This window comes from Lipophrys pholis (assembly GCF_963383615.2).
Source record: "Lipophrys pholis genome assembly, chromosome: 20".
Taxonomy (NCBI): Eukaryota; Metazoa; Chordata; class Actinopteri; order Blenniiformes; family Blenniidae; genus Lipophrys; species Lipophrys pholis.
The window spans coordinates 10,906,372-10,971,113 of record NC_137648.1 but is presented as its reverse complement, the minus strand read 5'-3'; the positions used below and the strand labels follow the sequence as shown (position 1 = coordinate 10,971,113).

The window sequence follows — 64,742 nt, the reverse complement described above, 5'->3', positions numbered from 1 at the left end:
TCAGTAATAATATAAACTTTGCATGAACGCGTGTTGTAATAATATTAAGTTTCTCTCCTCTTCCCCTCCCTTCTTTCAGGCTTCTCTCCAGTATGACTCATATTATGAGAACAGTTTCTACCACATCTGTGGAGGCTCTATCGTTGATAGTTTCTACATCATGACTGCAGCTCACTGTATTCTCAGGTTTGACCTCCAACCTCTGCCTCCTGTTGTCATTTGAATGCAGGATAAACGAGTGCAAATACGTTTGTTGCAAATCGGTTTGATGGTTTTACCTTTCTGCCTCTTTCAGTATCGATGCAACTAAGTACCGTGTGGTGGTGGGTGAGTATAACCTGTCTGAAGCTGAGGGCAGTGAGCAGTTTGTCCGCGTGGAGAGTATCATTGTCCATCCTGGGTGGAACGGTCAACTTGGCAATGGGTAAAGTGGCTGCATGTTACACCACCTCGTTACCTGATAGGAAATGATGTTAGACAGCTATCACCCCTCTAGATAAATGTATGATTAAGACATATGAGGTATTCATATTTACCAAAAAAAGGTATTTCATGCTTTGTTTTTTTTCACCTTCAAGGATCCACAACTAACTAACGTTAATAGACTGCTGCTAAGTTATCCAGCTTTATCATTTTATATGCGTCCACTATTATGTTATTCCAAACCGACTTGATCCAGAGTAACGTGATAAGCTGCCAGTCTCAGCTGACTTCACATTTGATATTTTTTCTCAGAAATGACATTGCTCTAGTGAAACTGGCAAACCCCATCTACGACAATGGTTTTGTGGCCATCGCTGACCTCCCATTCCCGAAAGAGAAGCTGCCTCACGCCTTAGTCTGTAAAATCACTGGCTGGGGAGCAATGGACCGTGAGTGAACAAAGTGCACAATTCAATTCAATTCAATTCAATTCAATTTTATTTGTAAAGCGCTAAATCACATCAACAAACATCTCAAAGCGCTCTTACAATGATAGAGTACAACAGAACCCAACTAAACCTTCCAAAGCAAGCAGATGTAACAAGCAACAGTGGCCAGGAAAAACTCCCTCGCATGGAGAAAAGTTCATAGGAACTCCCTCTTCAGGAAGAAACCGTGGGGCGGACCCTAGACTCTGGAAGGGCGGCCAACCGCCTTGACCGGTTGGGGGGAGAAGTACATGGGATAGGACAGGGAGAGAGAGGAATAGAAGAGGGAGAGAGAGAGTGGCAGACAGGCCAGATAAGTACAAATACTAAGAAAAGTCTATGATGAGCGTTGGTCTGATGTTGAACCAATCTCAGTCTGGAGTTTAAGGGCCGTGCCGTTGCGGTGGGGTCACGGTGCTGTGGTGGGGTCGGGTAGTAGGACCGTGGTAACTCCACTCTGGGAGTCTTGGGTCTGATCCCCTGGATCCTGCTCCCCTCCTGTCAGGGAGAAAAACAGACAGCGGCAGTATCTGGTGGCTACAGTAATGTTGTTACACAGAGAGAGAGAAAGAAAGACAAGAAACAGAACCTCCAAATGTAGAGTTTCTCCCTTTAGCGGGAGAGAGAAAATCCCCTCAGCAGTCTAGGCCTATAGCAGCTCAACTTAGTGGTCCTATTTTATTCCTAATGATAAGCTTTATCAAAGAGGAAGGTGTTTAGTCTACTCTTAAATAAACTAATGGTGTCGGCCCTTCGGACCGAGGCTGCTAGTTGATTCCAGAGTAAAGGAGCCATATGGCTGAAACTCCTGCCTCCTGTTTTACTTTGATGGACTTTAGGGATTACCAACAGTCCTGCATCCTCAGAGCGAAGGGCTCGTGGAGGGTGAGACACTTCTAGAAGTTTCTCCATATAGGACGGAGCCTGGTAATGACGAATTTTATATGTGATCAGAAGGATCTTGAATTCTATTCTAGATTTAATTGGACATGCACAGACATGCTGAATGTATCTGTCCATCTTTAATAAAGCCCTGCCTCCCCTCCTTCTTCTTCTTTGACTCAGACTATGGCAGCGTCCCTGATATCCTGCAGGTCGCTGAGATCAGGGTGGTGGAGCATTCGATCTGCTCCCAGCCTCAGTGGTGGGGCAGCATCGCCCTGGAAAACATGGTGTGCGCAGGAGGGGATGGACTCACATCAGGCTGCCAGGTACAGTAACATCTCTTAGTAGAATATTCATATCTACTTTTTTTTTTTTTTTAAATCAAAGCATGCATTTTTGGAACAGATTTTAATTCTAAATGTAATAGAGACAAATTGTGTGTGTAAACATTACAACCGACTATAACTTATCAGATATTACAAACTAGAAGAAAACGTTTTTATTATTAATTCTTTTCAGTCCCAATTACTGCATGGCAATAATATCTCACAATGTGAAAGATATTGTAAGTTTCCCGAGTCAGTAATGGTGTTTGCTGACCTCTAACAAATGCGATCCCTGTGACCCAGAGAGGTGTTGACTCTCTTGTCGTTGCATGCTCTGCTTTGATTGCTCTCCGTCCCAGGGCGACTCTGGAGGTCCCCTGAACTGCTTCACTGATGGAGTGTGGAGAGTCCACGGCGTTGTCAGTTACGGTCCATCTGGTGCCTGCAACCAAGTGTCCAAACCCACTGTCTTCACCAGGGTCTCCTTCTTCATGGATTGGATGTTCTCTGTAAGCCTCACAAAACCTCCAGCCCTGACCATGAGACGTGTTTGATTTTAAATATCATCTCTTTCTTTATATTTCAGATCATGCGATAGAAATGAAGAGCGCAATTTCCCCTGTGAAATAAAGTATTTGCATAACGATTCACTTCTCTGTCTCTCTCAAGTCATATCTGCCTGCAGTTCCAGAAACCGCCAAAAGGGGGCAAAAGTGCATCATGTTTTGACGAGACAACGTCCTGCGTCTTCTCAGAATTTGTTGCATTTCTTGGCACTTGCACTTTCTTGTCCCAGAAATGTATGTCCTGTCGTGTTTGTATATGTTGCTCGCAGGCAGGCTATGCAGGAGCTACAAAGTGGAAGCTTTTCATTTTGTAATTTTTTTTAAATTTTATTTATTTATTTCGAACGAAGGAACGATTAAAATTAAATGAAACAAATGGGGAAAAAATTAAAAAGACAAAAATAATTAAAAAGCCAGTTTCAAAATAACACACATTTGACTCGTTCGAAAAGGGATAGGAAGAAGCCTAGGCTTATCAAGTCCTACTCCCATTGACAAATGCAAAATCCAATAAAATTAGTAAACAGACAATACAAAAATGTTCAGATCTGAGCTCAGTGAGCTGCAGCCTCTCATGAACTTAAGATTGTTTAGGGTGTGCTTAAAATTATGAAAGGTGAATCTTCTTTGATGTTGATGCAAAGGAGAACCAGACAATCTCTACCTAAACAGAATCCCAATCGGAACCGACCAAACTTTCATTGCTGCCAAATATGAGTTCATTGCACTCACATACTCCAGATTTCCCCCTGGGCTGGAATTTGTGGCCATATGTTTGCGGTGGTAGTCGGGAGACTTCAGCATGACATCACACGTGTTTTTCTCTTTACCATGGAGACTCAAAACCACAGACAGATTCCAGAGGTTCAGATGAAAAACTAAGAATGCTTTAGTGCATTTAAGGTGAAATGTTAGACATATTTCATATCGTGTGTGTGTGCGTGCAAGACTGTTGTAAACAGCGAGTGTTAAACTTTTATGGACTATACAAGTAGGGAAATAAATAAATGGAAGAAGCAGCATTGAGAATACCTGCTAAACTACTGGTGCTTTGGAGATTTTCTATCTGGTAAGGCAGGCATTCACCTTCCTGTAAAAATGCATTGCATTTAAAAAACAAAACAGTTTATACACACACACACACATTAAATGGGATAAAGTGGTACAAACGATGGAACAATAAAGTTGCTGACTAGTGAAAGTATAGTGTAAGTTTTAGGAGCTAAGGTTGGGGTAAAATGGCAACAACTTCTACCCCAAAGCAGCCACCTTCCAGCTGATGTGCCCCCCCCACACACATACACCCCTAACCCTTCAAAACTAGTGAAAAATAGAATTTGTCATTATTTAAAAACTAACCGCAGCAAGATGACGGAGTACTTGAAACATGAAACACAACAAAGTCCAGCACTTAGAAAATGTTTTTTTTTTATTATTATTTGGAGGGACAGGCTGTCAAAATGGCTTAGATGAAAGAAACTGTTTTTGAACAGCAGGTTAATGTGTGAATATGTAAAAAATAAAGCAGCTTTGTTTGCTCTGCAGGACCATTCAAGCAGAAATATGTACAACACAAAAGGCAAAAAAAAAAAATAAAAAAGTAAGACACGTTCTTCAAAAACAAAATAAACTGTACTGTAATACATTACATTGATAAACACTCACGGTTGCCATTTCTTCATGAGCTTTGATAGTTTTTTTTTTGTACAAGAAAAACAAATACTCACAAAAATTTGTGCCCTCTTCGCGGCATGAGAAACCAATATCAGATGGATTTCAAAGTAATTAAAAAAAGGCGAATAATACATTTCCGATGTGCACACTGCACTTTTCAAAGTATACAATTAATCAGAACAAGTTTTACCAAACAGGACCTGCATGCATATTTTCTAAAGGGTCCAGAAAGGCTGTTGAAACAGCTGTAGAAAGGGTGAGATATGTACATCAACTATGTAGTATCCCTCAGCTTTTCACACAGGTGACAGCACAATCACCTTTGAAAGGTCTACAATTAATGAGGCAACTCTTCAAATTTCAGGGTTTGTGTGTACGATAGAAACTGTATAATATATGCAGTTTCTATCCACCAAGACCCTTTACATGTGTAATTTTTTATAACATCTTGTAACCCAAGTCACAGACTTCCAAGAATTCAGAATACAATCAAATTGATCTTTGCAATTTTTCTTAGTTTTAGTGGCATTTCTCTAAGATATCTAACCATACGACTGCCTATGAAAAATACTTCAAAATGCTGGAGAGCAATAACCTTCATAAGTATACATTTCTCTATAATTCATATATAACAAAGGTTGTCCCAGATTGAAAATTACTCATTTTGCTTAATAAAATATTCAATTTGTCAGTGATTAGAATTCTTTTGTCACCCTACATAAATTAGTTACAAAATATTAGTGTAATTTTTCTATGGTTATAGTATAGGCAGCGATACAATAGACCCATAATTTAGTTTCAGTGATTAGGGAGATTCCACAGTTTTCAGTCCCAAAGCTTAGATGGAAGCACTGTGCACACACCGTCGGCAGGCATGGCTCCCCTGATAAGCAGGCACATCCAGTAAACTTTATAACAGCCCATTTTATTGCCATAATGTCCTAAATTAAATAACTAATGAAATAATGACATAATAAGTTACCAAAAAAAAAAAAAATGTTAAAAGAGAATAGATATTAAATACTTTCTGATGGACTTGTGGTCCCAGTTCCCATAACAATGCTGAAATGTGATATGGAAAAAAGGAAGGAAGATTGCACTTTCAGGCGAAAATATCAAACCACAGTGCTGCTTGAGTGAAAGTAAGCTTTCTCAGAAATAAATAAAATAAAATCGTAAAGGAAATAATTTAAAAGACAATACAGCTACAGCTTGTGATGGTATGAGCATTCATTCTATAGTGACCCAGCTCATAAATATGAAACTCCATAATTTAGCGTTGAACTGTTGAATCGATCCCATATGACCAAAACAATGCCTATTCATACATAACTATTTTTCACAGATAAAGTGCAGATCGAGGAGCTTTTAGAGGGATTTTTTTTTCATTTTGTACCATTTGAGACCCTGGGGAGAGATCTCGAGGAGAAAGAATCCTCTAGCTTCAGGATTTTACACAGGGAGGACCCCGCCTGCTCCAGTTGTGAACAGGATTATGTTGCCATTTGACTCGGGATTCATATGAAGGCCATCACAGCAATGGTCACCATACATCGCCTCCAAAAGCTAGAAAGCTAGAAAAAAAAAAATCCCTGAGGTGCACATTCAGCCGTGTTGAGAATCCCAACCTGGCCCCAGTTAAAGTTGGTTCCTGTGTACAATATGGTTGGTGGTCTTGGTTTGGTTAAAAGAGCTTTCTTAGGAATTGAGAGCCATCATTGGTTTCTGAGGGCCTGGTCAATTTAACCTCTGCTTTTGGATCTTTTCACTTTTAACACTAGCTGCCATCTCACACAGCAATATTCCCAAACTGCTTTTCTAACATTTTGAAGGCAAATCTGAAAATTGTACATGTAGTTGGCATGAGGGAAATAAAAGCTTGCTCCAACATGTTGACATCTTATGTGCATTTCCATTCCCCTCCCAAACCGGTTTTACTTGCACTGTCCGCACATTTTTTCACGTTTCGTCAAACTTTCACAGACTCCATCACTGACAATTTCATGGCTTCCTCCAACAGCTGATTGTCCGTAAATGTGGCGGGGGGCTCTGGGACAGATTCTGAAAGGCCAATCAGTGACTCTAAGAGGCAAGTCCCAGGGTCGCTCGCTGCAGGGAAACTGGGGTAACTAGGCAACTGAAATTGAAAAAAGTTGTCCATGTGCTCGTACTCCTTCAGGGAGTTGTAAAGAGAGCTGGGCCCTAGACAGGGGAAGCCATCAAAAAACTCCAGATCTGACTCAGAAGAAAGGCTCAAGTCCATGTTGTAGCTCGCCGAGCGGTCAATGGTGGGAGAGGGCGTGTGTGGCACACTGATGCTGTGGAAAAGTCCGTTTCCCTGGTTGGCGTTCTCATCCAAAAGTTCTGAAATGGCTGTTGCTCGATTGTCTGTGTGATCATCTGCAGACGCCAACAGCGCGGCGTCTATATTGTCGTTCTCATCGCCAAAGTCCACAATGCTAAAGCTACTGAAAGCCTCCATAGATGGCTGCTGCTGCTCTTGCTGTTGATCCAAGCCACAAGTGTCTTTATTGTTCTTATCCCCTCCGTCCCTGCTGCTCCTCGAGCAGTTCTCGCTGTCGCTGAAACAGAGGATGCGGCTCAGGCCTTTCTCGTCGACATCCAGCTGGTTGTGGTGGTCACGTGGGGCGTCGCCCGCCTCCGAGTCCTCGCTCTGACCCGAACAGTCTGATAAGTCTGTCATGTCGCTGCTGCAACTGTTCTCGCCAGCTGTTGCCAGTTCGGAGCTAAAGGGGAAGGAGGGCACTGCTGGTAGAGGGGCGGCACCTGTTGTGTTTTCCTCCTCCTCCTCCGTACTCGACTGCTCCTCCAGCCGCTTCTCCAACTCCAGCTTCATGATGGTGTGGATGTAATGCGTCTGTACCCGGGTGGAGTTGAACTCGATGCGGCCCTCCGTGTTTCCACAGCCGTCCTTCGTACAGCCACACGGGAAAGAGGAATGGTCCATCTACAGGAAAAAAAGGAAGCCGGTGAATATCTTGTCTAAGTGAGGCAACGCAAACTCACAGTTGCATTGTGTCTGTTGAGAAGATGAAATCTTAGAGGCGCTTTCTCAGCTCTTACCTGACACTTGATGCCAGCCAGGCTACAGCTACACGTCTCCGGCTCACAGAAACCCTGGCAGTCACAACCACAGTTCTCCCTGGAGAGCCTCAACTCATGCAGCTGCCTCTTTTCCTCCTTGTCAATCTTCTTCACACCGGCTGCTTTGAGCAGTGCATAGCGCCGTTTCGACGGGTAAGGCTGGAGAAAAGAGCCCTCTTCTAGGTTGGCTCCAGTGATGTCGATGTCCTGCTCCGGGATGTCATCCACTGTAAGCTGCTCTGCCTCCTCGCTCTCCTGGGTGCCATTCTTTGTCAGCTGAAGAGGGGGGTTGTAAAAATAAAAGTTTATTTGTCACGTTGGCCAACTGAAGGAAAGAGTGAGATTTTCTACTTTTATGCAAGTTTGCTCACCTTCAACTTGAGAGCTTCCAGCTTCTCTTCCCTGAGCCTGTTGAGAAATTTCTCCCGGCGTAGGAGCCGCTGCTCCACAGCAAACTCTGCGAGTGTATACGTGCGATGTGCACTGTGGCGCTGCATCATGCCCAGAGTGCATCCGCCTCGACTGGGAACACTGGTGAAGCCCTGGCACCGAGGGAAGAAGAACACCGTCACCTGGTCAAACGTCACATTGCTCCGCCGTGCTCTTTTGGATTTCTTGAGGATGGATGTTGCTGTGGATTAAAAGAAGAAAAAGATTTAAAATAAATACTAGGGTTTTGATTCATCTTTATACGCCACTAGATGGCATAAGACCCCACCATTTAAATCCCTTAGATAAGTGCAAATGCTGCTAAGCAGCCTGTAAAAGGACACCCCTCCGATTTATTGCCCGCACGGTATCATGTACCCAATTAAAGAACACTGCTAACAGGAGTCCCACACACTTATATCCTGTAAAGTGAAACCTAAAACTACCAAGAAACCACGTAGCTTTGTTTCTTGTCCTCCTGTGCGACAAAAAACACCCAACACAGGAATTTCCCTTTGGTGGCCAACACAGCAGAGGAAGCAGAGCAGCCAGGATCACAAACTGCTCAAGTAAATGCTTGAGGCTTCCAGATGGGGTGGAGAATGGAAGTGGAGCTCTCGGAACAGGAATGAAAAAAAAAAAAAAAAAAAAAAAAACTGCCCACCCTGGTTTTGCTGCTTGCTGACAAGCCCCGTAGAATGGCCCAGTAACAGAGAAGTCAAAGGTCTTCTTTCTGTTAAAAACATTTAGGACCCACAGCAACGAGCCGTCTTTCTATACACAGACCGATACAGTGAAACCATATGGGGAATCAAAGTGGAACCACATGCGAGGGGAAAAAGCCCAACAATTATTTAAGCTTTATTATAAATTCCACTTCCTCTGTCCAGGAATATCTAACACAACTTTTGAGCCTCGCATAAGGACAAGCAACTTTTTCCTCTACTTTTACCAACCACAGCTTTTTCTTTTTTTTTTTTGCTTGTGTGTTTCTGTGCGGATGATAATCCACATGTGTTGGGCAAAAACCCATTATGTGGTGGGAAATCCCTTGTAGATTCCCATTTTCTCAGCCAAGGAGCTTTTTTTGTCCTACACCCTGAACAACTGGCACTGAAATTCACAAAAGCCAATATATATGGAATAATTTTAGCTCAGAGGAATAAGAGTGACCTTTCCTCTCAATACAGGTAAGCGATACACAATAGCTTTACTGTGGATCTTATCTGCTGCAAGGGGGTAATGCAGATGAAATAAACTGCCAGGTTCAGATACACATCCATCAAATCCAGTCAAGCTTATGACACCCATTGGAGACAAATGACACCTTCTCTAGTGCCTCTAAATGAGACTGCTTGCTGGAGGTTTATCATCCTTTCGCTTCACAATGGCAAACAACTTTATGTTCCAACATCAACACTGGATTCTAATTGTACACTCAATCGGCTCTTTGCAATGTGTCTGCATGCTTTTTTTTCTTTTTCTTGATTGTCCTTCCCCCCCTCTTCTCTGTATCCCTTCACCCAGCCTCTTTCAGCACCTGTGCTGGGTGCACGCCCGGGCTTCAGACAAGGCTCTATGTGTTCCTAGCCTTGGCAGCCTGCCACGCTTCTCTTCCTGGCTCGCTGCCCCACCATCCTGGAAACCTCACAACTGTTTGCCCTTCTCCTGTACACCACAATCCCTCTCCAGCCTGGCCGGTCCCCTAAAGACCGGCAGACGCACCCATGCCGAGACAGAATCAGCCTGGAGCACCTCGACCCACATCTCTCGAGGAAGGGTGAGACCGTGTCTGTCCGCAAGGCTTCGAGCGAAAGGTGGAGATGGAGCCAAGGTGAGCAGTCACTGCATAATGCGATTAGCCATTTTGCAGCTTCAGGGCATAAAATCAAAAGAAGTATTCATTGCAGAAGTCTGGAATCATTTCTGTGAAGTGTTTCATGGGCTGCCAGCTGCCTAAATTCCTTAACCTCTCCCCCAATTTTATAGGTTTGTTATCAGAACCTCTGCGGATGTTAAAGACAAGGTGGGAGAAGGCACTATCAGCTCTTTCTATGATTTATTGTTGCTGGAAGAGGACACTCACTGTTGAAATGTGTTGCCGGGGAGCTGGGATTGCTGGGAGTGGAATCCAGGGTGTCTGAGTAGCAGCTCTCCCCCTCAGAGTCCCAGCCTGAGCAGGCCGAGGAGAGGGAGGAGGGAGAGGGTGAGGAGTAGCATGGGTCCTCATCCACCTCCTCAAACTTCCTCTTCAGAAGCCCACTCATGGCGCTTACGCGAACAATCTGCAGAAAGGATCAGAGGGCGGACGTTAGCAAATCATTTATACTCTTTTGAACAGTTTTACAAAAGGACTTCCTCACGAACAAATGAGAGAAAAAAAAAAAGAAAGAAAAAAAGGACTGCATGGACACAGTAGCTTTTGCATTGTTACTGATGCATGCGAGTCCAGTGCTCGGCCATGTGACACTGCGAGCATCCCAGTCTCGTGCTACACTCAGCCGAGAGTGGGAGTTCGCCATGGCAGAGGAAGCAATCAATCAGTCCCATTTGCCTAAGTCAACAATTACCAGACCCTTAACCTTCTTCCAAATCCCATCAGCTCAGCAAATCCATTGATTAGAGAAAACCTGGAACAAAAGGTGACCTAATCATGCAGCCATGGACATTTCAATCTCTCTCCGTATGTAGCCTTTAAATCAACAAGCCACAATCAACTATGCAAGACAAAGCCTGGGTAATTTGTCACTCGTCTTGTTTAATGTGATCATCACGTGTAAAAAAAAAAAGTGTGCATACTCAAGATGTTTTGTTATGCAACTAATCAAATCCTTCAGAGATCTCATGTGAGAGACTGCTGGTTCAGCAGCACAAACAATCGGTCCTTTGAGAGAGACCGGTCAAAAAGATGATTCCAGTCAAAGCTCTTAAAACAAGAGAAGCCCTGAACCACGTCTGTCTTACAAAGTACGGCATAGTATATCTTCATCACCTGTATTTCATTCATATTCCAGTCAATGAATAAACTAAAATGCCCGTCTTTGTTCCAGGAAGAGAAAAGAACAGAAAACACAGACATGAGAAGCTAGCAAGTTTAATAAGAGGGAAGGTTGCAGCTTGTGTGTTCTTTTTTTTATGTGATAGAAATTTGTCGAGTCGCATCTCCAAACAACAGACTACCACTTTCACAACTTCTGGGAAGTGCAAGACGGTGGTGGCTGCAAGACAGGACGGGTCATTGTCACTGTCTGGGGGTGAATTGCCAGTTTGAACGAGGAGCGATTTGGAGGTGGAGAGAGGAAGGAAGTGAAACAAGAGGGGAGACATGACGAGGCCGCACGCCAGCCCAGGCACCCCCAACTATGATGTGGAAATTGGGCAAAGAGACTTTAACGTCACCCATAAAAAGGTCATTTCACCATCAAACTGTTTGAAATCGCAGCCAGTGACTGCGGTTAGACTTTTGAAACTGCAATTTTTTTTTCCCTCAAAAGGTGTTTTTTTGGCGACACAGAATTGTGTCAGTCAAAGATAGCATAGTAGTGTGTCAAGTTTGACAGGTTTTTTTTCTTTTTAGATCATTTAATAGTACAGATCTCATCAAGTTCCATGTCAATTATTAGACATAACATGACAGAGACACACAAATAAACTGTCCTGTAAACAGGACAGCTCAATGTGCCAAAGGCTGGATACAAGTCAAATCCTCCAGCGGCTTTAAATGGTACTTTAACTCCGTGTGTGAGCTGCATGCCTGGCTGGTCTTATGGTGTTATGCAAGGATCAGCACTCGAAGAAAATAAAAAAAATAAAAACTATGCTAGTATGCAGGGGAGGGGTCATTTCAGCATGCAACATGGAGCAATTATGCAAAACCTGTACACCTTTGACAAGGATAAAGGCGACGTTAGAGTCAAGGGCAAGAGGCTGACACCTCAGGATAGGCAGTGGTGGCAGCTTCGCAGATGTATAGGGGGTTATTGTTATTGCTGCAGTCAGATATTGTTGTCCCCAGTGCACGTATGATGAATGAATCACCTTGCAATAGGTCAAGCTGACGCGTACCGTCTCTACAACAAACAAATAGGCTTCCTCTCCACTGTAGCCGTCTCAATGGCTCTTACATTTCAGGACCAATGAGAACAGAAGCCCCTGGATCGCCATCCATCAGTTCACTCGAGCATTAAATAATCTCCAAAAGCCTTTCACAGCTACTGGAAATGATCACATAGTGGGATTTGCTTTGAATGTGTGGAAACACCTGGATGCAACATCTGTGGCTGATGCGGTTGCTTATCAGACAACACGTGTGTTTTAAATTGCTGCATACATATTTTTTTTTCCGTTCAGGAACAGAAGTGTGCACAAGAGTTCACCTCCCAATTTTTGTGATCATTTCCACCCGAAATTCCCAGCAAAAAAAATGAAAACAAAGCTGTGAGTCTACCTCAAGGGAGTACATAGCGCCAGCTAAGCAAAGTCTTTTTAATTAAAAGCTGCAGTGAGGCAGAAGAGGAGGAGAGGGATGGAGGTGGGAGGGGGGGCAGCGGTGTCAGAACTGGGTCATTGTCTCTTGACTGCAGTCTACCTGACACATTGATTTGTTAATCCTGTTCAATGGGCAGAAACAATGGCGAGAGGTTAATCCTGGCAAGGGGACGGCTTGTAGTCAATCTGGAGCTTCTCAGCCTGTTCAGCCACTGCACCCACTGCACAAGGCTAAGGGAGCACGGAGAGTGGATGGAACAAGGGACAGGGGGTAAAAAGACAACATCGCGCAATGACTCATTTGCAGAAGGGCGGAGGGAGAGGGGAAAGGAGCAAAAAAAAAAAAAAAGAACAAAGATAAAAGAGAGGAATTCAGAGCTGGCTCCAAAAGAAAGCAGTGTCTGTGAATGTCTGCTCTAAATGGAGAATGGATGTGATCGGACAGCCGAGCCAGAGACGGAGCACAGCATGTTTTCAGCGCGCACTAAATTATGCATCACTGTCATTCCATCAACCGCACACAGGCAGGCAGATAAAGGACGCATCCACTGAGGTGCTCCCCAGCCAGTTGTCACAGAGTTGGGAAGATAAATCTCAGGCGAGGAGATTTGTCACCAGAAGCACTACACAGCTCTAGTCAGATGCATAACTATGTCAGTCGAATAAGATTATCTTGATACATGCAGCTACAGGCTGTTCATATGACTCCAGAATCCCAATTCATTTCTGCAGACGGCTTTTCAAGTCCTTATTAAAGAGCCTCTATTTTTTAAACAAGCCATAACGAGCTGTAAGAAAAGGCTCCGGTTACTTACTCAAAAAGATATGTAATAAATTTGAAACTACAACAGAGCTCATTTTTCACCCGTCAGTTATTTAAAAAAAAAAAAAAAAAAAAAAAAAAAAAAAAAGGAGTTTACTTTTAATTTACGTCACCATGACCTTCAGTACATTTAAACACAGAAAAGCTTTGAGAAAAGCCTTAAAAATAGACAATTACACAAAGCCCTACACCTGCAGAGGCATCAAGAAGTAACCTTTTTAAACTGGCGCTGTCATAGTTGACTTTGCCCCCTTGCACCACCTGTCCAGCCCCCTTCCAGCCGATAACAGTGTGGGAGGGAGCGACGAGTTGCACTAATCTAAGCCAGCCGAGAGCATTTACATGGCACACTGACAACCCTGCGCAGTGTCTGACTGACTGCTCATAAAATGTGATAATGATGAGGCTGGGAGTCTTTCTGTGTGTGTGTGTGTGTGTGTGTGTGTGTGTGTGTGTGTGTGTGTGTGTGTGTGTGTGTGTGTGTGTGTGTGTGTGTGTGTGTGTGTGTGTGTGTGTGTGTGTGTGTGTGTGTGTGTGTGGAGCCATGTCTGGGCAGGCAGCTAACCTCAGTCCCTCCCACTTTCAGGATTTCAAGGTATTGCACCTCTCACTTCCCAGTGCTGTCACTGAGAAGACAGAGGTAATTGATCAGAGCCATCGAGGTGACAGTGGGCTTTAATTCCAGCTCTGACACAGCTGGGGAAACACATCAGCTCCTATCTTAAGCTCAGCTGTTAGTCAGAAGCGCTCCACCTGCTGGAACAATGTGGAGAGCGCTACTGCTGCTGCTTTCTTCTCTATGAGCCTGTTGTTCTCACTGAAGCCCAAAGCCTGCTGTGCCACAGAAACATTCTGTTCCTCTGCTCTGACCCATGCTCAGGCCGATTCCAAAAAGAAGAGGTAGTGGGAAGAAGGAGGGAGGATTGGACAAAACAAATAAATAATGTCATGTCTCCAAGCCACAGGAATTCCAGTCTGGCAGCGCTACTCTGGCTGTAATGGTGGGAGAAGAACACAGGCTCTATCTAACCCAGATGTGTTTTCTACTGCTAACCACTGGAAAGTCCTCCTCCCACAAGGCACTCAAGCGAGCCACCTTTCCTTGGCACACCTGACAGGGTATTAGATTGCACGTGGACCTCACATGTCCTCAACTGTCATTAATCTGCTGTGCAGGCTAAGTGATGCCTGCAGAGGACTTTACTCTGAATGATCCCCGATTCATTCACTCTTTTTTTAAGCCAGAGAAAAGACAAAAAAAAAAAAAGCTTTTCTTAATTTCAATGAAAAGTGTGGTAGTCACTGTGTAAAGAAAGTCAAATATCCCTTTTGCCTGTAACAGATTCGCAAATATCAGAAACTAAGCAGTGAATGAAAACGAAAAACAAAACTTGAGGAATACTCTTTTGCATAATAGGCTACAGGCAGAAAACATGCAGCTTCGGGGTTTGCTCATGAGTGAGGAGGAAGGGAGGAGGTGCTTGCAGGTTCAGGGGTCGAGCTCCAGTCTGGGACATTTGCTGTATGGAATGCTGGGAGAGGACAAAGCAGATGGGAGAGCTCTGTGCTGCTGTGTTGGAGACTGTCAGCAGGCTCCCTGTTACCACCCCCCCCCCCCCCCCCCCCCCCTTCTAACCACCCACCCTCTACTGCCGCCTCGCTCCTCTCCCTTCTCCCGGCACAAAAGCGTGGGGCCGTCCTGCGTGACCAAAATGAAGCAGGCACAGACAACCTTGTCTGAACCCAGCATGCTCCTGCTGCTGCCTCTTCCAGCTGGGGAGACAGACACTGAAAGTGTGCGCGAGCTTCCTGAGGTTGTGAAACATACACTGCAGTGCACACAGGAAGTGGCCATCCAGATTATCTATGCTGTGTCTGACAGCTGCAGGCAACACAAGGTTAGCCGAATACAGGATCACATGATAGAGAAGAGGCGGCTAGGAGATATAGATGCCATTTGTCTTGGTTTAATTTTTTTTTTTTCTCAAATAATGCACAGAGATGTTGCCTCCATGCAATTCAGCCTAGTGTTCATGAGAGGGCAACAGACTGGCGAGTTATGCTTTTTACAGAGGGGGGGGGGGGCAGAGTGTAAAATGGGGCTAATAATGAAAATGTTGTTATATATGTGGAGATAAAGAGTTATTGAACACCCCTGGACATTCCTAGGAAAGGCATGCCACATTAAATGCACAACATCAAGTGCTATATTCCTTCTCAGTAAACAAAGGATCATTCAGCTCTGTAGCCTAATTCCAGAAAACATGATTCCAAAAAAGATCCGGGTGAGGTCGCGCTAGAGACGAATAAATTGATACAGTCTCTGTTCTTTCCCTGTAAATCAAAAACAGATTCGGTCTGGCTGTACAAAGAAAAAGCGTAAGACAACAGTGTCATACCTGAAAAATGCATTAATAAAACAGCTGCGGGTCAGAGTAGCAGTGAATAAATAAACAGTGGCCGCATTCTTCGTTTTTCTAAGGATTTAATTTACACCGGTTTTATTTATTTATTTATATGTAAAAACTGATTGTTTAATAAAAAAAAAATTAAAACGCTGTGGAAAAAAAAAAAATCAAACAATGAAAAAGACTGAATCAGCGCCTGCACGCACAGTCACCTGCATTAGGAACACTGTCCAATCAATTATCAATCAAAAACCAATGATTCAATCAAGACGCGCGCGCACGCACGCACCCATGTAAGTACACGCGCGCGCTGACCCCCCCCCCCCGATTAATGTTAATTGTAATGACAGCAGCTCCGTCAGCTGTGCGCTCAGATGTAGTGCCTTCAGGAGTCGCTCTAGTTACAAGAGGCGCACCAGCACCGCTGAGGTGAACAAGAACAACTCCACACGGGCTGAATACACACAAAGACGACCTCATCAACGCTCCAATTTAATAAATCCACCACTGAACGCGCACCCCCGCGTAAAAAAAACACGACCGAGCCGAGAAGTTTGTATAAGCTTGATAAATCACGGACACTTGCCGATATGAATAATCAATAGGCGAATGAATGACGCGGATCATTGGACTTTCGTCTAAACCAACAAATTATTTTAATTCGCCGTCGCAAGATAATCACCTGCTTGCGTTGCAACTTAGTTAAAACTCACTTTTACGCGTGCCAACGCGTGAGTCAAGTTAAACAAACCGCTCCATCTAAAATGTTTTAAATGCAACTCTGGCTATTACCAGCACTCCCCACACAGCCACTCAAACAAGGTATTTAAACCGAGCCAGGCACACCGGATCCAAACTATCTGGTTTGAACCTCCGCTGAGGTTAAACGCAGAAATGTACGGTGTTTCGATAACCCGACCGCGAACTGTGCGCGTGTGTGTGTGTGTGTGTGTACTCACCAGCAGTTCAAGTATCCGATCACCATCGGGGACCAAATAGCGTTGGATGAGCCCGTCGGATGGGATAAAGGGGTGTAAGTAATCCAAATGGCACGAATAAATAGGCTACAGCGCTGATCCCCGCGTACACACTCGGCTCCCGGGTGCTATTGTCTGCGCGTCTCCGGCGTGCGGGGCTCCGTACCAGCTGAAGCGCTTCCCTTGTCTGAAGCAGACTGTCGAGCCGCGCAGCCTTTTTCGTCAGTGGAAAACTCCCTCCTGGCGTCTGCTGTGACGCAGGCGGTGACACACTGAGGCTGCCCACGCCGCTTCCTGCCGGTTCTCCTCCTCCGGTACTGTACCACTACTACCTGCGGCACCAGAGACCTGCCTGAACGCACGATCACCACAATGATCATCATCAGATAGATAGATAGATAGATAGATAGATAGATAGATAGATAGATAGATAGATAGATAGATAGATGACCATACAAGATTCTGAGTGAATACACCTAAATGCATTTTTGTTATGAAAAGGGAAATTATAGAAATGAATTAATGAGGAAAATATATTAGATCAACTATGTACATATCTCTTCTCTTCTTTTAGCCATCTAGCCCTTTGGTGTGTTGTCACCTGCCATTCATTTTCATCTACTACTTTATTGATTTTATGTTTGAGTGTTTTTACTGTCAATGCACTTTGTGAACAACTGTTCTTAAAGGTGCCATATAAATAATTATTATCATTATCATAAATAGCCAGTTAAAAAGTACACTTTGCTTAAAATATACTTTACCCTTTACTGTTTTTTTAGTTAAGTAAAGTATAATTTAAAAAAACCTGTTAATCCTAAATAAGAAAACTTTTTTTTTATAGAAATCTTTCATCCATTTCTTCCCCCTTAACTTCTAGTAAATGAACTTGTGACACAGGTCAATTTATACTCTTAAACTAGTCCCCACATACTCTGCTAGTAAGAAGGAGTGCTGTTGTGACGAGTCAGATAACATCAGCTCTATTTGTGACGTGGGAGGGATCTGATGCTGTATGACCTGACGTAATTCCAGCAGGCAGAAAAACACTGACTAAGCGCTCCCAAATCATGACTCACTTTCTTATAAATGAAACACAAAAGTCAAGCCTCAATTTAGAGGAAACAAAACGTTCAGCCAAGACAAATCAGCACAACAATCTGAACACAGTATTATTTACAATGACAGTTTAGTTTACTCTCAAGAAAAGGTACATTCGACTTATGTCCTCCTCATTTTTAGCAACAAAAGAATCAACTTTTATTTTTTTTTATTTTTTTTTTTAAAGGAGGAAGTTGTGAGTATTTAGTATTTTTTAAGGATCTGTCTTAAGATAGCAACAATCCAGGGAGTGGAAAAAGCTGCACAATTTTTTTTTTCTCATTGTTACAATGAGGAGATTGATGAGATCTATATGTAAAATCTAAATCTTCCAGCTGCTGAAGCTCCTTGATCAGTGTGTTAAATCGTGTTTGTTTAAAGCACACAAACATCAAATCTTATAACGGTAACCATACAAGATTTCATACGAGGTCATATGGTTGATGGGCTCTTGTAGAAGCAGTTACTAGGCAACAACTGGACTCTCCACTAAGTTTCTGAGTCCTTTTTGCCAAAAACAATAAACAAATAATAAAAAAAAAATCTTCTTAGAAACATGTTGAGTAGCAGAATATAAAGTTTCATTTTTTTGGACTAAACGTCTTTGTGGGTTGACAATTTTGAAACAATTTCCAGGAACTGCAATGAAAGAAGTTGTTTACAGGTGTCGGTAGACTCAGATGTGAGACTTTTTTGTGAGAGTTTGGATGGGAAAAATTAATCATAAAATAAACCCACAATGGCCATATGCATCAACAGATGACTGACTCTAATATCTTATGATCTCCAATGTAGTTACCAAGTCATTAGCTCACCATTTAAACGTAAAAAGGAATCCTGACACTGACGACTGGGTTTTCACCGTCAGCCATTTCACATTTGTGCTTTTACGCGTTGTAACGACTGATGGGACAAATCATTAGCGTCGCACACCCATACACCGAGCTCCTCTCAGGTATTTACGAGTGGAGCGGCCCATGGTGAGCACACTGAGACGCTTTGCTTTCGTTCTCAGCTGGACATGAGCGCTGGGGCAAAGTGTTCTGCCAATGTCAATACAGGTGCTCCACTGCAGTATTTGGGGAGAGGTCTCTTAAAAGCTGTGTACATAGGCCTATGCTAATTGTCTCCTGCTAACAAAAGGCTCCTTTCTCACTGACTTGTTGTGCCCCAGGGTCCTATTTAGGGTGTCGCCCTCGAAGGCAAAAACAAGCACATGAGGGGCTGAGTGGCAGTAGAGATGTCATTACTTACTCAACCCACAGGGTTTCAGGCTTCAAATGTGCATGTTAATCAATTGTTAAAGTTCTGGAAACATCCTGACATGTTATGCCAACATGTCAAAAGAGCTTGATTTTACCTGTCATACAGGTCGCAGAGTCACTGCAGTCATACATTAGCTTTTAAGCAAAATATTCTTTGTGAGGATGAATTGGGGGGGGGGTGATGCAGAGTTGCTGTTAAAATATTATTGGACTCAACGGAGCAGGATTGTCAGGATGTGAGGAACAAGTATCGAAGGACCTGATCAATTCTCCAAACATGCCTCAGGTTAAAACAGGAAGAGATGATGCCTGGCTTTAAGAGAATTGAAACAGATTCACATCAACTTGTAAGATTAAAGTTATGAACTGTGTGGTTGTGTGGTCACTAAGTGAATATAACTGAAGTTACTGGATTTGAGCAACTATCAAAAGAATGAAGGAAGGGAAGTAGTTTTTCCTCTGTACCATTAATTAATTAATTTAATAATCTAAAATCCTTTCAAAATATAAAAGACAAGGATTAACAACTCAGGTTTACACATTTAAAACCTCTTTTTTTAACTTAAGGGACCAGCAATGAGGGTTAGAAATCAAAGAATATTTCAGGTAAATGAACATTTGATCATCATATTAACATGCAAAATCCCCCTTGTTGGGTCTGATCAGGCGACACACCTTACAGTAATGACACTGTCTCGCATTCTGTTTTGTTTTCATGTGTTCAAACTGTAATAGAGTAGGTGAGGGTGTGTGAGGCACAGTCATGCTCCTGTGCAAACCCGGGAGTCAGTATGTCGAGACAGACTCCACCCAATTAGTTTCCCTGTCGCCTTGAAACTCTTGAGGACACAACAATGAGCCGTGAACATCTCAGAAGAAGAAACCGACGGTCACATGAACAGCGGCAGCAGTCACGGCCATTACTGAGGAATTCTACCCTCTTCACACACACACACACACACACACACACACACACACACACACACACACACACACACACACACACACACACACACACACACACACACGCACACACACACACACACACACACACACAAACCTAATAACCACCCAACATTAACAATTAGCCCTCTGTTTGACGAGTCCCCCACAGCTTGGGAGACATTCTTGCTCACTCTGCCACTTCTGTGGTTTGGTTGAGCATAAAACCTAATTATAGCAGCGGCGTTGCCAAACATCAGACCACTGACACAGGTTCAACAACGTTGTTTCGACAGACACTCATTATGTAAGAGTTAAATCTGGGTAGCATAAAAAGTTGTCATGGGTTTGTGATGCTTGTTTTTTTTTTTTGCTCTTTGATGGAGTGTCCTTCATGATGTTCTCTTGAGATAAACAGGAAATGTCTTGGCGGTGCAACTCAGGCTTTTTATGTTGCCCTTTGAAGTCCCCTGTCAGGCCCATCAGCTCTCTTTTTGATAAACAGGGAAAAGTTCCAGGGAACAGTTCAACTCACACATGTTTACCCTCACTTCGAAGCAAAAAAAAAAAAGGGGGGGGGGGGGGGGCGCCAAAGCCACTGTGAATCAGTCCTGAATACATTAAGGCCACTCTCTTTAAAAGTGTGCCAAAGAGTTCATGGTGGAAGACGCCCCTCCAAGAACACAATAATGGGCTTCAATGCTTTCCATCTGCGGAGGGAGAAAGGCCTGTGACTGCACGTGCTGCGTGGAGTAGGCTCAACAATGTATCAATTTATGGCCATCAGTGGCATCATAAAACTGCTTCTTAGACCCGAGCAACGAAGCGGAACAGCAAAGTCGTCAATAAATAAGCGTGACTTTCTAAAAGAGAGCTTTCAAGAAAGTCAGCTGAGAGATTGGGAAAGCTTGTCTGGGAAACCTTGGGAAAAAATAAATAAATAAATAAAAAATCTAATTTTACAACAACTTTCATGTTTGGTGGAAGTTGAGCAGAATTCTCCAGAGAAGTGTCGCACCAGATGAGGCAGTCTGATGTTATTGTTGTTATGGTGGTCCGGCCAGGGCAGACGGACACAACAGGGCTCGGGGTGTAGTGGTGGGGGCTGATTGATGGCTCCAGCTGTCCCAGAGGAGAGAGGAACACAGGCAGACAGCTGGTCACCTGTAGCCCCAGACATGAGTGTGATAGAGGCTCACGGCATTGTGTTTCACTGCAGAGGGCAACCAGTGCAATGCAGAGTTCAGGACACTGTTCATCACAGCCCAGAAAACAAGCGGCATGGCTAGCGGAGATGAGACTTAAAGGAAGAAAAGAACTCTTGAGGAAACGGCTTTAGCCGAGGAAAGCGTGCATAAGGCTAATTTATTGGATTTTAGGCAGAAAGAGCATTCAACACCTAAGTGTTTAGTTAATAAGATTAAAACCTGAGCAGGAAACACACACCCTGTCCTCTCCCAGTGACCACACAGTCCTCCAGTGTTTTATGGAGTATATCTAAACGTGACTACGTCAGGAATAATTATTGAAGTTACATATGGGAGAAGAAAAAAAAAAAAGAAAAGAAAAGATGAGCTCACGCAGGCTCAGGGATTAATCCAGAAGCAAGAGGGGAAGAAAAGACACCCTCCCCCTCTTGCAGCCAGTCAGCTAATCATCTGGTAGACGAGCAGTTTTCTTTTTTTTTTGCTTTAGAGGAGCTGGTTTACTTGGAGACCAAAGAATCTGTGTATTGATATTACATCATCAGCCGCCCATTAAAGGAGAGGTCTCCGTTTCCTTTTTCCTCCACCTTTGGGGATGAGCGAGGAAATGTAATGCACTTTTCCTAGAAACGTTCAGGGACAAAGGCTCTTTCAAGGGTTCCTCCCTCTCCGATCTTTCCCACATGAGACAGTGTTTACATAAACGGAGCGCCTTATAATGCAACCCCGTTTTATCTTGCAGGATTGTCTGAAATGAGAGTGATGCACAGGGTGTATTCAGTTGTGCAGCTCTGAGGCAGGCACGATTGATGAATCCAACAACTTCTCTCTTCCTTCTCACCAGGATGCTGTGACAAGATATGTTGGTTTTTTTTCAATGGCTTCATTCATTCAGTAACAAACAGGCCCTATGTTTGGGCTGCCCTCACTGCATACAGTATGTGTGTTTGCTCTATGTCTTCTCTGTGCTCTGTGTCTTGAGCTGAAGGACGAGAAGAGCAGCTAGTCTTGTTTACTTGGCAACGTCACAGCACTGTCTGACTAATGCATTCTGGATTGTCTTTCCCAGGACGTTTGTTCGATGTTTTATTCATTGATGTGATGTGCTATAGACTCTCCTCTGACATAATATTATTGATTTCCTGATAGACTATCAAAAGAATGGCTGCACTTAAGAAATCAAGAGCTGATGGTACCTTTGAATTTTTAATAGATAATTGATTAAAAGTACAAGCGGGCTACAAGATATGATGATTATCACGAGCCTTTAATTCCCTGCTCATACCCCAGATTAACTATTTGGCCTAAAAGTTGTGAAATATCCTCAAGATCGCACATCATTTATTTTGAACTGACACAAGAAAAGACTTGTGGTTCAAAACAAATGGTGATGTAACATCTTTGTGTGGAGTTTGAGTGTTTCTGTCTGTTCTTATGTGGGCTTTTTCTAAGCACTCCGGTTACGTCTCATTCTACAAATACATGCTTGTTAGTTTAATCAGTGACTCTAAACTGGTTGTAGGTGTGTGTGAGTGTCTGTCTCTCTGCATTAGTCCTGCGATGGACTGGCAACCCGTCCAGGGTGCCTTTCACCCAGTGCTAGCTGGGAAAGGCTCCAGACCATCTGTGATCCAAGTCCGGATAATGCAGCTCAGGAAGAAAGAGGCAAAATGAAAATGAAAGAAAAAAAAAATCAACTAAAGCCTCAGACACTGAGTAGATAAATATACATGTTAATATGCAGCAATGTTGTCTTGAAAAATCAAAGATCCTGGGAATGTTCAATAATTATCCTTCATTATTATTATTATTATTATTATTATTATTATTATTATTATTATTATTATTATTATTATTATTATTATTATTATTATTATTATTATTATTATTATTATTATTATCATCATTGTTGTTGTTCAGACTCCCAACACAATGAAAATCTAATATTATAATATATAAGTTAAACTACAAGAGGACCAGGCACCAAGTACACTTTGCTTCACAGTAGAAAGATGAAAACATATACCGTATGAATTTTGGCCTGAGTCAATAAACAACCGCTGGCTGCCGAAGAAGCTCTATAGCTGACCTAAAAACAAATCTGAGGTCAGGCGAAAACATCAATTCCACTATGTGAAAAAGCTTGTTTTTATCCTTACATACTGTCTTACGTATGCTTCTAAGTCTACATCTGTGAGTATCATGCTGAATATATATACAGTATATATATACTCACTTTTGAAGCACTGACATGAGACAGATGGCAATGTGGACGTTGAATATTAATCGACTAAATCTGCTATTTTTGCTGTGTTGTGCACTGTGAAGTGACTTGGCACAAGATCACCAAACAACTTATCTCACATGACATCCAGTTCACGGTTTAAAAGGAAAGAGGCAAACAAAGTATGCCAGCATGCCAAGCTGGCCATGAAAGGGTTATTATTGAGTGACACGGGGTATTAGTGAAGTGGGTCTTCGTGCTTGGAGTGCACACCACATCCAATCACATCACTCAGCAATACTCGGGGTCATCATTCACACTACTGAGTTTAACCTCTCTTCCACACAGGACCCTGCAATTGGCCACACTGCAATTGGCCACTTCATCACAAAGACATTGTGATCATTGTAGACCTCGAAGCTGCCATCACACTCCCCTCAATTGCTGTGAAAGTACTGTCAGCGCTCCGGCAGCGGTGTTGTTGGGACACACGTCTCGCAAAAATTTACACTTCTTGATGGCGCCCAGCATTTCCTAGAAATCAATATGTGGCAACATGTGCTTTATGGCTACATAACAGTCCTATAAGACGAAGTTCACACAGAGACATTTGCCCTGGTGAGCATCAGACAACAAAACCGAAAGCCTTCATCAGCTCACTTTCCTTTGACTGCGGCGCTTCCTCGTTGAAATGTTTACATGCAGAACACGTGCTTTCAAAGAAAAGACAGAGGCTTCTTGAGGCACAGGAAGCGCTTTGCTGCGAGTGATATAAACACGGAGGAGATAACAATGTAGCCAATAAGTCGACATGCATACCAATGGCTTCAAAGATTGGGGGGGGGTTGTTCTAAAATGATCAAGCACAATTCTACCTTGATATGGTATTCTCATATGTGACCAGCAGCATTTTATACATCACATCACACTGATAGTGGCCTGGGTTTAAAGTGCAAAGTTGTGCCTTCCCAACAAAAAGGTGATATTTTGTCTTGGTGAAATGGAAGTCCCTCATCACGTCACGCTCGCTCTGTCACAAGAAGGAAATCACACGCAACACTTCCCCTTTTTCTCAGCTCTCATTGTCTGTGCGGGAATTTCAAACGGCACGATGCAACATGGGGAGGCAATGCTGGGAACTCGCAAATCGAAACTGAAAATATTTGTCAGAAAATCTTAAAGTGAAGTGTCAAAACAATTCTCTCACACGCTAACAAACCAAGGAGTCCCTAAATTCAAATATCTTTAATTTGGCATTTTCTTTGACATTGCTTTTATATTTCTTCGTGTTTAATGGTGTGGACTTTTTCCACTTCATTTCTTTATTCAGTCCAGGGTCACAGCAGGACAGACAGTGACTGAAGACATACTGCACAGGTTGTCACATCATCACGGACCAAACTCAAGGAGACACTGACACTCTCACATTCACACGTAGAAGCAATCAAGAGTGAGCAGCTAATGTCAAACCCTTTTTTTTTTTTACTGTGAAGCTTGTGGGGGAAAAAAAGGTCTGACACGTTTACAAGGAGAACATGGAAAGTCCACACAGAAAGACTCAAACCAGGTTGAACCAGTTCTGGCTGTGAGCACTATAATACCCGTCCTTCCTTCATATTAACTCACGTTACGTTATTATCACCTTATTATCACCATGTCAATCGAGGTTAGAAATGAGAGCGTGTAACCAAAAGCTTTCTGGTTTGAATCCCATGGTTTGTGTCTGTAGGCTGCTGATCATGTGATCAGTAGTGGAAAACCTGCGAAGGAACAAATGAAACAGAATATTTTCATGTTTCCTTCATTACATTACTGCGTTCCATGTATTTCTATCATTTGTGAAGCACTTTGAATTAAACTTTTCTTCATTTTGGCTTGTGCATACACAATCAAAGTTAATTTTGATCAAGCTTTATGTAAAAGTGAGTTAAATCATTCCTCCAGCTGATCAGAAGTATGGCACATTTCGCCCCCAAAACTTGCAACCGGATTTATCCACTTTGGTTCCTAAACACATCTTCCAATCTAAATTAAAAATAGAAAAATGCACCTACAGGAATCACAGTGAACTTTGTAAATGCAACAATTCAACTTATTGTCATTATGCAATTGTCAGGAAAATTTCTAATACAACCTCAGGAGACAGAATTCAGAGATCAAACTGATCAAACAAGTGAAAAGATTCTCATAAAATCTTACTGCCAGAGGAGACGGTTCATCTTAGGCTGTACATGAGTTGTCTGAAATCTTACTTCACAGTTCAGCTTTTTATAGGATGAAATACAAGCTGTGTTTAAAAATTTGCACCAGTGGGCAAGCCTGGTGTGCAAGCAGTGATAAGATAAGTTCTGGTTCCTCCCGTAAAAAACATTTTCAGTTCGCTCCCGCCCCTGAAGTACTTTCAGTTGAAGGGCAGGACCTGTGAAGATTAAACAACTTCATCTTTAATTAGCTAACACATTTATGTAACAGTAATCTTCTAGTTTGTTCTCATGTTCACATGCGATGTTATCCATGTGTGCAGCCACTCCAACAAGCAGTCCTGTCCGGTGTTGAGTTAACTAAATCCCACGTCTGGGTGTTGCAGTACTTGTTGTCCTAAAACAAAATCACCACAGAACGTCTAATGTGTGGTATTTTTTTTCACTCGGGAGGGGGATGGAGGATAATACTGCGCTGGTAATGGGGGAACGGCAGGGGAGGAGTTGGTAGGGGGTGACTGGGGGGGGGGGGGGGGGGGGGGGGGGTGACTGAGGCTCAGAGAATCAGCATCACAGCGCGTTGCTGTTACCACGGCTACAGTGACATGCAGGCCAACTGCAGGTGCCAGGCCGACAACAGCGAGGCCCAATTAGAGACCCTGGGAGAGGGACGATAATGAAATCCAGCCACAGACTGACGTGGGTTAACTAAATAAGTCCAGAGTTATTTAGTGTCAACAGAAAAGATGACTGGGCAGACGTCAGGCCAAGTAAAGTGGTCGCAGACCTACGGATAGTCGTTTGGATTTATTGAGTGATGAATGAAGTGGCCCTCTGGTTTCAGAGTGACTGATATGCTCACTTTATCACATTCACCCTCCAAATGGTTATGCTCCCAGAGCTTCTGTTAATTTCTGCACTTCTCCCCATTTTGACACCGTACACTCCCTCCGAGTGCACACACACAACCTCCGGGCGAGTCCGCGCTGAATGGTCTCAGAATGTGAGAAAGGGACAAGTAGCAGTGTTTACCGAGCACTACTGTCCACACATCCGTTCCCACAATGGCCCCATTGAGGGTGGGCCCAGGTTAAAGCCTATTTAAAAGGCTTGTTTAACACTGAGAAGAGGGGCCACATACCCAAACCGCAGGGAAGGGGAGGATGGGGGAGGGAGAGGGATTCACAGCAGGGTCACCGCACCCTCCACCCCAGATTTTTCTTCAAAGCCGACACTTTATCTTTTTTTTCGTCTCTCTCTCTCTCTCTCTCACACGTAGCATTTCTGCCCCCCCCCCTTCTTCTCTCCTGTGTGTTTTTATCAAATGTTTTTTCACATCACGTCCGTGTGCACGTGCGGGAACACATGTGAACGTGCCACAGTGAGCTGCGTGAGCCCAGCCGAAGACAGGGGCCAGCGGAAAGGGGGAGGAGGTGGGGAAGGTGGGGAAGGTGGGAGCAGTTGTAAAAGTGGATAGTTTTTTGGGGAAAAAGAGAAGCAGGATGGATGGGCATGGGGAAAGAAAAAGAGAGGAAACGACAGCGAGGGAACATTTTTTTCCCCTCCGCCCTCACTCCTTCCCGCCTTTCTCTTCTCATGTGAAGGACAAGCCTGGCGGGGCTGCGGTCTGGCCCAGTGATTGTGTACGGCGCCTCGCGGTGCCTCACACAGGAACCCCATTAATCACTGGAGCAGGTCTCTCACTCCTGGACACAAAGACCCCACACGCTGACGCCGTTGCATACACTCGCACATGCAAACACACAAACACAATGAATACTTGCATATCTACTTAGGCGCGCGAGACAAAAGAAAGAAAGAAAGGGAACGAGAGAGAAGGAGATTCCTCAGTGTATTCACAGAAGTACACGTAATTATTTCTAAAAAAATTGGCCACGCTCAGCAGAGAGAACTGAGAGAGGAATGCCAAATAGCTTGGCGTCACATCAAGAGTGCAGTCTTGAATTGGTTTAGCATTTAGTCATGGAGTGAATTTGTTCCTACAACACAGAACAGTCTCGATATTCCATTCGGTAAACTGTCTTGGTGCTGCCATGCCGAGAAATTCAGATCATTCCTCACCGTGCAAAAGCAATCTGATTTAATTAAGCAAGCGATCTAAAGATGACTCCAGTGTCCTGACATGTTGGATATCAGTGCGAAGACATGCGGGAGATACACATATTTTTCCCACAAGTCAAGCAGGCAATGTTTTCCAGGTCATTTGGTGGAGAAATCCCGGCAGCAATTCTATTTCCATCAGCTGCCTTGAGCGCGAGTCCATGTGTGCACAGTCCGTCTATAGTAGGAACTGAGAAATGGACGCTGCTGAGGTCAGCCCCTATACTAGACCAGTACAGGCTCCGCTCATCCCAAACATACACTATTAATAAGTTATTCCATCCAAGACCATTTGAGATAGAAACAAGGAAATTATGCCATGAGATGAGGGGCTACTTTTAACAGTCAAAAGGTTTGAAATATGAAGAAAAATGCAGACAAATGTTTTCATTTTTTCTGACAAAACCACATTTACCAACATTTATCAATCTAATCGTAAGTAGATAGAGGCTTTTATCTAATATAGTGAAGGTTTATGTCTGCCTGTACACGAGTAAACAAAGAAAAACAGGAAATTGGATTGATTAATAGTATAATCAGCAGGTGGAGGAGGAGGAGGGAGAGGAGCAGTAAAACCGTGGAGTTGTTTGGCATACGAATAGACAATCACCTGTGTCGTTATGTGTGTGTGTGTGTGTGTGTGTGTGTGTGTGTGTGTGTGTGTGTGTGTGTGTGTGTGTGTGTGTGCGCGCACACTCCTCTCTGCCTCTCAGACGTCCCCCCTCTCATACCTAATCCCAGGCCAGCCGCTATAATTTACTGCCCCATTGGTAACTAGCCATCGACAGGGAGGAGATGAGGAAGAGAGAAAGAAAAGCAGGAGCCAGAGGCAGGCTGAGGGTCAATGGCTATATTGAGCACATAAACCCTCATGTAATGAGCAATATTTGTGTACCAGGAGGAAGGTCGTAGGGGTGAAATGAATAGGGAGTTGCGCATCTTACACAGACACTGGACTCCTTTTGCAGCTCATGTTTAATGTGTTTTGTGCATGTTTATGAAAGAAAATGAGAAAAGGCCTGTAATATTCTATCTCCAATGCAAGAACACTCGTTTCTTGCATCGATTCCTATGAGGCAAAAGCAAATAATCAATGATGAAACTGGAAAGAAAAGTCTAATACTAACAGGGACATTTGTTTCCGTCTGAGTGCAGGTATTTATTGTCACGCGTGGAGAAGTGAATCATTAACCCAATTATGAGTCTTTACATAATCAATGTGCTGATCATGATTGGTTACCTCTTGGGAGAGTTGACGGTAAAATGTAAAATAAATAAATAAATAAATAAATAAATAAATCAACCAATCAATAAATAAATAAATAAATAAATAAATAAATAAATAAATAAATAAATAAATAAATAAATAAATAAATAAATAAATTAAAAAATTAAAAAAAAGGAGTTGACACTTCTAAGCTGCCGGTCTGTCACTGCTGTAAATACTTGTGTCTTAACTGTAATGTCACTGAGATTAAACACAACAAAGTGAATCCAATCAGTGCCGAGCAGCTGACCTCAGTCTCCGTAAACACGTTTTATGTTTTTGAAGGAGTCTGACTGCTTGTTGTTGTTGTTTTGTTTTTTTCTTTCTCTTTCTCTGTGTTCGTGGAAAAGCTGAGCCTTTCTGAGGAGATTAAGGCGGCACATCCCATGATGTGTTTGAGATTTGATGCGCATTGTGGCTACTTTAATCATCTCAGCAATAACGTGACATCACGCAGTACCAACACACCCTGCATATGCATATAGAGCCTTCAGGCGAGTTCTCCTTGCGCTCATCCGCAATCTGAAAAAAAAAAAAAAAAAAAAAAAAGAGAGCGAGAGAGAAAACCCAGTGGCCTGGCGTAAGCCCCTCTCTAACTGATGGGGCTCAGGGATGCAGAGTGACAGTGTGTGTCTCATGATGATTAAATGTTGACGGAGGACACCATCAGTGACCAGGACCTCACACCTCCAGGTACCGTTAATCATCTAAACAATACACTGCGAGCCTCACCCACACAATGGATCCATATGCATTGGGCAATCAGCCGTGAATCTATCAGCTGCTGTGTCAGTGGTGTGTGTCTGTGTCTGTGTGTGTGTGTGTGTGTGTGGGGGGGGGGGGGGGGGGGGGGGGGGGGTATTCACAGTAACCACTGAGGTACTGCTGTTGACAAGTGTTTGTTTTGTGAGAATAGGTGTAACGGCCGACAAATTGAGAGCTGACTGATTTACATCAATGTGGTAATGGGGCCCCGGTACTCTAATTAACCTTCCCGGGTCATTCAAGTCACAGAAAAGGACCCACTTAGTATATTTTTTCCCAATTCTGGAACATGGACTTATTTCATTTAAAGTATTAGTTTAATTCATTTTTGTTTTCTTTTGTTCCAAATATATATTTTGTGAACTTAAATACAAAAAGTGTTGTTTTCTGCATTGCATTGCTTTTGTTTTATTAACCTCAAGTTTTAGCTCATTATCGACTGCAGTAATGTTAAGCTGTCCGGATTTCACACAAATGTGTGTAATTTATTTATCTTCATTTTATTCTTTCTGTTGTTTAATTCCTCATTACAGGCAATCATTAAAAAGACTTGAACAATGTTGAACACAAATTAGACGTCAATTCAAGTAAGCGAATAGCTGGAGTCTTCTCGAATCAGAGGCAGTGGATTTATTAGGGGGGAGTCGAGCTTACAATAGGCAGCCTGTAAATCTTTTTTAATCTAATCACATTGGAAATCCATTACAAACCAGTTAAACCTGTACCCTTAATTCACAATGTGTTTAGTACAGCCGCAATCAACTGAAAACTCTATGCTTCTGTAAATGATCAAAACTCAAGTGGTAAGAGGTGACACCTGCTTCAAAGTGTTGTTTTTTTTTTTATCTTTCCTGTAATTTGTGGATTGAACAAACTTGTGACCCTGGTCCCATCCGCAAAATTCAACAACAGTGGCTTTAGATAAGAGGCAGCATTACAGAATAACATGTTTCCTTTCTGTCTGATTAATGCATCAGTGACAGATGCTGAGGGGATTATGTCTAGATTAGTATCCTTTCCACCGACGCTGTTTTCCTCCGTTTGCCACATTGCCTTTCCAATGGTCCTTTTGAAGAAACAAACAGGATCAGTTTTCCCTGTTTTTCCTTTCACAGACTTGTTTTTATGCTGTTGTTTTTGTCGGATATATCTTGTGGACGAGATTATTTTTTTCCCCCCACTTTGATTGATTGACCGCTGGACCTCAGTTGACCATAATGAAATATCAAACAGCTCAGCCAGCTGCCATCAACCAAAAGACTTTTCCGGCACTCGTGTGATCGGTTGTACTTTCTCGATTCTTCTCGTCCTGCAAGAACCATCATTCCACCTTCATTAAACTGACTCACGAGTCTCACTGGCGGGATCGCTGCGGGGTACAGGAAGCTCTGTATTTTGTTTCTCCTGAAGCCGGCGATGGGTTGGACCACTTCTGGGCCGATTCTGGCGCCTGTCTTGCCACCCAGAGATAAAGCTATCAGCGACAGGGGCTGTTCTCCATTGTTGAAAAGAACACCCAGATCCTAATGAAGTGCATGTTAGTAGCCTGGAGGGACCAGGGTGTGTCTCTTCCCCTCTAACCCAAGTAACACCGGTTTTCTCAGTGTTCCCTGAAATTGCATTCACAAGCAGATGTCTGCTGGCAGGGCCTGCCAGATAATGACAAAGGATTAAATCGCCTGATTCCCACACCGCCAGGCCCACTGTGTTTGTCTACCCTCTTTAGCCACAATTTAAGGGCTCTGCAGAACTGAGATAGATTGACTATAGGAGTATAAGCCTCGGAGGAATAAAGAGGGGCGCTAATCTTTAAGGAGAAATTCCAATTCAGGGCCGTGATTTGGGATTAATAAAAATGCAAATTCATTGAGATGTGATGGAATGATTAGTTTTTTATCTGAAGATGATGATTTGCTGATCTTTGTTGTAATAAAGAGATGCCACGGTCAACTCCAGGTACATCATACGGTAAAGGTGTCTCGGGTTTTCAAATTGCTATTACATTATATTTGCATCTATACAAAAGAAAGTAAACAAAATTCAGTATACAAATTTCTTGGCTATATGAATTTAAGATTGGCATCACTGTTAAATAAGTGTCAATAAATTGTAATCAAGTCAAAGTAGTTTTCTCAAAATCCACTAAAAGTATTAGTTACTTTCAAACCACATTAAAATGCTTGCCAGAATTGATTCAAATTCACTATATTGATTCAAATTGTGGTCATAGTAGCGAGAAAAGTACAAATTCCCATAAATAATGCTTAATTACAGTAAAGCGAGTCCTTGTAGTTTGGTAGACTTACAATGTTAACCACTCACAATGCTGTTTTTTTTCATTCTCAAGCAGGTTTCATTCTCCAAGTCTGTCTTTTTTCTTTTTTTTTTTGTCAACAACAACAAGCAGATCTTTCTACCTCAAGACGTCACACTACACCACGAACACCAGACACTTGTTCTGACTCGTACGCCTGACTTATGCCATCTGTGAGTTCAGCTGTGTCTTGGCAGAGACCCAGCGAGGTGTAAGTTTTCACTGATGTCACAAAAGCAACGTGATATTTTTGGCTGTGATCATTTGTAAGTCAAATGAGGAAAAGAGCAACCACTGATCTGATATCTGTGTAGTGGAATCTCCCTTTTTCATTTATCGACCTCTTCCTTCTGCTTGACCCTTTATTGGGCAAGAAACTAACTTCTCTATGTTGTTTTTCTGAACTCATGGTGGTAGATTATAGGAAATACAATAGAATGGGGAAGCTTGATGTTATGTTTATTTAGAAATTGTTTTTTTGGAATATTTCTTAGAATAGCATAAACAGCATTGTGTTGCACAGTATTTTTCTATTCCCAGTTCTTGTACCGGATTGATTAATTTATCTTTAAAACGTGATAATGTACTCTGTATTTATGTTTAAACATGCACCAAATGCAATACATAAAGTACTTTTTTGGGAAATAACACAAAGTCATGTAGGGCAGTATGGCTCAATAATGTAACAAATCAACCTTGAAAATTGGATTAAGAGTATTTAGAACATGTTTTTAAGCTTTGACACCAAGTGATTTGATTGTATAATGGGCCTGTAATGGGGATTCTAAAATCTTTGAGTATAGAAATATCCTACAACACTTTAGTGCCCTGTGTGAAGGGTTAAAATAGAAAAAACTGTACTCCTCTTGAAATAAATAAAAAATATGTCTCAGTATGCGGAGAACAGGCATGTTTCGGGCACATTTTTGTCTCACTGATTTGTATTAGAGGGCAACACTTCTTGCAAACAGAAATTACTGGACAGACATTTAATTAGAGAGAATCAAACTGACACTCCACTCCGGTCGGGTTAAAAATAAACGAGTTATCATACAAAGACAAACATAAAAGAGACTAAAAGAAACAAAACTGCCCTGATCACACGCGATAGCCTACAATTTTAAATCAAAACACAGATTGTTTTGGGGGTCTGGAGGCACTTTTGTCCAAACACGAGGACACGTTGGAGAGACACTGCTTATTTCTAGTGGATGATTTGTGCACCAAACCTGGCAGACTATCATTTGCGTGTGTTTTAATGGAGAGTCCGACTGACTCCTGCAGTTTTGCGGATCGCCCAAAATAACACTGTGTGTTTGTCATTTCGGGATAATGTAGCTGCCTGGCGAGGCTGAGCAGAGCAGCAAAGCAACAATTAGAGAACTGTTCTCCCCGGCTCGTGAACAGGAGATGAGGGGAGGTCACTGTTTTCATTTGGTCACGTTTGCCCGGCCGCAGCGTAATAATCAACTGGCAGGCCGTGCTACTGTAAAGGAACACCAGCCTGAAGAGTTGAAACCGGGACAAGCCAGTATCTGTTCATGCTTGGAGTTTTTTTATTAACTGCTGGGAAACAGTGAAACAATTTAAATGGAACATACTCATTTCACTCTGCTGTTTACAGTCTTAACTTTGTTGCTGCATGTATTTATTCATAGCTTTATTATCATTACACACACACACAAGGCTGCACGCACTTTCCACCACAGTGTGTGTGTGCGTGTGTGTGTGTGTGTGTGTGTGTGTGTGTGTGTGTGTGTGTGTGTGTGTGTGTGTGTGTGTGAGTGTGTGTGTGTGTGTGTGTGTGTGTGTGTGTGTGTGTGTGTGTGTGTGTGTGTGTGTGTGTGTGTGTGTGTGTGTGTGTGTGTGTGTGTGTGTGTGTGTGTGAGATGAGGAAAGTATCCCGACAATCCCTTTCTTTGTTTGCAGTAAACTACAGCGCTCACCTGTGACTACAGTGGCGTTGGCTGCTATCCAGACGTGTGCACGCATGTGTGTGTGTGTCTGTGTGTGTGCGAGTGCACAAAAGGTGGGGAGGGAGAGAGAGAGAGATAGAGAGAGAGAGAGAGAGAGAGAGAGAGAGGGAGAGAGAGAGAGAGAGAGAGCCAGTCAGGCGCCTGTGCATTGGTTTGCCTGTTTCCACACAGTCTGGGCCCCAGAGGAGGATTTGCAGGCCAGATAGGATTAGACTCCCTCTCTTTACACAACAGTGATGGGGATAAGGAGTCCGCAGTGCTCAGGAGCACTCCAAAGCCCCATTAATACACAGCGGCAGAAACCGCACAGAGGAGTACCTTAAACAGCTGAGCCATACTCTCCACGTTTGGTTATCAATGCTTTGCCGCTGGTCAATTATGCCCACAACCTGCAAATGCCCGCTGGAAAGAAAACACAGAAAACACCAATTATCAGGCCGATCTCCCAGTTACTGAAGCGCAGCTGCATTTGATCAGTCACACTCCAGCTCATTCAAAGCCTGAAATGATTCTGCAAATCGTCATGCTGGTATATCTAACAAAAAAAATCCAAATGTGTCATGGCTCGCAGAGCTGGTGGGACTTTTAATATTAGGCTCATTTGCTTTATCTAATGTGCACCGGTAATCCACACCTCGCAAATAAGTCATCCGGCGGCATTACGCCTCTTCTGACCTTCACACCTGTCCCCTTTGCTATTTTTCACTTCCTAATGCATTTCTGTGTCGTAAATGTAGACATGAGATGCATAAGACGCAACTCATTATCCATGATTGTCTCCTTAAAAACTATAGGCCAAATCTGTCAGCCCCGGTGCATCTTCTTGACTGGAAACTTGCCGGAGAAGGTAAGTGAGGAGTCTTCTTAAACCCTGTGAAGGTTCAAAGAGCTCTAATCACATTAAGAGAAGCCACTTATTGCTTATTGCTAGGTTCAGTCTAACTGCAAACTGTGCTCGGATCAGCCCTCCCAAGCCATTTAGACCAGACAACCGCACCATCAGTCCCTCATCAGACAGTCTTTCTGCTTCCCTTTGATCCACTGATATGACTTCAGCCGAGACCTTCTGGTAAGAAACACACAGTATATTGCTCACTTCACCGTCGGCTCCACACACCCCGGTTCAGAAGTGCTCTGTCATTATGTCGTGTTCTCAGCTGAAATTTCTTCCCACTTCCCCTTAACCCTGCCTTCCATGCTTTAAACCCGTCTTTCTCTTATCCTAAAGTGTTTAGTTAAAAAAAAAAAAAAAACGGATCTCCTTCATTCAGGACCTCCTGCGGAGCGCCGAGATCTCCCCACAATCTGTCAGCTCCATCTCTTCCAGCGTCTGCCTGGCAAACGTGACAGTACTGCAAGCAAAAGGCAACAAATGCTCTATTCCACTTTGGATCAATTTATACCGATTCCCAGTTACTTATGATGCATTTCCCATATGAACTCCTTAATTCTGAGTGCTATTACGTTCTCAACATTCTCCTGGCTTGCCTTATTTATTGTAATTCAGCTCAAAAAGTCAACACAGAAAAGGAGGAGTGGAAATTGAACCTAACATTTATTTATTTTCTATTCTTTATTAGAACTCTGTTAATTGTGAATATAAAATAGATAGCTGTGTAAAACCACTATAAAAAGCCTCATATAATGTATTTTATTGTCTATGGATTCCAACAGCCATTAATAACAAAACATTTCATTGTGAAATTCACGAGGAAGTCGGATATTTACCAACATTAGTGTGAGACGGAGTATGTGCTGTCTGTGATATTGGAGTTAATGGACATGACTGTAACTCTGCATATGTGAGAATTTATAGCCCTGCTTCATTTTTGGAGTGTGGAGTTGTCATTTTTTTTGTACCTTTTCATCAATTCCATCTTTTGTAATTCAAGACAACTTCATAATCTGAACAAATCCCAGTTCTTTTTCTCAAGATGTCAGCATTAAGGAGAACAGAAAAAATCTGCAATATTTCGCGTTTCCTCAATCGTGCATGTGACATATAAGGAACATATTAACAAATCCACACATAATTATCATCCAAATCTGCAGCCCCCCCCCCCCCTTGACTCTACAGACCATTTTCAGTATCATTCAGCTCATTGTTTAGCTTTTATGCCCTGCATCTTAATCGTTTCGGTTCAGTCTGACTGCTCTCATCAGCATCATTTCCAGACACAGCAGGCAGCTGTTTTCAGTGGAAAAGCTGTAAAAGCTCACTGTACGCTACAGACACCGCACCAAACTGCATCCAGACTGAGTTATTCATTAGGTAACCTGAAGCATCCTCTCACTGTATCGGCTGGACACGTAAACAAAACACCACGGCCAAACCAGCAGACACTGGCAGCACCTTTCGGTGAGGTTGGTTGGTCAAAGTTACACTTTATAAACACGAAAAGTGACTGCCTGCATAGACTTTGTGTGGCTTCACTCAACACTTTCGACTCTTTTTTGAATTTTTAGGGGCATTTACTAAACGATGTGACTTTCAAAACTGTTCAAATCTAATATTGGAGGATATTTCTATACCTAATACAACTAAATGGAAATTATAAAATGGAATTTCTTTCAAAGTGGTGTGATACGGACCAAATTCAAATGTTTTTTTTTTTTTTACTATTTGGAGTTTTATAACTGATCTCAACTCATCCCATCCTTAGAGCCACTTTATGTGACATTGTTAAAAAAGTACACTAACAATAACTTCCAAGCCCAATTTTTCATGAATAGGGAATAAATAGATAATAGGAGAAACGTTATAGGGAAAGGAAACAAGCAACATGCTATTTTTTTTTTTAAATGCTAAAAAAAACTAATCCAAACTCAAGAATGAGTACATTTGTTTTTCAATATTGCAGATTTTCCATAAATTTCCCATTGTTCATTTTTGATTTAAAAAAAACCCCACAAACCCAACAAGTTACTAATATATGGTCATGTGGCCAATGAGGGTGAAGGATTTACATTTTATGTGTTGATTTTTTCTGAAACACAAAAAACATAACTCAGAGTGGGAAAAACAGATTTCTTTTTTGGGAACTGGAAAAACCACAATGAGGCAGCGGTTCAACTTCTGATCTCAACCTGCCTTTGTGTCAGAGGGTCTTTGGACAAGACACTGAACACCAGATTGCCCCCAATGGTGTGTGAGCACCTTGTACTGCAGCCGCTACCATTGAGGTGCGACTGATCATGTAAAGCGAGTCCACTCATAACGTCAAATCCAAATTCAAAAAAAATATATTTTAACAAAACATGTTTAAAGATTAAGCACTTTGTATGCAATGTTCGACTATTTACATGACAGCACACCTCGTCCTGCATTGGCGCTGAATATTCTGCCTAGTCTGGGGATACTTGAGTGGGATTAAACCACCAGTTTTACAATCTACGTATCTTTGCTGTAACCGACTTGAATGATGTGTAATTATCGCTAACAGGTCCCTCGGCTGCCTGGAATAAGCCAAAAAAAAAAAAAAAAGTCCATTTGTCTGAGACTAAATCCAGAATTTCATGCTACAAAATGAGTTGGTGGTTGCAGAGTGCTGATGCACAGTATTCTCATTGATCGAGCCAAAGCTGAGGAGATTGACATGCAGCCAGTTCGACAGCACACTGCTGAGATTGCTACTCCTCTCCCAGTCTGTTCTGGTGTTCAAGATTAGAAAAAATATCCAACTGAGGACAGAGAACATTATTACCCAAGGTGTTGCAACAGAGACGTGCTGGGGGCTTAATTTCAGCACCAACTCGGTCTCTATCAGTGTGTTAAAGCTGATTAGAAAAACCTGCTCGGGATCCAAAAAGGGAAAGAAAGGGTGAAACTCCAATGCAAGCCGTGAAAGAGGCAGGAGGTCGTAAAGTATCCTGCTTCCGACACAGACTGCGCCTCCCTTTTTATGGGGTCTCCACCGCAGAGGGTCAGGGGGTCTAGAGCGGTGCTGTTAGTGTGTGTGTGTGTGTGTGTGTGTGTGTGTGTGTGTGTGTGTGTGTGTGTGTGTGTGTGTGTGTGTGTGTGTGTGTGTGTGTGTGTGAGAGAGAGAGACAGAGAGAGAGAGATTACCAAGCGGGGTCAGATCACGGTCATGGACGTTTACAGATAGAAATATATGATCTCAACACAATGAATTGCAACAAAGCCTAAAACTGAGAGCTCATTAAGAATTTGCAGCTGTGGGGAGACAGAGAGGGGGTGGGGGGGAGGACTTTCACTGCCTGCTCACTCACTCTGTGTAGTCCTGCAAGATGGAAGAGAGCAGGGATGGGGGGGGGGGGGGGGGGGGGGGGGATCAGCTGTATTTAGCAGGAGAGGCTTCCTGTGCGTGGGCCTCATGGCGCCGAGCGGGGGACGGGATCTACAATCCAACTTGCTGTCTCCACAAAACACCCTTTGCAACAAAACACACACACACACACACACACACACACACACACACACACACACACACACACACACACACACACACACACACACACACACACACACACACACACACACACACACACACACCCTCTGGCACAGACTCTGCTCTCAATTTCCTGCCTGTAATTCTGGCTGCTGGTCAGAGAAAAGCGACTTCCTCACAGTGGAAGAGACACAGACAATCATTTACCACTTCAATCACGTGTAAAACAACTAAAAAAAATAAAAAAAATTGAAATCATGCTCCATGCTACAAGAGATGTTACGTAAGAGCAGAGGAAAGGGGATGAGAAAGAAATGTGATTAAAACAATTAGTGAAAACTGACTGATGAAACATGTGAAAGACTCTGGAACTAATTCTCACTCAGAGGGTTCAAACCAAAATAAAGAAATTAATAAAACCTTTTAGCGCAACATAACCTCACACTCCCCGTCATGATTCTACTGAGTTTCCACATGTAAAGAATAAAGAGGTACAGTACAGTGTCTCCACCAGCTTTTGACTCCTAATTTACTTCCAGAAGTTTGGATAAAAGTGAATCTATTTGCAGATATATACGCTGCATCGTGGACAGTGGTTCAGTTTAGACAGGTGCTTCTTCATCGCTTTATCGTGAGCTGTTGAGTAACACTTCGACAAACCAGCAGCAGCAGTGGGAGAGTTGAACATTAACTACGACGCTGCGCCAGCCTCTCGTCTCATCAAGAGCGCCAGACGCGCACGTGTGTTTGGCTGAACATCGGGTGAAACACGTCAAGTTTTATAAAATGACAACTCTTCAGATTTAGATGTCATAAACACACTTTTAAAAAATCAAACCTTCAAGTGAATATCCTCCTTCTATGTTTTCCACTCAAACTCAGGAACCTTCCAACTATGAGATGAGTGCGAACCACTGCACCACTGTACCGCTGTGAATTATCATCAACCAACCTGGATTTTCACATCAGCCTGGTTTCATCGCCAACGGGTCATCAGAACTTTCTCATTGGTTTGGAGATGGAAAATAAAGTCATTTTTCTATTTATTTATTTTACCTTTTTCACAAGAAAACCCAACAAACTCGTCGCCAGATATATTTGAAGCTTAAATGCAGCCAGTTAGAAAATGGCCATTAATAGTCCCAAAATTTTTTATTAATTAATTGATTTTATCTTCATCATTACTCAGGGATTTTGCCGGCTTATATTTAGTGACTGACTTCAAACACATAGAATTACTGAAGCAACTTCACACTTTATTTCTGCAATATAATAATAAAAAAATAATAATTTACTCAGAATTTAACTTTACTTTTTTCTGAAGTAAAAGCACAGTGTAATCCCTCTAGGAGAAATCTTTGATTCCAAAATGCTTGAATGCTAACTTATATCACAATAAACAATTAAATAAAATCCTCCTTAACTTTTTTCTTTGCTCATGTTTATGGTAAAGCTTCCAAATGCTTAAAATTTGATATTTCTATAACGCATTCTCATTAATTCATCAGAAATGATGTAATATTATTATTTCTTGCAGCTTCACAGAATAGAACGATAGTTACACACACACACACACATATATATATATATATATATATATAGTCCAATATCAAAGCTAATGTCAACATACAACCAAAAATGTACTAAAGACGTCCACAAACGACCAAGCCTCTAATTACCCTGACCTTTTGTTCCCACTAATGATAAACGTTTTAGCGTTGTAATTAAAAACCAAAGAGGCCCTTCGCTGTAAAACAAACATCTCTTTCTATGACGTCTCCCGCTTTATAAGTCCGTCCTGCCACCTCCTCGCAAAACAATTCCTAATTCACGGACGTTACAAGACCCAGAGGACGTTCCTAATTACAGGGCGCGTACAAACCAAACCAAGCCTGGCTACCCCTGGAGGGGCAAGAACACAGCCACATCAGGCTGGAGCCAGTTTTATTGTTGTTGCCGAGGCCGAAGAGAAGAGCGTGGAGGAAGTCCTAAATCAATCCCACTCACTGAGGGCTCCCGGTACGAAAGAGGCTGTCATCAACAGGAGGTGGATCTGTCACGATCAATTACAAAACCACAGGGAATTACCCCAATGAATTCTGATACCACCCTTTGTCTCGCTTTCTTTTAATTTTCTGCATTGCCTTTGACGATAAACTTTAAAAAAAATATGGATATTTAGGACATCTTAAAATGCATGAAAAGTGTCTGAATTCAGACGCAGCGCATTTGTCTTATAAATCCTTTTTCATCCAGACTGATTAGCTGCTTGATTACCATGTCATTTAGTTAAAAAGGTTTGCTCTGCTTTCGCAATTCAACTGAAGTGGAACATGCAAAAGTTATGCAGTCATTTGTGTCTGGTATTTAAGAGTACATTTTGTTCCAAACAAACTTATAATTACAAGCTGGTGCAAAAGAAAAAAAAAACAAAAAACCCACACATAATAAAACCGTTAAAAAAATTTAATACAGCTGCTCTATTAGACACTCTGTTTCAGTCATTAGCGGTGTTTGCGTACACACAGGCACAGTCACCCCCGACTTCTTTCTTCCCTGCGCACACAAAGGCAGATCACGCAGCGTACAAACAGTTCAGGACACATGGTGACCACAACGAGAGAGAAGCTGTGCAACATAAACAGGTCAAACTCAAACTCAGAGGGATTGTGGTTGTTGTTGTTGTTGTTGTTGTTGTTGTTGTTGTTGTTGTTGTTGTTGTTGTTGTTGTTGTTGTTGTTCAGTGAGTTCAGCTTTAGATAGAAGCTGATAATTGACACCCTGAGACACATGTATGCGACCTTCAGATAAAATTTGCCGGGACAGGCAAAACATGTTTAACCTTCAAAATGACGATAATACAGCTTTTGAACTTTTATATACAGTTTTATCAAAAGTGTAGTATTTATTGAATTCAAGGATTTTTGAGGAAATGCTTTAGTTATTTGGTCGTTTCCGCTGTTTGAACAATGTTAGGCAGTTTAGCCATTTTAGCCGTTTTTTTCTTCCCTTTTGAGCCATTTCAAACTCAATCAATCGTTTTAGCTTCTGTTTTTGTTTTGTTTGTCTCCTTTTTCAACTATTTCCAGCTTTTTTCCCACTGTTTCTCATAATGAAGTTGTTTTTCGGTCTTTCAGTCTTTTTTTAATGTGTTACTTTATTAGTTTTTGGGTGATTTCAGCCATTTTAGCTGTTTAGATCTTTCGTCAAAGCTTTATTCATTGCTAATTCCTCCCCACATTTAAAAAAAAAAATCTAACTAAAAGCTTCATTGTTGGATTAGTTGGCTATTAACTTTCTAAAAGAAAGAAAGTTTATTAAGTGCAGTAAAAGGCAGCAGGTAGATGATGTGTGTTCTACTTTGTCAAATCTATTTAATTTGTGTCACATTATTCTTCCCAAATCCCCAGATAAGCTTCTCTTATTAAAAGGTTTATATTGTGTCAGTAAATTCAAATGGTATTAAAATGAGCTTTCTTAGCACATATGAATTCAAAAATATGTCATTATCATCTTAATACTACAAAAGCAGCATTGAGTTTTAGGATTAACTGTGCAACTTTGTCGAGAAACAACAGGTTGATCACAAACTTCACTGTATAATAAACACAGCAGATCACAACTATTTGCTTCCAACAGCAAAAAAGGGACAAAAACCCAAAGAGGCAGTCCGTCTGCTCAGTGCAAGGACAGAGTGAGGTATTGATCCCGGCAAAGCTTTAGCGATGTTCTCCTCAAAATGTAGGTCAATAAGGCTGCAGACTCGCTCAAGTGCAGCTTCACTCAGATATTTAGGTCACACCCCAATTACAGTGAGGCGCAGAGATGAGCTTTTCAGGGGAAATATCTTTGTGGAATACAGCCATTTCTTAGAACATTATTTTGTAAGTTATTTTGAGGCCGAGCGCTGGCAGCGGCTCAAAGCAACAAGCGGCGGCAGCGGGGAAATGACAGCTCGGGTGATTGGGTTTGAAAGTGGACCTGTCTGGCCTCTATGCTAATGCTCTGGCTCCTAGACAGTCCTGCGCTGGCGTTGCTCTCCGCCGCGCACCGACCCTTTCTTTGTAGGTGACATCAGCGTCCGTGCCGGCACGCTGACGTCACTGAGAGAAGTGCGTTTGGAAGCAGCAACATTGGAGCTGTTCGCTCGTGCTTCACGTTGGCTTCTGCGCTCTTAAGTATTTTTTGTTTGTTTCTCCCAACGACACAATCACTCTGCAACATTTAGATTCCGTCGCCGCCGCTAAAAGCCTGATTCACATCCACAAACAAATCCGTGGAGCCGGTTTCTGCACGGCGAAACTCACTGTGAGCTTTTTTTTGCGAGAGGGAAAATAAAGCTGCCAACCCCATTTTACCTCTCCGAGGGAAGTCCTGGGAGAGTTAGCAGACTGAATGTAAAGTCAATACCATCATACACAAGCTCTGCATGTGGTCTGCATCAGATCAGGCCTGGGAGCGACTCGCAGCGAGGGGGATGGATAGGAGGGCTCATTTGAAATCCGAGGAATACACAAAAGAACTGAGGCAGAATTGCTGAAGCCTGGAGAGAAAATGACAAACACACTACTGCAGGTGCAAGACCTTAAACAGATCACAGCTTTTTTTCTTCTTTTTTTCTTCTTCTTTCACCTCCTTCTTCTTGTGAAAACCAGAAAAAAGTCAGACAGTTGTCAAACAGGGAGGGAGGCAGGAGAGCAAGCGCTCCTAATTCACACGATTGTGATTAGCGTGACAGATTTAGTGCACAGTGACAACAGGGCCTTGCACTCTAATTGGGGGTTTTCAGCTCTGTATGTTATTTTAAACTGGCTTATAATGATTGCAGCGGAGTGACACTAACTCCACTCCCACATACGCTGCCGGCAACATTCGACTGCATGAAGAAACAGTCACTAACTTCATGTTAAATATCAAATCTTTCTTGCATCAGAAAACCAAACCAAACTATTTCATGTACTCTTATTTTTGTACCGACAACACGGTCCCATCCACGAGTACACAAAAGCAGTGGCGCCGCTCAATGATCACACAGCAGATATGCTGACAACAGCTCACATAAAGAACCTTAACGGGAATGGGGCATTTGTGGGTTTATTGTGGGTTTTCCACTCGCTTTGTTACCACCTGGCACGCTGCATCACATAAACTGGCCCAGCTGCAGGGTTAGGCTCTTCAACAGAAATCCCCCTGTGTGCTGTTGGAGCACAAGTGTGGCTCCAAATAAGAAAATAAAATAAAATGAATAGAGACAACATCCTGCAGCAAAGAGAGAGTTCAGTGAAGCGCACTAAAATATTGAACAATTGTCTTTGTCTTCTACGCACACTGCATTCAGACTGAGGTTTGGCGCTTTGTCCAGCAGTCTAAAAAAACTGGATAATGAGTAAAGAGGACGGCTGGATGTTTGGACACATGCTTGTATGGTGGGAGAATATCTGCAGAAAATGCACTGAGCGCTAAGAAAACATGCAAACTCCACACAGAGACGCGCTGCTCTGGATTCAAACATGCTGACATGTTAACCACATGCTGCCCCAGACGGAACAGTCACACTTTCATCGCTTGCTGGGAAGTTTGAACATCGTTTTCGGCGTTTCAATAACAAGCTGGAGGGAAGTCCCAATACTTCAATAACACCACAGTGAGGTTTCCTCTCAGCCTTTGGCCACGACGTACACCAAAACCCCCGAAACTACAATGCTTTTCAAACTAAACCTGTAAGTTGAAAATGGTCTGTGAATGTGAAAGTAAAACAGATTCTCCTGCACATTTCACTAACACTCAGTGTTTTATCTATAAAAGCCACATTGAGGCTTAACCACATTATTCTTGTACTACTGTGACGGTTTAAGGTTTTATGACATATCTATCTATAACAGTCTTTCAACTTAATTTTAGTTTCTAACTCATCTCAATTACACCATCAACAAATACAGCAATGAGAAAGTTTGTTTTAATGAAATTATTAACATAAACCCTCCAATTATTTCTTATATCATGAAATGAATGAGAACAAAACCTGCAGGAAAAAGGCATCCACCTGACCTCTAGATTTCTCCTAATGCTGTTTTCTTAGTGCCAAAGTATTTGACAAAAACCACTTTGAAACTTGTCTCTGTGTCAGGAGCAGAGAGCAGGCAGCTATAGTGGCGCGGTGGAACGAGAGAGGAAAAGTAGAAATAAAGAGGGAATTACAGCAAAAGCATGAAGATGTTTTTATTCACTGTTGAAGTACTTTGTAATGTACTTCCAGATTTTGACTCTGAGGAGAATATTTCCATTCTGATGACGGTAGATGCCACTGGAATCCATGATAATGTCCAATTTTTATTGTTTTTCAAGCGACTCCTATGAATGTATTTTAAGTGACAGGCGTTTTGCACAGAATAGCAAGAACGGTGTTGCGTGAGGCTGCTTTGTGGGCGGCTCTACTACATCTGAGGCTTATTTGTGTTTGAGCATTTTCGAATGCGGATGCGGCCTGTCAGAGGCTCAGAGCAGCATTGCTTCTTATCTGCACACAAAATGGAAAAGCGCAAGTGCTGCATTTTAAAGGAAGGGAAGAAAACCTTTCCCATTTACTGTCAGTGTCGGGAAAGGTGGAGTACAGCGGATGCCAAACTGGCACATACAGAATGTGTTGTGGTTTAATGTCTGGTGCGAATGTCTAATGCAGGTTCAACAGACCTCAGAGCTCACAGGGAGACAGAAAAAAAAGGTCAATATTTGTTTCACTAGTATCTATGTGGATGAAGTTTTCCAAAATAGGAGGGGAGCATCATTTTATATGTTTGATTTAGTTCTCCATTAAGGCTGCACATACTTTTCTCCAGTAAAAAAGCCATTCTTTGGCTGAATGCTGGAGTTTTTAAATGTTCAATACATTTTCATTTTTCAATTAAAGATATGATCAATGCTGTTGGAATCTATACAGAATTAATAAAAAAAAAAAAAAAAAAGCACTGTTGAAAAACTGCTCGAGGCTTTTACTGAGATATACTAGACATTTAAGACCCTGCAACCACTGGACATGTTATAGCTTCGTGCTAATTGCAATTTTTGCTCATTACAATTATCATATTCCGTTCTAATCTGTGTGTGTTTAAAGTGTGATTACATAGAATGAGAGTGACTGGTAAAACACTTTTATTATGTATAAGGCTACAGACCACATTCTGCGTTTGCTCTGTGTAGATGTTTGTATCTGTGTAACTTCGATTGAACCACATCAGGTAGGATGTGGAATTGAACAAAAGCAGGGGCCGCCGTCCACGTCTGGTGCGAGCTGGGTTCGGCTGGCAGCGTTCGGACCGCTGTAGCGGCGCCATTTCACCAGAGTTAGTTCTGATCAAACCAAACCTGCAAAGTGTGAACACAGCTTAGGAGACCAGCGCTCAATACTGTGCGTGAACACATCCTGTGTGGACACAGATGGAGCGCTGAAGCTGCTGCTCGGCAGTTTTCACTGTGCAAGCCGAGGACAAGCTGCAACCGAGGAGCAAAGTCTTCACATTGAATTGCCAGACTTCGATTTGACATGTTCACATCGAGGAGTTCATTTGAAATGTCATTGATTATTCACATCCCTGCTCATCGTGTGGTGGCGTGCTTACATTCATGAGAAAGTCTCAGTTCTTTAGATCAGGAGCGTGCAGAGTTTAGTTTTATCATTTTATAGTTCATCATTTAGTCAGACTGTCACTTCGCTTTTTTTTTTCTTGGGAGACCTACCTTTGCTACTCATCACCATCAGGGACGTTGAATATTTTGACTTTTTTCCCCACAGAAATATTCTTTTGAGCTGTCCTAACACTGAGAGAAAGCAGAAAATATTCCCTCCTTAATCTTAAGCCTGTTATTCTAAGTTTTTGGGGTTTTTTTTACCCCTCTGGCAAAGAAGACACATTGGATGGTTTTCTCAATGTTATCCTTTAAATCTTACCTAAATTATTACTGGAATTACTCTGACTCTTTCAGCTGTGATATCAAAGCAGCAGCAGAACAACCTCATCAGAACACACCGTCCAATGAAAACGCATGAAAGAAAACCAGGATAATCTGTAACAGATACATAATCAATGCCTTCAGCAGAAGCCGGCCAGGAAGGCTCTTTAAAATGCTAAATTACATCATGTGGACCTAACAAGTGATGAGGCTCTGGCTTTCTAACAACCAGACTCCAGGCTCTTATACAAGGAGGTATGTGTCAATGGCACATAATTACATGGTTTACATCACCCGCACACACATACAGGCGAGCGCGTCTGCTACAGGAGGTGATTTTCACAAAAGGAATGTATGATGTCAGTGAGTAAACGGAGGATAAAGCCATAGACTGGAAACTACAAGACCAAGCCCTGAAAACCAGAGAGACTTCAACGTGACGCAGGGGGTGGGGTTTCCTGATAAACTCCATGTTCAATTCATCCTTTATATTTTTGATTCTGCTGAGGCGGTGGGAACTTCAAAGAAGTCAGAGAGCGAGAAGAGGGAGAAGGGAGAAGGGAGAAAGGAGAAAGGAGAAAGGAGAAGGGAGAAGGGAGAAGGGAGAAGGGAGAAGGGAGAAGGGACTCCCCCCCACCGGCTACCTGGTAACGTGGGAGACGTCCAGGAAAAGAAAGGCCGTGCAGGAGGCAGCGCCTCATCATCAAGCACTGATGTCCTGATCTTATCTCCTGGCACCTGGTCAGTCAGCAGCAGCACGACTGTTTGCCTTATTACCAGAAGGCCACACAAATAGCATTAGTCATTTAGATGGGATGTATTGTAGAGAAAACATGTTGTTACTGGCAAAGCATTTATTCCCCCCTTTCCTGTTTCCCGATTTTCATCCCACAAAAGAAGCCTTTAAATATACGTATGTGCGCCAGGCCTCACCGAAACTTTTAAAGGCAACTGACAAGAGTTTATGAATGCTGATGAACATGAGTTCCTTTAAAACTTATTTTTTTCATAAACAGGAGTCCCATCCAAAATATTATATTGTGCTTAGGTGGCCGCTAAACTAAACTATGCCCAAATAAATATTTCAATATTTAGACATAAGATGTTCCGGAGCCAGGAGCCACATTCTGTATGGGGAAGAAGTGGATAGAGCTCCCCCCTCACTGCAAGGAAAATTCCTGGTTCGAGACCAAGCTTTCGGTGGCATTTGAATGTTCTCTCTGTGCATGGGTTTTCTCTCAGGGTTTTCAGATTTCCCCCCGCAGTCCAAAAACATGTGTTGGAGGTTGAATTGGTGGTTTTAAAAATGCCCATCAGTATGATTGTGAGTGTGTGTGGCTGTCTGTCTATCTGTGATGGACTAGTTGATTGTCTGGAGGATGGATAGATGGATGGGCCACATTCAGCTTGATTTGACCAGTAAATGTAACTTATGAATACCAACACCTCACATTTAGAGCCAAAAGAAAACTAAATCAAAACAAAATACCTGCATATTGTGAACATTTCCACATTTGCTTTTATTGAAAGTATTTTTTGGATGGGTAGAAACATCTAATAGCTATTGAAAGAACTGTCCAATGAATGAATAAATAGCTTTTGCAATTAGATGAATAACCTAATGGCTATTATAACAAGTCACACATGGAAGGTTTTAGATTTATTTTATGCTCACCTGATTTGATAGGACTGTAGTTTTAAGGGAAATGTTTGAAAACCACAACGCATGTACAAGTGCTATACATTGACTGTTTCACGCATTTAGTGTATGCCTGGTAGTTTCACAAACCTCCTCTTAAAAAGCTGAAATATCCTATTTCCCATGCAAGTAGGGAACAGACAGCCACCGATGGTATACACATAAAAAAAATGAGCATTAAAAACTTTACAGATTCCTTTTCTTTCATGCTGGGAACAAGGGGTCACTGAGAGGTCTGATGGAGGAAGAGAAATCCATGCTATGGCCTCCGGTCACAAAATCCCGAAACACCTTTATATCAAGACAGACACCGATAAAGACCGTTTTTGTTTTTTTTTACTTCCTCCATACTTGCCAACGAGCAATGGGGCTGTTCTCAGCAGCTCATAGTGGCCTCACGTCTCATTAGGAGACTTTCTTTTGTTTCACGTGTCAAAAGCAACCGTCATCATCATAAACCTATTTTTACCCCCGGTCAGCTGATCTCCACATAGGCAGCTATCAGCTTTCCAAACCACTGTGCATGAATCACCTGTGTTCCTGATTCCTCGGTGTATTCCTATATGGGAACGTGATTCATTGTTGGCAGTGAAAAAGACACCTGAGTGAGGATTGCACTCTGGGGAGCAAAGTCCCAGTCACCATGGGTGGCTACCTTGGTGCAGTGCTCCCTTCTGCCGATGCATGCAGCCCACATTTTCTAAATACATGTAGATACGATAGATTCTGTATTAATTGTCATTGCTTTAAGAAACAAAGCCATAATTTTACTTCACTTAACAGTCATAACACTTGTGTCACAGAGACGAGAGACAGAGAATATCCTCAGTTTGTTCGTTCTCTGTCTGTGTACATGGGGTTTCTGCAGCTTGTATTTCTAAAACAAATGTTGGTGTGAATGTGGGTGTTATCTGTCTCTGTGGGTTTTCCCTGTGACAGACTGGTGACCTGTTCACAATGCACCCATCCTGAGCTCAGAAGAAAAAAACATGCTTCAAGTAAATATGTAGTCGTACAGTGGTGTGATTGTTACTACTTCTTCTTCACAGTAAGCAGACCTCAGTTTGATATCCAGTCTTCAGGAGTTCGCCTACTTTTCATGCGTGAGTGTCCTTGCTCCCACATATGACACTTGTATGCAGGTATAAATGTGAGTGGATGATTGTCTCTTTGCATGTAGCGATATATGAGAAACATTGTTAACCAGAGTAGATGACATTACCTACACTGTGTGCGTACAGTTAATGACCCCGGCTAATAGCTTCCTGTGTGTATAAAGAAGTGCCCTACAAATGAGACGAGCTAATCCAACCAATCATTGTGAATGTAAATATGTCAATTATGGAGAGAACTCACGGTTACCGAAAAGGAAATGGGGGTGTCTTGCCTCTGCGTGCTGTGCAGACACACAGAGACTCGCTTCATCATGTCCTGTTTCAGCACCCTGCCAATGTAGCAATAAAACAATGTGACATTCAAGATACGTCATAACGACTACCCTAATGATAGTGGCGGATGGTTATTGAAATGTTAGTGTGGCAATCGTGCAGAGGGGTGGTACATCCATCACACTGCAAAACTACTATGTGTTAAACAATTTCCTTATGATGAAATTACTCCCCATTCATTACACACGCCGACGTGGCGCACTCCCTGCCTCCTTTGATGCCTTTCTATTCACACAGATCAAAGACAGGAGACCCCTGAACGTCCATACATTACGGGCAAAACAAGCTCCTCTGCAGGCTGAAAGAAACCATTGCCAGGTTAGTTATTTTAATGAAGCTCTTCACTACCGTCACCTTTTACCTGCTTTCAATAGCTTACTCAGTCAGAAGAGGTTATGATCTGAGATACTGCATTCATACCAGCTCAAATGAATCACTAATCTGAGGTCTGAGCTAGAAAACTGAAAACAACAACAACTTACTTACTCTTTTCTACATGTTATCTATATCACACTCTCTTATCTGTCTGTCAGCGGTGACAACTGATGATAGCCTGCAGAAGAACACAAGGAGAGCACGCCTTAAACAGTGAGTAAGCAGATTGCAGCCAGGTGCTGCGGGGTGTCCAAATGACACAATCAGCCAAAGGTCACTGAACTGCAGAGCTTTGATTACACAACCAAAGTTTGCTTTTAGGATTTAAATACGTTTTCAGGTTGATTCTCAGTATGCTGTTTTGGAGCCACTGAGAGTATGAACTTGTCTGGGTTGTCCGTGTTTTCCAGGCTGGTCTGTTAATGTTGATCACACGTTATCTTGCAGTACGTGTATTGAAGCGTGAACGCAGCCAGAACATGCAGTCCAGGGTCGGGGTTGGAGCGTGCTGGTTTAAGCAGACACAAGTTTAACCACTTCCCTCCACACAGCTGCGGTCCATGATCTTGTCCTCGGCTCTGCAGAGGGACGGACGGCATCTTTGGGTGGTCCCCCCTTTTTTCCCTCCGTCCCCCTGTGCAGTGTCTGACACTGGTGTGACATTCCTGGTGGAGGTTACTGCAGGGTCCGTCCGTTCTCAGTGATGTTTTGGAAATTTTAGGAATTTTTATTGTGTTGCTCAACAATGGGGAGTTATGAAAAGGAATGTGTGGATCTTTTAAGCGTCAGTTGACTCTTAAAATTCACAGGAAAACGTATTTTCCCGCTTACTTATGGCAAGTAGTGTCTCGGAGAGATTGGATAAAAGGTCTGGATATTTCTTTGAGTTATATTTCATTACCAAAAGCTAGTCTCTAATGAGAGCATGGCTATTAAGGGTGAGTCTCGGCTGGTGTCTCAAATTTAAAACCTTTTATGGGAAAACTGATCTTTATTGAGGTCAAGTATACTCATATACCCGCTTGTTATAAAAAAAGGGACAGCTGGGTCTACATCAGCATTGTGTAGGGGACTTCTTCATGTCCATCCATCTTCAAATAGGCTACCACTTTATTCGTTTCACTGTCACGGGTGACTAGAGCCGATCCCAGCTGACGACAGGATACACCCTGGGCGGGTTATGAGTTTATTCCAATAAATGTATGTTGACATTGATAATTACTCAGAAAGAATTACACAATTGAACAAATCTTTCACATGAAAAGAAAAGCAGAAGTCATTTGTAACACTTGAAATCAAGCAGAGATTTTTTGAATAGTTTTCATGTGACCTCAGAGGAAAGGAACTTGTGCACATAATTAATGTCGACTAATGTTCATAGAGACTTCCGGACTTTTCTTAGTGCTTAATGGTCTTCATATTCCTACCACAGCAGATGTGGTCGTTTGTCTGCTTGGCAACAACTTGCGTGCTCAGCTTCTCATCTGTTGCCAGTGACTGCAAGACCCTCCAGGAGAATAAAAAGCATTCCCTCAGAAATTAATATAGCAAGACCCCAGATTGCTAAAACCCCTTCATGTTTCTCATATCAGATGGGCTTACCCCCCTCCTCGAAGAATACTGACACTCACTTGCGCTCCCGACCAGCCTCCCTTTGTCTCCGCGCCTCCGCAGGCTTTTGGCGCTCGGCGCGAGGGCAGGAGGAGCCCCGCTTGGCACGAGGGGAGGATGATTCCCGAGCAGCCTGTCGACTTCACTCCCTAATGCTCTTTCGCCTGCCCCACTGACTGAGTTTTTAATAAATGATGAGATGTGGTATAAATAAACCACAAGGCAGTGCAACTGCCAAAAGGCAGAGAGGTAACACACAAGAGGTGATAAATAAGTCAACAAAGACTCATTGGCACTATGTGGTTCCTATCACTGTCATTGTGGCACTGCACTCGACGAGATGTGAGAAGTAGCGAGTGTGTCGCCACACATGCAGAAATTCCCTTTGAAACAAAAGCAGCAAAGTTGTGCAGCACGTTAGGAGGTTTCTAAATATAACTCAAAGGGTAAAAGCTGCAGTTTCTTGCTGTGTACATTGTTTCTTTCATGGTAGAATAGACATTTCTACAACTGATTTCTACTGCACATGACCAGGGTGTATCCTGCCCTCGCCAGTGGATGGATGGATGGATGGATGGATGGATGGATGGATGGATGGATGGATGGATGGATGGATGGATGGATGGATGGATGGATGGATGGATGGATGGATGGATTTCTACTGCCATGAGTGACTGTTTTTCAAAGGTGATTATCCAAAGTTACAATGCAATTCAATGTAATTCCTGCTGAGAAATTTAAATATAATTAAAAAAAAAAAAAAAAAAGATAAAATGACAAACAGTAACATATTTTTACATTTTGGAAAAAAATTATGTATGACTGATAGCCAGAAGAAGAACATTTAAAAAAAACACACACACAAAACAAACAGCTTAAAATCTACAGCAGTTTCTTGTTTTGCCCCATTAAGACAAGATCTCAATACAAGGCTGAACCAGCCAAAGTAGCAGCCAGTACAAACATCACAAGATTCTGTAAAACCTACAAAACATGTAAACAAGTAGCACATTCAAACACAGCAGTAAACCATCAACAATGAATGCAAAGTTATTTTCTAGCATTCCTTGTAAATGGTTGGTGTTAAAGCAAGGATTGTACTGTGAAGACAACTGGTGAACAGAGATGGGTCTGTTACCCGACTGTCAATTTAACTCAAAAATATTAAAGTTACTCACAAGAGGCTGCCTGTTCGGTTCTGAACCGGGACTTTTCCCACACATTATGAACTCATTATATAAAAATACAGCACAGCAGTGTTACAGGAAAGCCTTGCTTCTAGCCTGAGTCCAACTTATTGCAGTGAATTTGAAACAAGCAGTTATTGCACCTATTTTCATCTGGGCGTCATTCATTCGTTCGTCAAGATGTGATGAAATTACAACAATAGTGCTGACCTCTTAATGATATGTTGCAAGAGAATATCAGCCCCATATTCCAACTCTGTCGCTGCCACTTTTGCTCCACTTCTGGTCTGCAGATGAAGACAAACCTTGTCCTAGTTTCTGCAAGAGCTGAAGCTGGTGCAGAGTGAACTTTGAAAGTAGGTGAATTTCTACTTTGTTGGCTGTTTCTGTTTGACGAGACAGTCCACTGAGCTGCGACTCAAGCCCCGTCCACTTTACAAATGTAAAACCCACTATTGGTTTTATTGAGCATCCATTAAAAAAGTGAACACCTCTTTTTATATTTGACATGAGACAAAAACCTTTCATGCAAGAATTTTGACCAGATTGGCCACCGTGATTAAAAAATGGTAGACAATGGCGGAGCCGAGGATGAATCAAGGTGGAGTGAGGAAAGGCTGAAAGGTTGTAAATTACACAGCATATCAGGATCCAGCATTAGTCAATGGAGCAGGACTCATGAAAAGAATCATGAAAGGCACGGGTGAAAAGCTGAAATGCAGTGGGGGGGTCTGTTTAAAATGTCCTTCGTTTCATCAAAGTGATTATTGTGGGTACTTAGCAGCTTTCATATTAAAATGATTAAGGTCTCTTTGAAAAACTAAGAGCTGGTGTGACTGTAGTCGGTGGGAGGCCTGGAATAAAAGGCTCTTGTGGCAAGAGAAGAATAAGGCTTAAATACCTTGCAGGGAGCGCAGTACGTGGCAGGTCTTAGTTTCCTGGTGCTCACTTTCAGCTAGCCTCTGTTGCCATGTTTCTATAACGAGGAGGATCAAATATCATATAAAACACAAAGTAATTCCTTCCTTCATTTTAAAGCTTGTCTCATTAAGTGTACCTCATTTGCTGCATGATAATTGATTTCAATATGTTATGTATCCATTCATCCATCTTCTTTCTTTTATCCTGTGCAGGGTTGTATAGTACTGGAGTCTATCCCAGCTACGTATTGAGCGAGTGCAGAACACCTAGGAGCAAGTTAGGGTCACCAACTAACATGACAGGGGCTGTGGGAGGACACCAGAGCACCCCGGAGGAAACCCACAGACACAAGGTGAGAACATGCAAACTCCACAGAGAAAGGCCCAGCCGGTATTTGACCCCAGAGCTTGCACTAACCACTGCTCCACCGTAGAGCCATATGTTATGGAAACTCAGTTAGATCTATCTAAACTGTTTTTGTTCCCGTCACATTGTGCTCCCTTTTTCATTTAAATAAACATTTCAATGGAGGTGAACTTTAACAGATTTGAAGATTAAACATGCACCACTTAAAAGTGTACGTGGCGATTAACATAATACATCATTATCAGTGACCAGTGAGGGACAATAGGAAAGAATCCCAGTCGGCATGGAGAGTCATGATCCACATGAACATTTCCATCCATCCATCTTCTCTACTGCTATTTAATAATTAGCCTTAAATGCATGGAGGACATGCAAACTCGACACAGATAGGCAGACAAGGCCAGACTTGAACTGGGGATGTTCTTGGTACTCCACATGCAAATATAAAGGATTGTATCACATCTGTTTGTACATATTAGGGTGCACATTTGCTGTGGACCAAAATGTAAATTTGACACATAGTAGTACGGTTCGTGTTCACACCTACGTTTTGTCAGGTGGCGCCAAAGCTGCACCAGCTGACCATCACAATTGTACCGTGCCATATTTGTATGGAGGTTACAGACCGGCTAATCAGAAGCTCTGAGGAAGAATTGCGGTTAAGTTGCTAGAGGTTACACAAATATGCCAGTTGTTAGTGGCTTATGGTTCACACTGTGTGTTTCATTAAAAGCAGAAGGAAGCACTAATTGGGCTGCAGAACGTAGTTCATCTGACTACGGGAGTGTCGCGTTCCGTTGGTTTCATAACGCACTTGAAAGCGAGCTAAGAAAGATTGTGTTCAGAAAAAAAATGAATGGACACGTGATAATGCTAAAAAGCAGACTAAGGTGCCTACGAAGGCAAATCAGACGTGAAGTGCTGCTGTACCTAGTTTCAACTTTACTCATATAAAAATTTTTTGCACATTAAACTGATTGTTTTGAGACGCCTAATACCTGTATTTATATTTCATCTATCTTTAAGGGATTTACCATGTGATTGTTAAAGCAGATTCCCGATATTAGGATGTCTTGTACAAATTGCTGGTTGGAGGTGGTCAGTTCGAGGACTGTGTGTTCTAGCCTCTGGGGCATTCAAACCTCACCTCATCTCTGACACATAAAAAGCTTCTCCGCATCTTATTGAACTGGAACAAAACAATCTCATCAAATAAAAGAGACATCATTCATTTCCGCGCCGCCGTCGGACCTTTGAGGACAACCTGTGCTTATTAGAAAACACAGCAGTCAGCTACGTTATAAATGGTTAGACTCACTTTGCAGTAAATGCAACAGAGGAGCAAATATTGATCAATTGATTAGCGTCTGAATGTGACTTTGCTCAGTTGAATGTTAATGGTAGTGAACAGATGCCTGGAGAGCCACAAAAACAACAGCTCTGAGGTCTGTCTGGATTAAAGGCCTGTGTCACAAAATCACTGTCTTAAGTGAACAGGAGAGAGGTCGTGGCCTCTGAGAGGGGCCACGCTAATTTAGGCTTGAGATTGTAACTGGACAACACAATGTTGTAAACCTTGTAGAAAGGCCAGCCTATCCCCTTAAAACGATTTTGAACGACCACAATGTCTTAAAATCCAAATTGAATGTAGAGCTCGCTCCACAAGACTTGACAGATTGTTGTTTCTGCACTACAGAGAAATTATAGAGACACATAAAAACAGTGGGTTAATAACAAGATGCGTCCTGGTGCAAAATAAAGGCATTGTTTTGAGGTGTTAGGTGGGTGTGCACAAAATTATACTTCATTTTACAACTGGAGGCTCACTGCCAACTGCTGCTGAGAGGCGGTCAAAAGCCTGAAAAATTTAACGTTCGCCACTGTTTTATATTTTGTTTAATTCTGCATGGCCACAGTCATTTTTATCACAACGTTAATATCTCAAATTTCCACTTTGTGTCATTTTTTCTTTTTTTTACTTTGTCACATGTTTCTCTGAGCGTGTTCTTGACCCTTTGCACCTTTTGCAACATTTGAAGAGAGTTTTACTGTATCACAAATACGCTTGTTTCCTCTGTCCTCCTTCTGTCGTCAACACTTTCCATTTCACATTGTTCTAATCAAACAAAACTTTAATCACTTATAGGATTAAACATAACGACTCACACTATTTAATCAACAATAAAGGGACTTTATGTTTGTGCACTTGTTATATAATATATTTTCTGAGGCGGAAAATCTGCATGTGCTTTATGTATGTTTACAGAATTCTGTCCCAGTTTCTGTAATGGCTTGGCAAATACTGTGTTGCACTGGAAAAGGTCAGTGGCAGTACGCCGTTATATACATATAAAATTAACGATCCTCTTTTTCAGCTTGCTTGTTTATCAGTGCTGTTTTAAATCGCAAAGATCTTCGAGCAGGGATTTATGTGAACTATTTTACATGTTACGACTATGCAACGAAGAGCAATCTGTAGCGAGAGTGTGGTTGCTAAGAATTACCATAACCCCCCAAAAAAAGCTCAGCAGCCACCCACAAACACACATAACTGGGGGATATGATCTTGCTAACAGGGAGTCTGCACATTTGCCACCCAGTTGCCAGATCGTAGGAAGTGGGGCTCTGGCGGCTGTAGCTCAAGGGGCAATACGCAGTGTGTCATATAAGCTCTGGGAACGCGAGGGCTGTGTGTTTTTGTCCTCACTTCACACACACACACACACACTCACACACACACACACACACCCCACATACGCATTCCCAGGGGAGAGAGAGCAAGACAGTCAATCACTCCGAGCAACTAGGGCACCTTATCCCCGGCTAACCCTCTCCGGTTGGACGCTGGCTCATCTGGCTTAGCATCACGTCGAGTGTAGAGCTGGGGAGGGGTCCTGTCCTCGAATCACTCTGGCTGAAGGTAACACCAGGACACACAGAGAAAATATTGTTCCTCCCTTTGATACACTTTGAACAACTCAACAGCTGCTGACTGTAACCATGAACCAAAGTCTTCAGTGTAAGTGGTGTGTAAGCAGCCAATTAAGTTCACCATGCAAAGACAACAAAGTTGTCAACAGTTCAAAACGTTATATTTGATGGCAATAATAATCTCAAATTTATCCCCGTAACCCCTTTCTTCCTAATGCGACCTGCTCCCACATCTCATCAATAAATCAGACTCTCGCTTCAGAATTTCAAGATGAGACTGGAACTAAAAGAAATGTTCAGCCTAAATGAAGCCAATTGTGTTTCCTCCACAGATCAATTGATTTGGAGCGCTCAGTCGGAAAGCAAAGGGAAAAAATAAGGAAAAAAAAAATCTTAACATTTCATCTCTGCTGCTTTTCCACAGAGAGCCTTGGCATTGTCTAGAGACGGTGCAGAGATCTTCTACCAAAGCTTATTAATTCACTCCTCTCATCTCCCCGAGCTGGCTATCATTACAGCCCTATATATAGAGTCGTGTAGGGAATAGCGAGGGATGCACACACACATTAACATTAATGACTTTAGGCTCTGCTCATGAGTCTCGTGTGCTCACAGACACACTTACACATGCAACCGTGAAAGAAAATAGAACCAACCGCTTATACCCCCACGAAATAAACATCCCTTTGTTTACAAACAAAATAGAGGCTGGTTTCCTCTTCACTACTATATATCTCAGCATCAAGTTGATTTTGCGGCTCATATTTCACTGCGCGTCAGGTCAGGCTGCAGGCGACGGCACAGTCCAGGATCCTCAGTAGCTCGGTTGACCGAAAACTCCCACTGAGTGTGCTAATGAACAATCATTAGTGACTTCCCCAGTGGTTGTCATAAAGGACCAGTGCATGGTGGTACTGTGAAAGCAGGATTACATTGTGTCGGCCCGTCCTTAGTAATTCAATCCTGATCTCAGCAGGAGTCTACACAGCCCATTTCATTTTCCACATGGCGCTAATCAGGGTCTAATGTCTGAAATTGCAACTTTACGCTCTAGGTTTTGCGCACAGATCTGAGTGCATCCTGACTTGAATCCTGCAGGAAGCATCAGAGGGACGGAGCCAGTGCTGGGGCTACTTTAAGTCCTTCCTCCCCTGCAGCACCCCCAGCTGCCCCTCCGCAGGCCCCATCCTGGGTGGCTCAGTAGTGGGGCAGCAGATGGTGCTTGAGGGGGGGTGGAGGGGGGAAAGCATGTACACGTAGTCCTGTCCTCCTGCCTGAGCCTTGGGGTGTTTGCAGCACGGCAGGGGCTTCCACCCAGAAGCAGCAGAATGTGACCCTACCCTCTCTCTCTCTCTCTCTCTCTCTCTCTCTCTCTCTCTCTCTCTCTCTCTCTCTCTCTCTCTCTCTCTCTCTCTCTCTCTCTCTCTCCCTCTCTCTCTCTTGCACTGCCCTCAGGCCTGAACACGGTCAGCCACGCATAAACCAAAGACAAGGCCAATGCCATTCTCCTCCACACATGCACCCCCCCCCCCCCCACCCCTCCCTGTGCACACGCACAAACAGGAGCTGCAAAGGTGGGTCGATAGGCCAACTATTTCCCCCATTGAGGATCCATTAAGTGTCTTGTGCATGCGTGTTGTTCACACCTTCCAGCGGGAAGAATGATTTATTCAGGGGGGCTTTTCAATTGTCAGAGATGGATGGCGTCAATAGGGGTTTTGTCCTTGTTGATGAATCAGGCGATTTGCCACTTTAGACCAATCCATCCTCATGCTGGTGAGCAAGCATTTCCTTATAGAGACCGACAGGGACATCGTCTGCTTATAAGGTGGTCTTAAGGTGTAGAAGAGAGGGAGAAACAGGTGGGAACAAATGGTTTGCAGGCTAGAGATAAAGCCCACCGCAGCTTGTATACCTACCAAAAGCTCTGCGCTGCCTGTCTTCATTGTTTTTGATATCTTCATGCAAATAACAGCCAGATGATTTGACATCACAGATAAAAAATTAAAGCCAACTCGGTGGATTGTGTAACAGAGTAAGAGTATTAAATGACTCCATGTCAGGGTTCTGAGACTCCTGAGCTCAGCTGGCATCAGCTACTCGCCCTGAGGTAGAAATACAAAAGGAAAAGTATTAACTACAGACTTGGATACAACTTTTAGCAATTCAATGTTTATATGTTCATATTTATTTCCATATATGAACAGACAGTCATCTTCCCATTAATAATTTAATTTCCCTTATTGTCTGGTCTCCGATATATCAGTCGAGCATATGGATCTCCCTGTGGAATAAGCTGACAAATTTGCCTTGAAGCATCATATGCATTTGAATAAGCACCCATTTAGATTATTTAGCTCTGGGAATACTTGGAAAAATTCACAATAGTAAACAATTAATGAGGAGATAAAGTAGCAATTAATCAACATGAATGAAGGGAGAAGAAAACTGCATATCACTTGAGGATTAAAATGATTTTGGCATGCAGGTTTTGATTTAATCGCCATTATTCCACTGTGAGCCTGTGCATATTAGACAGTGGGATACTGCAGTGGGGAAAGAGTGCTGTGAAATAGGCGCAATAGGCTGAGCTTGTGTTTTCCTGGAGGCACACTGCATGCTCTCGTGTCAGTCTCGCTCACTGCTGGCAATGACCAAATCCATCATGTGGACAACAAAGAGCTACAAGAATGCCTGCCTAAGTGTGTGCACGCACACGCCACGCACACGCACACGCACACGCACACGCACACGCACACGCACACACACAGAGCATCTTAGAAGGCTGCGTACAGTGCACTATCTCCCCAGAACACAAGCCTATCCTCATGCACGGGGAGCATTACATGTCACAGAACACAGTGAAATCTTTAAGCACCATATCCAAAGGAAAAAAGCCCCATCAAATAGCTCTCCTCGACATGAAATACAGTAGAGTTGTTGATGGTGCCAGAGTGGAGCTCGTCAGTGCAGAGAATTTTCCAGATAAAGCTTTCTGGTAGAAAATTGGGAGAGTCCAGTCATCAGTATGTTCCAGGCAATTCTTTAAATTAGCACGAGATTAGGGAGTGCATGGTGATTAGGCTCATTTGAAGTATTGAGGATCCGTCTGGGCATTGGCAAAAGCCACACTTTAATTAATCTGGTAATGGATGAGAAAATAAGCACTCTTACGCACATATCAGCATTTTGCTGAACAGGAGGAAGTAGAGGAGATTGGGGGGAATGTGCGGGGGGGGGGGGGGGGGGGGGGGGGTTGCTGAGAGATGTGTATGGGTGGAAGGGTAGTAGGGGGGCGGCGGCTTTTTAAAGGCAGACACAGAGAGTGAAATGGAGCATGTTGCCTACAGGGAAATTAGCACTGAGTGTAGTCTGATGAATGCACCATTGTATCTATGTAATAATGGAAAAAGGAGATTGTGTTAAGTGTGTAGTTCTTTTTCACTCCCATACCCTTGTCTGGGTGTTTCCCCTGGAAACAAGGGATGAGGCTTTGAGATCATACCAAGTGCCAGATTAACAGTAACAAATGTACTGTATGTGAGAAGGAATGACTTCTCACTCTGACAGACCGGAGTCGCAGATACAGACTGTAGTTATGGACCTGCAACACGTTGCTCATTTAACCCCGTCCCACCAGTCTGAAGGCATGACATTTTAATGACAAATATACTTTTGTTGTGTCATGCATCTGCAAAAATGGTTGTGCGTGCACAAGTAGCCTGTGCACCACAGCATTTTGCAAGAAAAGCAACATTTATTTGTGCTGCTCCTGAACCAAGTCGGTGCTTGTTAAATAATTGAGCCATGGGAAAAGAGCCCTGGAAGAGGTAAAGAGAGGCAGAGCTGCACAGGTTCCACGGCGTTCGTGCATGGTGGTCGGGATTCTGCCAACATGAAGGCATCTCACCCAGGACTGCCCCAGGAGTGGACTTCTTCGTCTAATTAGGCTTACGCCCCTTTAACATTTAATAACGGCCAGCTGGATCTTCAGTTGAATACTTAATCCTGGTTGGTACTGAGGGATTTCGCAAAGATTATCAGGATTATGAGACAAAAGAGTGTCCCTTCCTGGTAGAATTTCCTCCCAATATTTGACTGATATTTCAGTGGCTAATTTAGCTCCATAGCCTCCGTGGCACTGTCAGCTGATGCACAAGACATACCCTGCAGACAGTTTTCTCTTTGTTATGCCACAGGATGTCAGACATCAGTGATGAACAGATGCGTGCTCCGCGTCGTGCAGCCGGTGGAATCGGTGCCAGTGCCTATCACCCTAATACACAGAGCGGGGATAGTATGATAAGCAGTAAATGAGAGATCTTCTGAAAGCCTGTACTAAAAAGCCTAATCACATATGGGGAAGGTCAGTGGACCATCTGCTGACTGATTGTTATTTTGGACAGCACTCACCATACCTGAACACAGACATACTGAAGGCATCCATGAAGTATGAACCCTTTCCCCCCAAAAATAAGTTACATTTGGAGGAAGAAATGCCTGTCAGACAAACATAAACCTCACAGGACAAATAGCCATAAATTAATAATCTGATGTTAGATTTAGAATCTTTTAATAATTCAAGAGGGTTGCAGAGCTTTGCACACTGTGTATGGGAGTATTTTGGTGTGTGTCATTCTTGAGCTCAGGATACATTAAGACATGTCAGTGTCTATTTACCACCTCCTGACATCCCCCACTGGACATACAGCCCTTGTCAGCTTTGCTCCAAACCAACTTCACAGCATGAAAAACAGATAATGCTAGCATGGCCTACTTATTTTCTGCTGCCTTTCCCCGTGTGTGTAATAAGTAGTGATGGCATGTCCTCTTAAGGGAATGTAACTGTGGATGTGAGGAAGCCTTGTGAAGGAAGGGTCAGTGAGGGAGGGAAGAGCAGGACACTGGCTCACATCAGCCCAACTAAAAAATCCTTCTCCCAAAAAAAGACGCACAGCCCTTAGTAGAGGTCTATTATGAAGTGACAACGTAAATCTATTTTTACCAACATATCAAGGCTTGCCTCTGACTATTTTGGACAACACTGCAAATTAATAGTCATGACTTGTTCAGCGCTGTAATAACATGAGTGACATAATTCTTTAATGTATAACTTTATGGTGCCTCAATAGGGACATTCGTTAAAACTATATCATTTAGGTCCATTTAGGAGGAGCCGATATTAAACAATACATATGACCTTTTATTAGAGGAAATACTTGTTTCTCTTTGACAATGAGAAGATGAATTAAGTAGAAATAAAATTCACCCATATCTAACTTTGACTTCTTGCTGAACACATTGATGTTTCAGTATTAATTCACTTATACTGGCCTACTTAAGTTTTATTATTCAACATATAAAAAGAGTCACCCACACTAAGGACGAGAGCTCTTTCAGTACAAGTTAGAGGGACTCATTTTAAAACATGTCATGGAGCTTTTTTTTGAACAGCTCTCATTGGGTAATAGTGATAGCTACAAAATAAATGGAGCTGGAGCACAGTGCACAGACAAGAGTGGTGAAGCAGGTCGCCCTGTCACAGGCGCCGCTTTGTCCGCATGCCAAAACTATCCTTGGGCAAAATACAAAACCTCAAGTTCAGCCTGATGGAGGGCAAGTGCCAGGGACGCAAGACTTTATCAGCACATCGACAGAAGCAGCTGATATCAGCCTAAAAGTGAAATATTGGTATCAGCCCAAAATGAACATTTCTGCTGATTTGACAGGATGATAAAATGAAACCAAGTAAACAAACACATTAAATGTCTACATCGGCTAGAGGCTGACACACAGTAGGCACAATGATTTGTTATTTCCACTACAGGAAAAAGATGCTGTAGTCTTCGGTTCGCTGGAAATATATATACAAATATAAGTGTCTGCATTGACTTTCAGCTAAAATTGAAAGGTATCGGTATAATGAATATTGCACTAAAATAATCTTAATAGTGTTTGTACCTAGTGAGCTGTCTCTTTGTTTCTCAGTTATATGAAAATATATATGAAAACTTCCCAGAAATTTCAACTCGCCGGACGAAGACAAAAAGCAGGTGTGAATGTGTCCCCTCGATTCACCTGAACTCACGCTGATGTATTTAAAAAAAAAAATTTGCATTGTTTATCAACTGGAATAGGTCATTTATTGCTAACTATGCTTTGATTCGTGTGCAGGTACATTTTGTGAAAGTGAAAAAGATAGACAAAGGAAGATATGTCCAAGAGAGTTGAAAGATTGTATTGTTTTGTTCTCTTTGGACGTTCAGATTTTTGCAGCTAAACTCACCAAAATTCTTAAATTAGTTTGCGACTTAATTTAACCAAGTTAAACAAATCTGAACAAAAACAGTCAGTGAGAGTGACTGTGCTATGAGATCAGGTATTGTGACATTGAAATTAGAAGCACAACACTCGGATCGGAGTGGAGCCAAAATGCATCCCGAAGAGCTGCAAAATGAGTGCTCAGCGTGCATTAAAACAACTCAGCGATTCAAAGTGCCGGCTTGAGTGCGGCTGCAGAAGAACGGTGAATGTTGAAACAGACACAGATTTGAGTGTGAGCTGACAAATATACAACGTATTCAGACCCAGTGGACATGTGAGGTGAAACTGCGTCAGCATTGGCTGCAGTGCATTGAGCAACAGTCTACCCCCACCCCCCCCCCCCCCCCACCCCCTTTTTTTTTTTAAATGGCTGATAACTTTTTATCCAGAAAAAAATACAGTTTTGCCTTTCTAAAGCCACACAGTCAAAGCAACAGTGAAAAGGAACATTCAATTTTTTACAGTCATCTGTAAGCTTTTACAAAAGAAAGTAAGTCAATGCTGAGCTACTTTATGCGTCGCCTCACTAAATGACCTGCGTTAAGTCAATCAAATGTCTCTGGCTAAGACAGCCACTCTCCACACACAGGATTAGGTCCCTGACCCACACTGCCTGGGCTACTTACATAAATACCCTGTTACAAGGCGGTTGAATAAACGTCTATACATCCTACGTTCTCTGACCTAGAATCTGCCGGTTGCACCTCTGTTACAGTGCAGATCTGAGCTCTCTCCATCTGTACCATATGACCCTGAATTTTTAAGCAGGATTTTGGACCGGCTAAGGAGACGCACGTCTGACGGTTGTATTTATCTGCTGTGGATGCCGTCCCTCTCCTGCTGGGACCGCGGCATCTTAATTCAGGATGTGGATCTCAGTCAGCAGGTGAATGCTGGTCTAATCAACCAGCCATATGTCCTCCTATCCCCTGACTGATTAAGCTTTCCTCTCTCCCCTCGCTGATTGCTGTATGGTTTGATAAATCATTTCCCCTGTGAAAAATGCTAATGTTATGGTAATGCAGGTTGCAAACTGCTGTCCATCCTGATAAACGGTTCCAGTTCGTCTCACCCTCGTACCATAATCTTGCAAACTTCAGAGAAAAGACAGGAGTAAAACCAATCTCTCCATCTATATTCATTTTTCAGTTATCTCTTGCCCTCATCTTCCCACGTGGCCCATCTGTGTTGCCGGGTTAGTCACAGGAACAAGTCTTGAAATCCTCCTCAATCTCTTTTTTGGGTCACAGGAGCAGGAGGAGGAATCAGTTACCAGATCTCGGTCAAATCACAGACCCATCACACAGTTTAATGCTGCTACCCCTCCCACACACACACACACACACACACACACACACACACACACACACACACACACACACACACACACACACACTGATATCCCGTTTTAGAATTTGTCTGATACATTACAAACATATCTCCCCTGCTGGGAAGGCAGCCATTGAATTTAGGTCATGACCAATCACCTTGTTATCATGTGATTTTGTACTGTAGCAAGCAAATAAACTGCAGCGACGCCTTAATGCTGCT

The 64,742-nt window shown here is 42.6% G+C and overlaps 2 protein-coding genes across 2 annotated transcripts in view; one reads left to right on the top strand and one right to left on the bottom strand.

Annotated features, from left to right (window-relative positions):
- Window positions 1-2,772, top strand: part of LOC308125632 (chymotrypsin-like elastase family member 2A) — a 3,162-nt gene extending 390 nt beyond the window's left edge. The window contains exons 3-8 of the mRNA XM_080489526.1: window positions 80-186; window positions 296-424; window positions 736-872; window positions 1,977-2,122; window positions 2,482-2,631; window positions 2,709-2,772. Of these exons, the coding sequence (XP_080345652.1) occupies window positions 80-186; window positions 296-424; window positions 736-872; window positions 1,977-2,122; window positions 2,482-2,631; window positions 2,709-2,720 (681 nt within the window). The 3' untranslated portion in view covers window positions 2,721-2,772. The remainder of the gene's footprint in view (window positions 1-79; window positions 187-295; window positions 425-735; window positions 873-1,976; window positions 2,123-2,481; window positions 2,632-2,708) is intronic.
- Window positions 2,773-4,091: 1,319 nt separating this feature from the next.
- Window positions 4,092-16,834, bottom strand: csrnp1b (cysteine-serine-rich nuclear protein 1b). The gene is made up of 5 exons (XM_080489860.1): window positions 16,575-16,834; window positions 9,983-10,181; window positions 7,839-8,098; window positions 7,447-7,743; window positions 4,092-7,330 (listed from the first exon to the last, which is right to left on the bottom strand). Exons 2-5 carry the CDS (start codon window positions 10,161-10,163, stop codon window positions 6,332-6,334), a joined length of 1,737 nt encoding a protein of 578 aa, XP_080345986.1. The 5' UTR covers window positions 10,164-10,181; window positions 16,575-16,834; the 3' UTR covers window positions 4,092-6,331.
- Between the last annotated feature and the right edge of the window lie 47,908 nt (window positions 16,835-64,742).

Coding starts and splice junctions, on each gene's coding strand:
- csrnp1b (XM_080489860.1), bottom strand. CDS start 10,163: ATGAGTGGGCTTCTGAAGAGGAAGTTTGAGGAGGTGGATGAGGACCCA. Junction 7,744..7,838: donor TGGAAGCTCTCAAGTTGAAG/GTGAGCAAACTT, acceptor CCCCCTCTTCAG/CTGACAAAGAATGGCACCCA. Junction 7,331..7,446: donor TGGCTGGCATCAAGTGTCAG/GTAAGAGCTGAG, acceptor TTTTTCCTGTAG/ATGGACCATTCCTCTTTCCC.